This window comes from Lissotriton helveticus, chromosome 6 (genome assembly GCF_964261635.1).
Source record: "Lissotriton helveticus chromosome 6, aLisHel1.1, whole genome shotgun sequence".
In the NCBI taxonomy this organism is placed as follows: domain Eukaryota; kingdom Metazoa; phylum Chordata; class Amphibia; order Caudata; family Salamandridae; genus Lissotriton; species Lissotriton helveticus.
In genome coordinates this window covers 811,292,519-811,364,607 of record NC_136067.1, presented here as the reverse complement: position 1 = coordinate 811,364,607, position 72,089 = coordinate 811,292,519, and positions in this window count along the sequence as shown.

The window sequence follows — 72,089 nt, the reverse complement described above, 5'->3', positions numbered from 1 at the left end:
CCATACTCCTAATAAGGCCCTTAGTAAAAACCATCGATTTATAATAAACTAAAACAGATTTCTTTAAACAAAAAACGTAAAATCCAAACTTCCATATAAATCCTTTGGGTTAAAAAACCTGTAAAGCAAACATTAAAAACCCACACACATAAAGGATCACAGTACCAAATATACAGATAAACATTTAGGGCCTTATTATGAGTTTGGTGGTCCTCCTGCAGCACCGCCACCGCAGTGCTGGCAGGATGACCGCCAAGCCTGTGATGCGTCCGCCCACCATATTATGAATTTAATCCAGGGCAGCTGGGCAGTTCTGCGGTGGTCTCACGGCAGCGGCTGTGTTAGTCTCATAAGAGAGCCTTAACAGCAGACCGCCGCGGTGACAGCGCTTACAACATGTTACAGGGGTACAACATGTGCTCCCCACATGCACCCTCAGCCCAGAAGTGGCAAGTGGCCATGTCAGAAACAATGTTTAAAGGACCCTGAGCCAAAGTCTACTCTCCCCCTTGTACTTCTTACTGTATGTTTTTGAAGAATTGATGACAAGAGGTCTTCCAGAAAGCTAAGGCTGTCTGTAGACGTATCCAAAAGCAGGCCAGCATGGGCCCCTGGAACCATACATTTAAATGTACTTAATGACCTTAGTTGTGAAATAGTGCATGTCTATGGCTTGGTGAAACTCCATGTATATATATATGAGGCTACTGCTTTGTATTTGCAGTGATAGACGGTACTTTTTGCACATCATTGGGTTTGATCATTTTGATTACTTTAACAGTCAGAGATAAGCCTTTACTAACGCCAGAGGTACTTTGATAGAATCTGCTACAATGTAGTGAAGCTGTGATTTGACATGGATTGAAGCTTTTTAGCATTCTATTATTTCCTGCCCTTTTCATTTAAATTCTGAAATACTGGACCAGACAAATCATTATATCAAATAACATTACAAATGACATTGCAGTCCTGTCATTAACACTAATTCATGAATCATACATTACTCCTTTATATAACAACTTGCATTAGAGCATAAAGAAAAGGTTAATTTGATTATTAGGAATGGACAATCCCGCAAATGTTTAAATAAAATCTAAATGTACATTTATATCGCACATTAATTTCTCCAGTGGAGAGATGAGAAGAGCACTGCATAGCGGTTTTTACCAAATAGGTAGATGTATTGAGCCATCAGTAAAATTAAAATTATTAGCAGGCCAACAATGTTCATCCTAACGTAGTTCCCCTCAAGGGAAATTTACATTTAAGTGTAGCAAGTGATACCCTTGTATTCTGAATATAGGTTGCATATGACAAGTATGGAGTGGCATATACTTTTCAAAGATTATGAAAGCTGGTTCAAATAAAGATACATCTATCTCATTTTAAACAAATTGTGACACTGTGGTTACTTTTTCATCTGAGAGGCAAGGGCTCTGGAGTGGTCTGAAGAGGGACCTCGTGAAACCTCTAAAGCCACCATGTCTTACACCAGGGCACTTCAAACAGCTAGAATGCTAACATGCAATTTGGAATAAATGATGAAGTGTTACTATATTCTGAAGAAGGACAACTATACTGAAACATGTCTCTAGAGATACACAGCAATGACTGCACCAATCATGGTGAAAACTCAAAACTTTTAATTGAAGTAAGTGCTATCATGCACCCCATTTGCCATTATGCATCTGAGTGAACTGGGTGCTGGGATGTCAGGCAGCTGTTCCCTACCCCAATTGTCTTGAGCCTGCAGGCAGCACGTATGCAATGTCGCTTGATGACTTATTGTATCTATCATCTAATTGTGCAGCTTGTGCGAGGCGTCACTTACTACATCACTTGCTTTCCTTTCTGTGGTGCATGGATTAAGTAAAGATTGATTAGGCTTAATTAGTGTCTGTTCACAGCTGACACTGGTAGGTACTATTTATTTTTTATTTTTTGCATTTTTATTTAATGCAAACCCAACCCAAAGGTATTGGCATTTAGATGGGCACCAGTTACAATATACAAGTTCACACTCATTCATTTTTTGGCACAGGAAGTTTATTTTCCTAGAGCCTTCTATGACCAGATATCAGGTGTGAGAAGCTGGCATGGTACATGATATACACTTATGTAAGTGGACACCTTGCACCAGTCCAGACAACCCTTATGGTTATTTAAGAAGTCTTAGACAACCTTAGAACGCCCTCTAAGTGGTAGCTGTGGAGAGCAGCCTTCAGGCTTAGTCCAGAAGGAGTGTAAAGCAGCTTGTTTCACCAGAACGCAATCTTATAGTATAGATTAAGTGAAAAATAACCGCACAAGGTATTTATAAAAAATATGTATTTATTATATAATACTCTCTAACACATACAAATATCTCCTACCCTGAGATATGCAGAATGCACACAATGCTTTGCAAAGAAACACAATAAACAGCACATATTACACAATGGACCCCGGGGGGACCAAACCATATAATAAGAAAGTTGTATAAGAACCACGACTCGGATCAAGAGAGTGTCGAGAGGAAGTAGAAGTGCTGGGGACCCAAGGAACCACTCAAGGTGAGTGACTAGGAACCCCACAGAGAGAGTGTCCAGTGTGGAAACACAACTGCAGGCTCCTTGCAAGTCTATGTGTAAGTCGCGTTTGGATTTTTAAAGATTAAGGACCCTTCCTAGTGGACCCTGAACAAACCCAGTGGAAGACAGAAGATTTGAAAGCCACCCTACCCATGGATACCCTAGTACCCACGTTACCTACACCACAATCCCAGACGGTTGGAAAAAAAGTGGTGTCTGATCTGAATCTTATCCCACGATGAATCTAGGGACCTACACCCAGGTAAACCCTTATGCACCCTATGGAAAGGGTTGGGATGATTATGGGGATCATCCCAGGAGAAGGTCTAGACAGAGGGGAGGTTACTCCCATGTCCTTTGTCCAGTTTCATGCCAGAGTGGGAGAAAACAGTTCCTAGGACTGGTTTGAACTGGACTATGCCTGGGGACACCAAATGTGCCCCACATGCAGACTGAGTGGAGCTGGCAAGCGCACCCACCCTGCCACAATACACTAAATCCTGTCTGGGAGGTGGTCACACCTCCCTGTGACCAGATGCCTATTGTTCTGCCTTCCCCTGCTCGAACTTGGCTCAGCAGCAGCAGGGCAGAATAAGGTCTCTCGTTGGCAGCAACCTTTTTGTGCTGTCCGGGTCTGGAAGACTTGTACTGGGGACATGGAGAGCCTAATGGAGGGTTCTTCCAGTTCTTGGAATCATACCTCCCACACCATTTATGTGTGGTAGGTAGGATTCCAACATGTTTGATACCAAACATGATAGGATTCGTTGCAGCTAGTTTCAAGAATGGTCATCACGTAATTATGTTGTGCCCCTCTATATTATATATGGCGGCTTCACTGACAACCCAACAGAATGGACTCTGTAGGCTGCAGAGGTGTTCTGCTCATGCAGAGGCATTCTCTCACTTAGAACCAAGCACCGTGTCTTCAGGATTACAAAGGACCGCTATAAGGGTGACTTATAGGTTTTAAGTGCAGTGACCCTAGATATAGGAAACCTATACCTTTAGTAAGTGGTGCTAGCACCAGCTTACACAGGCTGCAATGGCAGCCCTGTAGTTCCATTTTGAATGGTCTCCCATGGGTGGCATAATGCATGCTTCAGCCCATGGGGACCTCTGGGGTACCTATGCCCTGGGTACCTTAGTACCATATACTAGTGACTTATAAGGGTACCTCAGTATCCAATCTGGGATGTACCTAAGAACTGAACTCAGCAATTTAGGGAGAAAGCAAATATACGGGGGTCCTGATTAGCCGGATCCTAGTCAGACTAGTCAATAACAGCTTAGCATCAGTCAAAACGTGGGGGTAACCATAGAAGCAGATCCTACTTTCCTATACACACCATTAATTTATTTTGGTTTCACAAGAGGCCTTGTTTTCACAGTAATTGTATGAGTCCAGTTAGCACTGTTCTTACTGAGTGAGCCACAATCCTTGTGGATGGCTGTTACTTTCATTTGCACAACTATGTCTATTTTCTGTGAAGTACAAAGTCTTTTCTGTGGCTGCGTGCACACGCTGGGAGACCTTTGCAAACTGCTCACTGAGCACTGATGGGTGTTTGGGTCCTCGCACCACTACAGGATACCATATTCTGCTCCATGGTTTCCTCGCACCTCCTTGTAGGCAGAGCTGGAGCAGCCTTTCCCCCACCTCCACAACCATGCATTAACGCTAATGATAAACCTCCATTGACTTGAGGCTATGCCAATGTTAAGAAGTGATAATTTACACCTCAGCCGTTAAGTGGACGTCTACATAGTAATGTTGTATTGTACTCCAGCTACATCAAGGTGACAAATGATTAAAACTCCCATAATTCATCCAATGGTTCTGAGAGTACAATGCAAAAACTACAGCTTCTAAAATGTATGGTATTGTTAAATCAAAATCACAGATTCGAATTGTGGTATCTCCCTATGACACATAGGGCCTCAATACGATGTCAATCGGAAAGCAATCCGACTGCCTCCTTGACAAAATCGGTTCCGATCAACTCGGGTTCGGAGAGGCCGACCGACCGATTACGATGTTTCCGAACACCGTTCGGTAGAACTACCATTGACTTCAATGGGAGCCTGTGTTCCGACCGACAACACAGGTTCCCATTGAAAAAAGGGGTGGTTGTGGAAAACCTTGCACCCTGTTGCAGGCAGCCCATGGTGGCGGCCACCCTGTGCATGGTTGTAAAGAGGGGACCTATGGGTACCCCCACGGTCCCCAACCAGAGACCTCTGGGTGAGGGGGAGACTGCTACGGGGCCCCAAAGTCAGTTTACGACAGCCTTTCCGTATTTGGCAGACCGATTCAGAAAGGCTGTCTGAATCCAACATCATAATACATTGGTCGGAAACGCGGTGCGTAGATCTGTACGATTTGGCTCCGACCGACTCGGATTCTTCGATTGCCAGTCAAAACCGATTCGGAATGGCCGAAAGGTTACCTTCCATCGTAATCGGTTGGTTAGAAATGTTTCCAAGTCGGCCGGAAACATGGGTTCCGACACAGGTTAGGAAAATCCAAATGCCGCTCGGAGCCTTTCCGACCAACATCGTAATGAGGCCCATAGTCTTGTTAAATGAACTGCCATTAAACAAATCACTGTGATGAAGTATGCAAGACCCAGAATGCATCTGCTTGTTAGATTGGATCCCCCCAGGATATTGCAGGATAGATTTGCAAATTTGCGGCACAAAAATTGAAATTTTGCAGCATTATTGTGTCACTTTATTTTACTTGTAAACATTTCTTTTCAGCCTTTACCCAATGGAAAACATTTTAGCAGAGAATTCTACTTTGATATTGGCATTTTTAAAGTGTTTGAGAGTGTTTGTTTGCTATATTCTCCCATTGTGATAACATTCTGAATCATAGGTTAAGCCAAGCCAATAGCATAGTGTTGCTAGTCATCCTGTTTTCTGTGGTATTGTGCTGGCTTGCGGCTAGTGGTTCCAAGCACCTGAGCCATCTGCTTCATTTTGAAATGTAACAAACTGGTTGAGGAAAATCGTAATTGCTTAGCGAAACATTCACTGACAAAGCGAAAGGTATGGCTCTCAAGTTAAACATATATGAAGAGGTACACAACAAACAAGTACAAATGCACAGATAGATCATAACACAGGCCAGCGCATTCCATTTTAATGAAGCCCAACTAACATAAAAGCACACAGTCCTCTGGGGGAAGTGGGGGAGCAGTAATCGTTGTGATCAGATGACCACTAGATTTCTTGCATTAGAGGTGGATGTGCAGTTCATGGCAACAGGGTGATTACAATGGTTGCATATGATGATGTACAATAGGCGATCTGTGTTGCTGTGACTCAGGTCAAGAGTGACACCTTCAGCCAGTATGAGATTTTTTTCACCAGCAACATTTTGCATACTGGGATTTTTAAGCCTGTGCTTATTACTGTAAAGACAGATGCACAAATCCTCCAAATGCGAATTTCTAATGACAAAAATTATATGTGTCTGAAGTAGTCACAAATGACGTGTCAAATAAAAATATGTCCAAAAAGCATATGGCATGTGCCACTTTGCAGGTACACACATTGCTGAATAGATGAAAATTAAAAAGGTGTATTTTCTCCATATGATAATTTGAAAGACATGTTTTTCTGAAAATATAAATTCAGGTCTGAACAAAACAATAACTCCCACTGCCTGCTGCTCCCTTCATAGTGCTCCCCCCAACCTTTATTCTTCGTCCCCCTGTCATAGGTTCCTTGCCGTTGCTGGTTGAACTTAGGCCCCTTTTCGTTTTTTGCTCTCCATCTCAATTTTTGCTCCTCTTCGTACACATTGAGGTTTCTTCACTGATTTCTTGTATTGTGTATACCAACACACGGAACGCGCTTGATAATACACTGATTTCCTGCCAACGGGTGTTTTTAAGTCACAGAATTTGAGGGATATTTAAATTTAAACAAACTTCTTGTCAGTAGTCCGTCTTCTGTTTCACTTATGGTCTTGCCCTCAGTTTTATGGCTCTAACTTCATAGTTTGCTTTTGGCACTTAGGCCCCTGACAGCTCTCTCTCACTCCCACTCCCCCATTCTCACCCTTCCTCTCTACCTGCTCTCTCTCTCTCTCTCCTTCTCTCTCACTTTTGCTCTCCCCTCATTTTGTCTCTATCTCACTCCTCCTCACCTGCTGAAAACCGTGACCTCAAGAAATGGCACTTACTCTCTGTTTCCTATCCTTTCCTTCATGAGTGTGCCACAGTGACACGCTGCATGGACCAGGCCTGGGAGTTTAACCTTCGAGAAGCCCAGCCAGGGGATGGGAGAGGTGGGTACTATGTACCAAATGCCTGCTGAATGAAAACCATCTGGTAGCCTTTTAAATTTGGGTCACAACTGCTATTTGTTATGTCTTTCAGTTCTTTTTGCTTTGGTATCTTGAATGGTCACTGTGGTGCTGCATAGTTCTGACTGATGTTCTCTAGAATGTCACTCCATCTGTTTGAAAGATAAGCCAAGTGAAAAGACTTCCTTATCTGTAAGGAAAAGAAACAAATAATCTGTGTTGTCATGTCTATTTCCTGGGGGTTGGGCCTTCTTCAGACTATTAGGTAAACTTTAGGACAGGTGTTGTCATTGTTCTTGCAACTACAGAAGCCAGGAACTATATGGAGCACAATGAATGCCAAGCATTTCCTTTTAGCCTTTGACTTTCAGTGAGCAACAAAGTCCTACAGTGATGGGTGTTGTAGGATATAATGTATAATTTAAGCAGCACACCTGGTACTCACAGTAAATAGGTTCAAGTAGTTTTATTTTTTTTACTAAAAGATACAGGACTCTTATCATTGAGGTACTATAGTAATACACTTAGTAATTTTAACAAGCTTATGGCATTATGGTTTTGTAGCATACATTACATGTCACCCTCTAACTCACTGGTGCTCTTTCCATTGCAATTCTTTGTGGCCATAGCCAAGCACAACTGACTGTTCTTTGAGTATTTGTCAGATGCACAAGTATCTTACTGTTGATGTTCTCTCTCTTGTTGCGGGGATTGCCAAAGTCTGACGTCAATACGTTTCTAGTCGATCTATGGTCTAATGGGAGGAAATGGGGGTTCTTAGAGTAACCTTCGAGTTTTGGAGCAGCATTGGAAGGGCCTTGCATTGCCAGGTAGTCTTTCCCAGTGATGCAAATACTTGTCTTCTGCTCTTGCTACCAAGAAATAGTTGGTTGTGCTCCACAAGACCGGGCGCAGTTCACAGTGGAAGGACACAACGTAGATATAAGCCACCAAACCAAAGTGCTGTGTGGGCCACACACACACCGGCCTCAGACCTGTAATCGTTCTTTACTAGGGGGAGCTACACAAAGTGGTTTAGTCGTCTACTCTTATGGGTTCTGGTTTCACACACACAAAGTTTGGTTTTAACAGAAACAAGCAGCACTTTCCAACACCGACCACTAAATGGCAGGAAACGGACACAGCATGTGAATCTAGAAGAGCTTCTAGATTCTACCTGCAAAACTGATGTTACTGGTAAGAAATGTGTTTCTTCTCAGACGTGCCTCTCAAGAGGTTCAGCATCTTTGGGTCCGGTTCAGCAGGGAAGCAGAGACTGCAGTTTGATTTAGCAATGCTAGAACCTAATAGTAGCACAAATGTGGTTAGAACTAAGACTTTATCAATTCAAAGGCATATCCTCACTCAAAATCATAGATCCCACGTTTAGGGACATAGGGCCAGATGTAGGAGCCTAAATACCCGTCGGTAACGGCCGATTTTGGCCGTTACTGACCGGTATTTAAGAATTGGCATGTAGGGGCCCTATTTTACCGATTCGGTAAAATTACCGAATCGGTAAATTTACCGAATCTGTAAAATACCGATTCGGTATTTTTACCGAATCGGTAACTTCCCGATGTAGGTGGGACTCTTCTGAGTCCCAAAGGCCTTACAGGTTCGGTATTTTACCACCCAATCCAATTGGGTGGTAAAATACCGAATCCAGGTGTGCATGCATATTTGTGCATGCACACCTATGCCATGTGACAGACAGACATGCCCTTAGGGCATGTCTGTGTGCCACATGGCACACATGCCTGTATTTGGGGTGCTAGAGGGTGTCAAAGTGGCACCCCCTGCACCCTTGCAGGAATTGTGGAAATACCGATTCGGTAATTACCGAATCGGTATTTACCATTGATTCCTATGGGCTTCACAGCCCATAGGAATCAATAGGAAATACCGATTCGGTATTTACCAAATCGGTAAGTACCGAATTTTAAAGAATCCGTAATTCAATTACCGATTCTTCCTAAATCTCCCTCCTTCATATTTCCCGATTCATAAATACAGAATCGGTAAAATTTGGTATTTATGAATCGGTAAATACGATTTTCCTACATCTGGCCCATAGTCCTTGCCCTTGAACAGGAGACAGACAAGGATTCTAACGCTGGTCCTTGCCTTATTTTAATCCAGGTGTACAGACCTTTGTTAAATGAAAGGTGAACAATCGTGAAGCATATAGATTCTGCTTACATCCAGTCTTGCGCATGGGCAATTGGCCTGGGTCCAATTGTTCACTCAGATTTCACCCTGACCTCAACCACTAGGGGAACTAGTTCTGAAAAAAGTCAATTGTTTTCAGATGCCTACAGCTCCATAGAGAGCAGACAGCTCTCTCAATTTGTGTTTTGATATCTAGTACAGCTCTAGGCAATCAGATGCTGTGGCTGGGATGTGCAGGATGTGGTTGATGGTTATGTCCATCATCTTATCTGAATTAGGGGCCCGATTCACAGAACTAACTTAAGACAAAGTACTAAACTTACTACAATTTTGGTATTCACAGAAGCCACTTACTCATTTTGGTATTCACAGAAGGCACTTACTCATTTTGATATTTACAGAAGGCAGAGGGACCCTTTACCACCCAAAGGACTAAAAAGCAAAGGACTGTCCTTTAGAGACTACTTAACCACCAATGTTTTCTACTCAATCACTCCAAACTACATACATCCAACTTTGAGGGTTACTGTTCTGACCAAAAAAACAGTACAGTGGCAGCAGCATCACCATATCAATCCACATAGAATTACAAAAACTGTGCACGATGACAGATGAGAAAACAATTAAAAAACTTTGCGAGCATTAAAGAAGACCCTATTCTTTGTCATAGGAAACCATATCCATAAAAAGAAATGTTAAAGATGAACCCTGATATACTGCAGTCCATCAGCATCTAGAGTAACATCAAACTGTGTGGATTTATGGTATGCAGGCGTCTACGCATTTCGATGGTTTTCTGGTTTAGACCATCTTTATCAAGACAAAAAGCATATACACTCTCAGCTGTTAATATATCTAAAATAAAAATACAAATATTATACAAAGATATTTGAAACAGACATACCATATTATATAGCTGTCTAGAGATTGCACCTAAATGTGCACAATATCAATTAATTTAACAATTACAATTAAATTGAAATAACACTACTGTTTAATCAATCCTCATAGATACCCTCTGTTAGACCTGGCATCTTTAGCATGGTTTCCCCTGTCTATTTGCCTCTGCCTCCTGTACTTTTGATGCTGTGCTGCATTTTGTTTTTGCTGGTTTAGATGCTTTGGGCACTTTGCCACTGCTGATCAGTGTCAAAGTGCAAGTGCTCTCTAGGTAAATTAATATTGTAATTGGTTAGCCATGATTGGCATATTTGTATCATCAAGAAGTCCCTAGTAAAGTGCATTGAGTGTGCCAGGACTGGTGATACAAAGGCTACTAGTGGGCCTGCAGCACTGATTGTGCTACCCACATGAGTAGCCCTAAAATGGTGTCTCAGGCCTGCCACCGCAGTGCCTGTGTGCAGTCTGTTTACTGCCATGTCCTCCTGGTCAGTGTCCCCACTGACCAGGCCTAACCCTTCCCTTTCTGTGCACATTGGTCACCTCTATGGAAGGCCCAAGGTACCGCCTTGGGCAGGGTGCAGTGCATGTCAAAGGTAGAGCATGTACTAGTGCAGGTGACATGCTCTGGTAGTGAATGACAGCCATTTTCGTTTTTCACTATTGTAAGGCTACCTTGCCCATAGGCTATCATGGGGAATGCTGGCTACAGTGGCTATCAGCGTATCTTCCCATAGGAGCAAGGTAGGACATACAATTGTGGTATCCCTGAGCTCAGAATTTAATAACACATCTTTCAGGAGAGGTGGTTTTTAAATCCTGTGTTTGAGAACAGCACTTTTTAGAGTCTGTTCTCTTGTCTGACCTTTCTGTGTGCCTTGGCCTGTTTGTGAATTGACTGTCTGGTTTGTGAGTGACAGGGGGCTGGGTGGCTCCCAGAGACTGAGTGGGCCATCCCTGGGCTGAATAGCTCCATTTGCGTCTACAGTGGTAGAAGGGGGTAGCACCCGGGCCTGAATAGGGTTATGCCTGCCTTCCACAATGCTGGCTCCACCTCCTGCTGGGCGGCTGATGACCCTGCCCCTCTCTCTGAAGGGAAAGGAGAGGCCAGGAAAACAAATCGCTCAAGGAACACCCAACACTGGTTCAGAGCGGGCTCAGAGCCCTCCTGCACAAAGGGAACAAAGACTTTTAGGAGTATAAGTACAGGACCCCAGACTACAGAAAATTAGATCACCTTGGAATCAAGAAAGAACCTCTGCCAAGGAGAAAGCTGGAAGACTGAAGAAGGAAGACTGTCCTGCTGTTGCTTTGCTGGACTGACCTGCAGTTGCTTTGCTGCCAAGGAGAGGGGAAGGATTTCGCTTTGTGCTGTGTCCCCTTGCTTGAAGGAATCTCCAAGGGCCTGAAGAAGAGCTGGCTCCCTGCTAAGAAGTCCCAAGAACAAAAGGACTTCACCCCAAGCTTCCCTGAACTCTGCTGAGAGAGTTCTGTCCTTCCTAGAGTGCTTGGGCCAGTTGTGGTGCCTCTGGAAGTTGTACCTGTGTTAAGAAGCTGGAAACCAAGATTTAAAAGACTTTCTGCAAGTTTTAACGCATCGCTCGCTTGCGGAGCGCATCCCCATCAGTGCGAGGAAATTTCCGCCGCCGCGAAGGTCGAGATCGTGGCAGCGCCTGTGCCGCTGCCAGAGTCGTCACATCCTTTGTTTGCGGGACGCACCAGTCCGGTGCGGGAAAGTTACCATCGCTGCCAGAATCATCGCAGAGCCTGTCGTCACTGGGTGAGATCATCGCACTACTTGCTTGCGGACCGCATCATGTCACTGCGAGAGTCGTCGCAGAGCCATCGCATCGAGGGGCCGCGAGAGGAGAAGATCGATGCTGAGCCGTGCATCATCCCCGCACCGGAGCTTGTCGCCGCCCCGAAGATCGTCGCATCGTATCTTTTGCGAGCCGCTTCCACCTCAACCTATGCACCCGGAATCCACGCAAGGTTTCGCATCCCTCCCCATACAGACCGGAGTCACCGCAAAACGCCCGCTGCGTCCAGCGGGGTTGTCGCATCATCTCCCTAGGGTCTCAGGAGTGATGCATTGCTTGCTTTTCAACGCTGCAGATTTCACTTGGAACTTTTGTCGCATCTAAAGGTACTGTTGGCTACAACGTGACAAAACTGTGGATTATTTTAACGCAACCTTAAGAACTCTGTTGAAACCATATTCTTGAACTGTGTATGTTGGATTGTTTTCGTTTTGGTCTAGTGTAGTTTAGATTAAATACCTTTATTTTTCTAAACTGTTGTGGAGTCAGTTTGTGGTGTTTTCACTGTGTTACTGTGAGTGTTGGTACAAATACTTAGCACATTGCCTTTGATAAGCCTGACTGCTTGTGCCAAGCTACCAAGGGGGTGAGCAGGGGTTATCTATAGAGTGTATCCTCCTTACCCTGACTAGAAGCAAGGGTCCCTATTTGGACAGTGCCCCCAGTTCTAACATTGTTGGTCAGCGGTGGGATCTTGAACTTGTATTTGTACTAGACCCACAGTGACTGGTGTACATCACTAGTGAGTGCAGACCACTACGCCACCGCATACTACGGTTGAGTTTTTGTTGGTTCTATTTTTGAATAGCTCTTAAAAGCATCATGTCTGTGAAAGGAAAGGCACCCAGTGTGGAAGCAGAATTGATGTTTGTCATTGGGGATTTATATTCCTACAAAGTTACAGAGCTTCAGCAATTCTGTCATAAGTTTGAGTGCCCCATAAAGAGCAACTGCAGGAAGGATGAGTTGCAGAGAATCTTGAAGGCCTGGTGGGAGGCCCAAGAGGGAAATGACGCAAATGGAAGGGAGGTGTTTCAACCCCATGAATTGGGCAATCCAGGCTCAAAGCCTGGCAGCAACCATTCCAGCAGGGGTTTGACCCCAGAAGAGTTAGTAGATAATCAAAGAGTAAGAGACTATGACTTGGAAGTCATGAGGTTAAAGATGAAGCAATTGGAAATGGAAAAAGATTGAGAAAGAGGGGTCGAAGAGAGAGAACGTGCAGAGGAGGAGAGCAAAAATGCCCATGCCCTGGAGGAAAAGAAATTGCTTTTGGCTCATGAGTTGAGCATGAGGGAACTGGATATAAAGGCCAAGCAGGTGGATTCCAGTTCAAATGGTGGCATCGCACAGCCAGTGCCAGGGGGTAAAGTATATATTTCCAAGGATTTAGTACAGAACTACAATAGGAGTGAGGATATTTATGCCTGGTTTACTTCTTATGAAATTGCATTGAGAATGAATGGTGTGCCTGAACAGCATTGGGGGGGGGGGGGGGCTGTGGAAACATTTTGAGGCTTCTGGGAGGAGTGCTCCAGAGCCCTTAGAGTTAGCAGGAACCATGACCTACCCCAATATGAAGGAGGCCCTATGTCTCAGGTACGGACTTAGTCCAGAGCAGTACAGACTGCAGTTTAGGAACTCTAAGAAGAGAGAGTCTGAGACTTGGATGGAGTGTGTGAATTTGTACTCACGTGCACTGGAAGGTTGGATGAATGGCCAGCAAAGTAACTGATTATAAGGGGTTGTTACATTTAATTAGTTGGGAACACTTGAGTAATCTTTGCGTTCCAGAGCTGCGCCAGCATCTTTTAGACAGCAAGCTGACAGACCCCATTGAGCTTGCTAAGGAGGCGGACCGCTGGACCAGTACCAGGGTCCATAGAGGAATTGTGGGTATCACATTCAAAGGTGGGCAGGGTCCCCGGCAGACGAGTGGGGTTGACAAGGGTAACCAAAAGGGGTTCTATCAAGGGCCCCAAAATAGTTCCCAGGGAAATGAAATGAAATGAAATGAAAGAAGGTACTTATATAGCGCATGACTGTCACCCTACGGGTATCCTGGCGCTTAGATTGCAGAAACCATTGTAGCAGTGGAAGCTGTCTAGTTTTCGCTCCTACGGAATAGCCAAGATTTCAGATTCTTCCTAAAGCAGGTCAGTGATTCACTTTGTCTGAGATTCTGCGGCAGCTCATTCCAGGAGTCCCAACCCCCCAAACACAAAAAACCATGGCCCCCTAGGGTCAAAAGCGATAACAGAGGTTCCCCCTACCTGCTATCACTGCAATGAGGTGGGACATGTTATCAATAGGTGCCCTAAGAAATCTCCAGCACCCACTGGTGTTCCAGCCCCAGGTTTAGCAAGTGTAGCTTTGGGAGGGGATTTGGGGGCATATTACCAACGATGAGCGATATTTATCGCTAACGATGCTTAGCAACGAATTTTTTAACGCTAAGCATCGCCGGAAATTATCGCAGAGATAACTTGCTATTAGCAAGGTTTATCTCAGAAGTGATAAAAATCCTCGCGCTAACTGCCAAATGAGAGATTGTCGCTGGAAAACCAACGATAATCTCTCGAAGTTTGGCGTTAGCTTGATGATAGGGGCTCACAAACTTAGCCATGATATCCACCTTCCATAGGATATCATGGCTAAGTCAGGAAAATACCAGGTGTAAAAATAGCAGTGCTAACCGCGGTTAGCACTGCTTTTTTTATCACTAACAGGGTTAGCGAAATCCTTGATAATAGGAGAAATGTCGCTTAACAACATTTCTCCAATTATTTTTCTCTGGAACGCCCCCTTTGCATCTCATTAGAGATGCAAGGGGAAGCATAGAGAAAAAGGGTGCTAACATGCGAATTTGCGTGTTAGCACCCTGTTGATAATAGGGAGATAATTTTATCTCCGCTTTCTTGGCTTTTAAAGCCAAAAAAGCGGAGATAAACCCCTTGATAATATGCCCCTTGATTTCCAGTGGGGAGGAGACATTAGCAGTCATGACCCTTGTCTCTCTAGGAGACCAAGAGATGGTCCAGGATACCTCTCTGCCCCTTAACACTAAGGAATACGGGCAGAAGGTGACCATCAATGGGAGAGAGGTAGAGGCTCTGAAAATACCACTCTGGTCGAATTTCAACCTGAGCAGAAAGTGTGGGTGATGGCACCAGTGGAGCCTTGTGCGCTCCAATACAAGTGGACTGGGCCATATGAGATGGTGGAGCGCAAGAGCGAAGTAACCTACCTGGTTAACTTGAAGACTCTCAGGCAGCTCCTGAGAGTCTTGCATGTGAACCGCCTCAGACCCCACTTTGAGAGGTCTGAAGTGACAATGCTCCTGGCTACAGATGCTGGAATGGAAGAGGCAAATGACCCTCTTCCTGACCTCCTGGCAGCCAAGGAGCGGGACGGGTCAGTAGATGGTGTGGTCCTCTCGCCCACCCTGGCCCCAGAGCAGGAGAGGAACTGTCGCCAAGTGTTGGGTCAGTTTGCCTCCCTGTTCTCCCTGACCCCAGGTGTCACCAATTGGTGTGTCCATGATGTGGACACTGGAGATAGTTTACCTATGAAACAGAAATTTTGCAGGGTAGCTGACAAGGTCAGGGCCAGCATCAAGGAAGAGGTTTCCAAGATGTTGGCGCTAGGGGTAATTGAGCCCTCCAGCAGCCCCTGGGCTAGCCCAGTGGTCTTAGTGCCAAAAGCTGCTGCGCCCGGTGCCACTCCAGAACTCCGGTTTTGTTTGGACTACCGTGGGCTCAATGCTGTCACCAAGACTGACTCACACCCCATCTCCAGAGCTGATGAGCTCGTGGATCCGTTGGGAGCTGCCCAGTACCTCAGTACGTTTGATTTAACTTCTGGGTACCGGCAAATTGACTTAACTGAGGGTGCCAAGGGGAGGTCTGTGTTCTCAATGCCAGAGGGGCACTTCCAGTTCTGAGTCATGCCCTTTGGGTTAAAGAATGCCTCTGCCACATTCCAGAGACTGGTCAACCAGGTACTGACCGGGCTGGAGGAATTTAGCGCCACATACCTGGATGACATTACTATGTTTAGCTCCACGTGGGAGGAACTCTTGCAACACCTCTGTGAAGTGTTGAAGGCTCTGCAAGGCTGGTGATTTTTCTACCATGATGGCGACCCCACGATGGGTTTGAATGAGAGACCATTGATTAATTAAGTTGCTTTTTTGGGATATCTAGTACCCCGAGCCAAATGCGAGTCAGAGCTCTGCTTTTGCAGACACGTGCCTGCTGCATTGAAGCAGTGGTAGTTTTCTATTGTGAGAAATCCTTCGCTTGGTGCCGCTGGATTTATTTCCAGGAGTTCTTTATCGCCCTGTCCTGAGGAGGCCAGACTTGTTGGAAGGGTGAAACGCGACCGCGTCAACACTTTCCATATGGAGGAGTCATTGTTTTGAAATATTTTGGGAAGGTAATGTCATTGATACACATGAAAATTGAGGTTCAGTTGAATCATTTGTTGAACCAGCTATGTCTGACTACCTCCTAGTGTACCCCCTGGACTATATAGGAAGACACTCGGTTGTTGATATAATTTTTTCTGATTGGGTGAAAAAGAAATTATTTTGTGATTTTTTTGATTTTTGTATAAAGTATACATGTTGTTTCGTTTGTATTTATTATATATAGGCGTGTACATATGTATGTATATTTGTGCATAGTGAAAAAAACTTTTGATAAAAGAAATTAGCAGAGAATAATTCTGCTTGATTACAATAAATAACATGTGTAATCACGTCCTCACTTGGTAGTGATGGTTTTGGTCATTTGTAGTTATAGATTAGTGGACAAGTGACACAAACGATAGGAGAATTTAGAAGTCTCCTATTGGATAAAAAATTAGATATATATTTTTTCTTCCTTTTTCCTCTTTTTTCAGTCTCCCGAAGGCTCTGCAGAGGGCAGGCCTCACTATCAAGGCCAGCAAGTGTCAGATAGGGCAGGGATCTGTGGTGTATTTGGGACACCAGGTGGGGAGCGGCCAGGTGGCGCCCCTACAGGTGAAGATTAATACCATTCTGGCTTGGGAGCCCCCCAAGACCCAGACAGAGGTGAGAGCCTTTTTAGGTTTCACCGGGTATTACCAGCGATTTATCAAGGGATATGGCACCATCATTGCCCCCTTGACAGAGCTGACGTCAAGGAAGCAGCCTAAGAGAGTGAATTGGACCGAAGCCTGTCAAACTGCTTTTGATGCCCTGAAAACTGCCATGTGTACAGCACCGGTGCTCAAGGCACCTGATTTCTCCAGTGAGTTTGTAGTGCAGACAGACGCTTCAGATCATGGTGTGGGAGCAGTGCTCTCACAGACCAACGACGAGGGCTGTGACCAACCTGCAGCTTTCATTAGTAGGAGGCTACTACCCAGGGAGCAGAGGTGGAGTGCAATTGAAAGGGAAGCTTTTGCTGTGCTCTGGGCTCTGAAGAAGCTGAGGCCTACTTGTTTGGAACTCACTTCCGGGTTCAGACAGACCACAGGCCCCTCAGATGGGTAATGCAGATGAGGGATGAGAACCTAAAACTGTTGAGGTGGTCCATATCCCTACAGCGAATTGACTTTATGGTGGAACACCGCCCTGGTACAGAACACGCCAACACTGATGGTCTGTCCAGATTCTTCCGCCTTAGTGAAGAAAACTCCCAAGAGGGTGGGCAGTTCTCCTCACTTTCAGCTGGAGGGGACAAGTGTTAGACCTGGCATCTTTGGCGTGGTTTCCCCTGTCTTTTTGCCTCTGTCTGTATTTGTGACGCTGTGCTGGATTTCGTTTTTGCTGGTTTAGATGCTTTGGGCACTTTGCCACTGCTGATCAGTGTTAAAGTGCAAGTGCTCCCTGTGTAAAATATTATTGTAATTGGTTATCCATGATTGGCATATTTGTATCACCAAGAAGTCCCTAGTAAAGTGCACTGAGTGTGGTGCCAGGGCTGGTGATACAAAGCCTACTAGTGGGCCTGCAGCACTGATTGTGCCACCCACATGAGTAGCCCTAAAATGGTGTCTCAGGCCTGCAACCGCAGTGCCTGTGTGCAGTCTGTGAACTGCCATGTCTTCCTGGTCAGTGTCCCCACTGACCAGGCCTAACCCTTCCCTTTCTGTCCACATTGGACACCCCTATGGAATGCCCAAGGTACACTCTTGGGCAGGGTGGAGTGAATGTGCATGTACTAGTGCAGGTGACATGCTCTGGTAGTGAATGACAGCCATTTTCGTTTTTCACTATTGTAAGGCTACCTTCCCCATAGGTTATCATGGGGATTGCTGGCTACAGTGGCTACCAGCATATCTTCCCATAGGAGCAAGGTAGGACATAAAAGGCTGGTATCCCTGAGCTCCGAATTTAATAACACATCTTTTAGGAACGGTGGTTTTTAAATCCTGTGCTTGAGAACTGCACTTTTTAGAAAGTGGCTGTTCTCTTGTCTGACCTTTCTGTGTGCCTTGGCCTGTTTGTGAATTGACTGTCTGGTTTGTGAGTGACCGGGAGCTGAGTGGGCCATCCCTGGGCCGAATAGCTCCATCTGCATCTACCGTGGTGGAAGGGGGTAGCACCCGGCCCTGAATAGGGCTATGCCTGCCTTCCACAATGCTGGCTCCACCTCCTGCTGGGTGGCTGTGACCCTGCCCCTCTCTCTGAAAGGAAAGGAGAGGCCAGGAAAAGAAAGTGCTCAAGGAATACCCAGAACTGGTTCAGACCGGGCTCAGAGTCCTCCTGCTCAAAGAGAACAAAGACTTTTAGGGGTATAAGTACAGGACCCCAGACTACAGAAAATTAGACCATCCTGGAATCAAGAAGGAGCCTCTGCCAAGGAGAAAGCTGGAAGACTGAAGAAGAAAGACTGTCCTGCTGTTGCTTTGCTGGACTGACCTGCAGTTGCTTTGCTGCCAAGGATAGGGGAAGGACTTTGCTTTGTGCTGTGTCCCCTTGCTTGAAGGAATCTCCAAAGGCCTAAAGAAGAGCTGGCTCCCTGTTAAGAAGTCCCAGGAACAAAAGGACTTCACCCCCAGCTTCCCTGAACTCTGCTGAGAGAGTTCTGTCCTTCCTAGAGTGCTTGGGCCAGTTGGGGTGCCTCTGGAAGTTGTACCTGTGTTGGGAAGCTGGAAACCAAGATTTTAAAGACTTTCTGCAAGTTTTAACGCATCGCTCGCTTGCAGAGCGCATCCCCGTCAGTGCGAGGAAATTTCCGCTGCTGCGAAGGTCGAGATCGTCGCAGTGCCTGTTGCATCCTTCGCTTGCGGGACGCACCAGTCCGGTGCAGGAAGCTTACCATCGCTGCGAAAATCGTCGCAGAGCCTGTTGTCACGGGGTGAGATCATCGCACCGCTTGTTTGCGGACCGCATCAGAGATCGTAGCCGCCCCAAAGATCGTCGCATCGTACCTTTTGCGAGCCGCTTCCACCGAAACCTGTGCACCGGAATCCACGTAAGGAATCGCATCCATCCCCATACAGACTGGAGTCACCGCAACATGCCTGCTGCGTCCAGCGGGGTTGCCGCATCGCCTCCCCAGGGTCTCAGGAGTGATGCATCGCTTGCTTTTCAACGCTGCAGCTTTCACTTGGAACTTTTGTTGCATCTAAAGGTACTGTGGGCTAAAACGTGACGCAACTGTGGATTATTTTAACACAACCTTAAGAACTCTGTTGAAACCATATTCTTGAACTGTGTGTGTTGAATTTTTGTCATTTTGGTCTTGTGTAGTTTACATTAAATACCTTTATTTTTCTAAACTGTTGTGGAGTCAGTTTGTGGTGTTTTCACTGTGTTACTGTGAGTGTTGGTACAAATACTTAGCACATTGCCTTTGATAAGCCTGACTGCTCGTGCCAAGCTACCAAAGGGGTGAGCAGGGGTTATCTAAAGAGTGTATCCTCCTTACCCTGACTAGAAGCAAGGGTCCCTATTTGGTACCTACCTCTGCCAACTAGAGACCACCAGTTCTAACACCCTCTTTCTTACAACAAACTTGCACCCCAATCACATCACGTTCCCTCCTGTTACTGGGGCCTAGGCACACCCTTATTTGAAAAGTGGACATTATCTCACCTTCAAATCAATTGAACCCAAAATGTAGGAGTTCTATCCGGGGGGATGATTGATACTGCTACCAGTATCCACGTATGAGTTTAAAATTTCCCATCTAAATAAAACACCACAAATGGGACTCAATGGGTACTCCTATGCTGTGTTGTCATAATACATAATTCCTTAGTTTCTCCGACTGTGGGCACCCACACTAATAGAGGGGTATGATCCTAGCTCACCCATGAGGTTCCCAGTTCACAGTAGTCTGGGCCAGGTAGCTTCTAACAGAGCTAAGAAAAATTGGGTCTTGGTTTCTAAATCAGTTGGACAAGAGATAAGGACCATAAATAGTTTACTTCAATCTTTCTAAATTACTTGTTATATTAAACATTCTGTCTATGTTCTACTACTTATTACAAAATTGGTAGCTTCTCCCAACATACCTCCTGACGGTATTGGTGCTCTCATCCAATAGCGGCGTGAAATTACTTGTTTTTGGTTGTTTATTAAAAAAGATTGCCAACTCCAATCTCTTTTAAAAGCCCTCCGTATGATAGGGTCTTTAACTGAAGACCAATAAAATAATATTAATACATTTGTAGGAGCAAGAATATAACCTTCCTCGATACAATTTGTCATACTTTCCCTAATAGGTCAGAATCTAATGTTCCTTGACTCGTGTCAACTAACCATGATATCCCCACCTCATAAAGATTCACTTGACCCCTACTGCTGTTTCCCTACTTATGAACAAATTAACGGGATCAGTCTAAGCCCCTCGCTATACGGAAGAAAGGCAGAAAAAAAACTTCTTGCTCCCCATAGATATGCGACTTCGTTAAGAATTACCGGCATATATTCAGGTCCTGGTGATATATTTCCGGAACACGAAGACCTATAATGCCTTCAGTAACAAAATTGTTTTTTATCTACATCTTTAAACTATACCCCTTCCCTTCTAATTTCGAAGCGGTTCCGTATAAATACCCTACCATCGAGAACTGATAACTGACTGGCAAAGGTTTCTCAAACCACGTACATGGCAATTGCTGGCGCCTCCTAGCGTCCTTCACGTTTCATTTCTGATCAGTATTAGTTTGCGTGCAAACTTCAACGTTTTTATCGCTCCGCCACTCCAGGTCAAGGGCAAGTCTCCTACTTTTTAAGAATTACTTTTACGTCGTTCCTGCGTGTAGGTGCTCACACGCCAGAACTAATATTTTGGCTATCTTTTAAATTTACATCTTTGACTATGCGGCAACAATCCTTCCTTTCCTCTAAATTTTAAAATAGAGTACATTTAATTCTTATAGGCGCTTTTCTATGATTAAAAAAGAAGATATTATTGAAAATAATGATAATCATGGGCACTCAATCAGACACAAAAATGTCTCCCTCAATTAAAGGTTCAAACTCTAAATCGTATGTTTGAACCACTACTATATTCATACTCTAAATCGTATATTTGAACCACTACAATGTGCATACTGCCCACGGATGCATTTCTTCACTATCGCGAGAATTGATCTTACGCCAAAATAAACCCACCATTTTTGAGTGGTTCCATGGGTCGAACCCTATATCAATAAGGAATACAGAATTGTTTTAATGCCATTTGTTTCAACATTCTCAAAGTTGACTAAGTTATACTGACTCTATGAAGACTGCATTGTTCAATTCAACATGGCCACATACCCACTGGTACCCATAAAAGTTGTTAGGGTTTGGAGGCGTGTTCGTCTGTTCAATGGACATAGCATCCAGTTTACGGTACTCCCTCAGTTTACGGCCCGTGATACCCGCCTCTTCCAGTCTTTGTAAGAGGATCGGCTGCGACATAGTATGGAAAGCCCGAGAAAGGTCAAGTAGGATGACCAAAGCCATTTGCCCTGAGTCAAGGTTGCCTCTGATGTATTCGGTGACCTCAAGGAGGGCACGTTCTGTGCTGAAACTAATGCGGAAACCAGACTGAGAGAGGTGTAGAACCTTGTTTTGTTCCATATAGCTTGTGATCTGACAATTCACCACGGATTCTAGCATCTTGCCAAGATGAGGGAGGAGGGAAATGGCCCTATAGTTGTTCAGGGTGAAGAGTCTGTAGTGTAGTTCCTATATTCCCAATAGGCTCTGCGCATTGGAATAATATATCCTATAGATTAGACGTAGGACTGAGGTCGACTAGGTCTCATAATGGCATAGTTCTGCATGTCTCACTGTTCAAAGGACATCTGGTTTAGCTCTTTTGCTCTTTAAGTGACAGAACTACCAAACCCTCCTAGTTGCAACATCTAATAGTACCAACTGTCATAAAATCCATAATAATAAAGTTCTGCATGTGTCACTATTCAAAAGACGTATGATATTACTCTTAATTTTTTTATGTGACGGAACTACCGGACACTCATAGTTACACATTCTAATGGTAACAACTGTCAATTAATTATAGTCATCCAATCTTCCCTAGAGTTGAAAGTATTCTGTGTTGCCCCCAAATTGCAGATAAACCACTGCTCTCTAGTTTGCTTTTCTTGTCTAGATCGCCTCCTCTAGGGTTTCCCTTGATCTTTTTCAGGACAAACTACTTAAAAATCACTGCAGTTTTGGTTAGATTTGGTGAAATGTTCAGTGAGTGGGGCGTTCTCTTTCATCGTTCTTAATGCAGATTCAGTAGCGGCTCCTGGAGGGAGTGCTGCGAGGCGGTGGGGGAGGGGCAAGGTGGGAGGTAGTAAACTCTAGCATACGGCCGATCGGTGTTAGGTAAAGAAATGAATTAATAAAAAGAATTAAATTGCGTGTGCTGCAACGCCAAAGGCCAAGACAAAACACCCATGGAAAAATTCCAAAGGCCGTCAGACAATGCCAGACATTTTGCTTTTGCCAATCCTTGTTTTTAAATAAACTGATGAGGTTGACAGTTACTCATTCCTGTGCTAACCGATGCTTTACAGCATGGGTAAAAGGCATTGCCAAAGCCAATAGGTCCCAACAAGAGACCTATTGGCTTTGGCAACGCAGGGTGTTCAAATCATACCCTTGTTGCAACATGCAACCTCAGTGCAACTTCATTAATCTGAGAAAAAGGGTTACACACTTCCTGATGCTGATAATTAGGTGAGTGGCTGCATTCTGCACTAAATCCAAATGTTCAGTTTGTAATTTAGGTAATCCTCCATCAAAGTGTGCATTGTTTGTGTATTTTGTGTTTGTTATTACTCCAACAACTCCTTAATGATAAGACTGAACAAGGAAATGGTGAAGTTGGTCTAACTGTCTGAGACCATGAACGGCCCAAGATGTGCCTCAGATATGAGTGTGGGGAACCTCTACCCTCCCCACATTTTTACTTCATGAATGAATGAATGAAAGAAGAGAAATTTATAGAACACAAATGTTGCTTCAGAAGAACTGTCCTGGCGCTAGTGGGAAGACGGGTAGGAGCGGAGGGTTACAGCTCACCGAACAGCACAGTTTTCAGCTGAGCCTTAAACAAGCTCTCAGCGGGAGTAGACCAGAGGGAGAGGGAGGGTGTTCCAGAGACCTGCAAGAACTGCAGAGGATCTGCCCTCTGCTTTGGCTCTGCGATACCTACGGGTGCACAGTAGGTTGATATTAGAGGAACAAAGAGCCCTTAGTGAAGAGTAGGGATGAAGTATGTCTTAAATTTATCTGGAGCCTCCTTGATGGAGGGCTCTGTGAGTGATAGGGAGAGTTTTTAATTGTATTCTGGACTTGATTGGTAGTCGGTATAAGTCTTTGAGCCCTTTTCTGATGGACTGATGTTTTGGGATATTCAGGATATGTCTTCCTGTGGCTGTTTGTACATGGTGCAGTTAGGTCAATAGAGTCTGGGGAGCACCTAGGTAGAGTATGTTGGCATAGTCCAGTCTGGAAGTGATGAGTGCATGTAAATCCCCTTGTGGGTGTCCATTGGAAAGTATTTCTGCAAATTTCTCAAGGATTTTAGCAAACTGAAACCGGTGGCAGCCATAGCCTCTGCCTGGGGTTTGAAGCAGAGCGTGGTTTCTATCGTGACCCCCAGGTTCCTAAGGACCGGGGAAGGGGTGGGGGCCTTTCCTAAGTCAGACAGCCATAGACACAAGGCATCAATGGGGAGGAGGATCCAAATATCAGAATGTCCGTTTTGTTGGAATTTAGTTGTAAACAACTATTATGTATTCATTGAGCTATGGATCTGAGACAGCCCTGAAAGTTCCCAATAATGGAAGCATGGCATAAGTTGCATATCATTCACGTATGAAATACTATTAGTGTTATTGAGGTCAGATGGATGTTGAAGAAAGTTGGGCTTAATGATGAGCCCTGGGGGACACCACAGCTTACGGCTCTAGACTGGGAGGTGAAGGGTGAGAGGAAGACTGCCTGTTCCCTATCTGCTAGGAAGGAGCATAATCATTTAAGAGCACGGCACGTGATACCCGCCTCTTCCAGTCTTTGTAAGAGGATCGGCTGAGACACAGTATGGAAAGCCCGAGAAAGGTCAAGTAGGATGACCAAAGCCATTTGCCCTGAGTCAAGGTTGCCTCTGATGTATTCGGTGACCTCAAGGAGGGTACGTTCTGTGCTGAAACAATGCGGAAACCAGACTGAGAGAGGTGTAGAACCTTGTTTTGTTCCATATAGCTTGTGATCTGACAATTCACCACGGATTCTAGCATCTTGCCAAGATGAGGGAGGAGGGAAATGGCCCTATAGTTGTTCAGGGTGCAGAGTCTGTAGTGTAGTTCCTATATTCCCAATAGGCTCTGCGCATTGGAATAATATATCCTATAGATTAGATGTAGGACTGAGATCGACTAGGTCTCTATCGAATATATTAGACTTAATTGTGAGTGCCAGCTAGCTCAGAGGTCACTAGAAACTTTCTCGAATAAACAAGTAGGGATTAGTTTCTGACAACCGCATAAACATGACATCTTTGTTTCCCAAGAATAAGAAATGTATCTCTAGAGTCGCAGAAACAATAGATAGTTATTTTACTCAGTCAATCGTGCATGCTTCGTTTCACCAGAGGTGTAGAGAAATAGAAAGACGGCCGTTTTCAATAAAAGTATTTATTGAACAGTCTTCTTTCTCATACAGAAGAAATGAACTGCTACAATCGTTATACTGGTTGCAAAGTATAGTGTGTACAGTGTGAAGAATATTATAAAATAATACTGTAAAAGCATGATATGGTTTCTAAGCCATAAAATACATATAACACATACATAAATAATAAATACTAAAAGTACTCAACTGGTGCTTCTGAAAAATACGCCTACCCCGGTGTACCTAACCTAGGTCTAGTACAAGGGAAGGAGTAAGTAAGGTGTAGCTTAAGTTTTAGTATTCTTTCTGCCAGGAATCTATCCAAGACTTCTCTTAGGATCTAATCAGCTCCGTACCTTGGTTTTAGAATGAAGGAGGTCTGGTATCTCTCTCTCTCAGGAGTCGATTTCCCAACAACCCGCAAGGGTAGCTTGGAAACACTGGAGCTGGGTTTCTCGGCAGGAGAAAAAGACAGCGTCTCTCTCAATGCGTCTGCTGGAGGGTCGGCTTCCTTCGGCACTTGCTGCAGCGAGATGCGTCGGGCAAGTAGATAGTCGAACTGCTCCAAACCACCGTGTTTTTGCTTGGCAAGTGTGGGCATATTTATACCTTGAAGGTGCCGAGTTTGACGTAAGGTTGGACATAAAACGTCATCAAAGAGTCTCAGTTCTTTGAAAACTCCATGAGTTCTTGGATAAATCAATATTCAAGCAGGTAGAAGTTCCTGGCTGCTGAATGCGGGTTTTTCCAAGAAATCGTTGTAGATTTTCGGAACTAGTGGAAGTAGCCATGCCATATTAGGACTATACGAGCTATTTCTTAATATGGTTATGATTTCTATGCCTATGTAAGGATACGGTACTTTATACCTATATGAGGGCTTGAATCGGGAAAATTACATTAGGGTCCTAAAACGCTATACAAATAGTCGACATTAGCTTTTTTTATCAGCAGGATCACAAGTGCTCTTTTCCAGTTAAGAGGCACATTCTGCATTCTAGACACAGATTAAAGAGGTCATTGATTTGTGGATCATCAGCATATGAGGAGGTAATACCAAATAAAATGAGAAATTGAGGAATATAATTAATATACTGAAGCCTGTTGCAGGAAATCTCAGGATGGTTTCCAAGGGGTCAGTAGCACCCCAACTTACAGATTTTGTCCATTGTAAATCTGATGGCTCCCATTTTAGGTCAATGGACCTTGGTCACTGTATTGGAATGGAGCTGGAACGAAAATACAAAACATGCATATATCATCAACTGTCAGATTCTTAATGTTCAGTCAGTGATGACAGGTTGGTGAGGTTTCGAAAACCTTTATTTGACTTAAAGGATTAGTATAATTTTCTCATCTTTATTCAGATTAGTCCAGTTTATACCAAATAAAAGATTGATTAATGAAAATGAAAGTGTTCCGTAAAGGAAAATTGTCAATAAACTAGCTAAGCGCCTGAGCTATGATCCATGAAGAGTTCCTTTTTGGAAAAGAGCAGAATAGAACTTCCCATGAAGTGTTGTTCTGGAAACTCAGTTGAGTTCCCTCCTGTTGCAGTTACAACCGTTAAAACATTAGTAAAGAAGAAAATGGTCATTGTAGTAGCATTCGTCAGGGAAAGGGTTTAGGTAGATAGAAAATAAAGTCACCTGTATTAATAGCTGTTGGTAACAATAAGAAAGAATAGCTCAAGTCTCAAGTCTCAAATTGAGTCCCACCCAATTAGGGTCAAGAGAAAGTGTGAGTCTTTGTCTCTGCGCAAGCGTGTCTCTGAGTGTGTGTGGACTGTCTAGCTAGGAACACTTATTAATATAAAATCACAAAATAGTGTATCGAAAGTAGAAATGATTAGTAGATCTCCAGTGATAACCGCTCATCTGGTGGTGTTGTCCACTCCGATGCTTCTCCTCTTGATTCCCACACATAAACATTCACACCAGCATTCAGCAAAGTTATGTATCATACATTAGCAACACAGAAGAAAGTTCTCATTAGAGCCTTCTTACCTAAGCTAAAAGATGGGCTCTATGTCCATTGTGCCTGCTAAAAAGGCACATTTAAGAATAATAGCTTGGTACTAAAATGTTCTTAGCATTATTTCATATACATTTAGGTAAGCACATTTTTTATGTGTTATGAATTGCTGAAATATTTTGCAACATTAATAAAGGCATTTTTAAAAGAGTTCTTTCACGTTATAAAGCAAGCACATTTCTTGTATGTGTCATTTTCTATGTGACAACATTTCAGTAGCAGTTTAAATGCATTCTATGGTGCAATTCAAATATAGTTTGAAAGTCAAAATTAGATTTTTATAATTATTTCCCACACTGTAAGTGGGGCTTAGCAGGAAAAACCTCTGCCATGATTCCATTCAATAAACTTGAGGCTGCTGAAGTTCATTCATGTGATCACTTCTTCGTTATCTTGCCTTAGAGTGAGAAAGTCATCTTATGAACTATTGACACATCAATAAATCTGCATGATATTTACACTGGAGTCAAGTCTAGAATAGAAATGTAATAAAAACATTAATTAAGAAAGGTAAAAAAGGTGAACCTTCAAGGACATCTCTTGAAATTAAGCCAAGGATGGGTAAGAGATATGTAACACCATTCACCATCGCTTGAAGTTTAATTTGAAGTCCATCATGTCAAATGCGATGAGCAGGTTAAGGAGAATGAGCAAAGAAGGGTTTTGTTCATCTGCCACTACCAAGATGTTGTCCAAAATTGACTTTATTATAATTGCAGTCAACTGCTATGGTCTACAACTCTACTGGTAAAGATTGAGTGGTACATGGAGTAATAATAATTGCAATGTGGCAGGTCTGCCCTGGTTGGAAAATGGTGGGGGAATGTCACATTTATAACATGTTGAAACAATTTGACCAAGCATAGCTTCAACCTCAGATTTCAGGTGTCATGAAGACAAAGATTCAGGCCATCACATCAATTGTGTCCTAAAACTTGTGTTAGTAGGGGCCTGCTTGAAAGCAACTTGAATGTCTGTAACCATATATGTTATTAAGAATTGGTTGCAAGAATCACCTAAGGCACTTGAGGGGTGATTTGAGCAGAAGACATGTTCAGTTAATAAGGGCTAGTTTGGCGGAAAGGGTATCGTCACTGAAACGGCATCAGATTCCCTGCCGCCCAGTTGATGTTCCACCCCCCTATTACAGTGCATGCAGTTCTATAGATGAAAGCCCGCTGCAGGACCACCATCACTGCCAGGTAATCTCAACTGCGGCGCAATACGGCACTGCATCTGTCGGAGGGCAAACCGCCAGTTTTTCTGCCGGCCAAACAACGATGTGCCTTCCTATCGACGTGGCTGTGGCAGTCAAACCTCCACACTTGAGCTGGGGGAATGGATTGCATATAAGGCACAAACTCACGTTAACTCGCCTTCACATTTCATGTTCTGCCATTGAGCCGATCCTGCGGGTCCTGCCTTTGCTGCTGCTGGTTGAACTCGATGCCAATCAACACGCCGTCCACGGATCCAAAGGTAGTCACTCTAATGCCTGTGACCGGTCGGTCTACTTGGCTGTTTGCTTTCGCTCAAGATTCATGTTTTTTACATCACTCACACAAACATTAGCATACCAATGTGCAATTCATATGTCTCTAATGTTGACAAATAACGACATTTTAACTAACACACCTTTGCAACCACATTATGTCCATAACTTTGGTGCTATCAGGCAACAAATAATGGACACTTTCACAAAAAGGGATAGTAAATCTAAAAGCAAAAACTCAAAATATAGTTGTGGTTTAATGAATTACTTAAATTTTCACAAGAAAATAATTTGCAGCAAAAATCATTGGGACAAGTGTAATGTAAGATCGTGTAGAAATTTCTCTACACAAAGGGTAACCGCCAGCCTTACATTACCTGGAAAAACAAAGGCAGTCCCAATTTTTGGAGCAAGTGTCCACTACTATGTTGAATTGCCACACCTAAATTCAAATGAGAATTGCATACCATGTTAACCAGTGTATGGACTTTTCATTGTAGACATTAAAAAAGTAAGCAGTAGTTCATGCACTCATGCAAAAGAAAAACGGGTATTTAGTGGGAAGTGCAGGCACCTCAATGATGTCACTTGGGAGGGGTGGGCTTGAATTTGGAGGGGTGGATTTGGTTTTGGGTGGGGTGGATTTGCTTTTGGGAGGTAGAGGGAGAGGAAGTGTCAGGTGTGGGTGTGGGTGTTGTTGGTGCAGGTGTCTGTATGTCTGATGTATCTTGTGCACGTTTGGGGGGTGTTTTCTAGGTGTGTGCTGTGTGGGTCAGTGTGGGCGTTTGCGGTTTTTGGGGGGTGATGTGGAGATGCTGTGTATCATGGGTGTTGTGAATGTGTTTGTGGTTGCAGGTGTGGTATGTGGGGATATGCTGGGAGTTGTGGATGTGTCTGTGGTTGTGGGTGTGGTGTTTGGGGTACGATGGGTGTTGTGGGTGTGCCTGTGGTTGCTGGTGTGTTGTCTGGGAGAATGCTAGGTGTTGTGGATTTGTCTGTGGTCGCAGATGTGGAGTCTGGGCATATGCTGTGTGTTGTGATGTGTCCATGGTTGCAGGTGTGGTGTCTGGGGGTATACAGGGTGTTGTGAATGTGTCTGTAGTTACAGGTGTGGTGTCTGGATGTATGATGGGTGATGTGGACGTGTCTGTGATTGTGGGTGAAGTTTCTGGGGGTAGGCTGGGGATGATGGTAGTGAGGGGATGACTGTCAGATGAGTGGTTGCTGCTTCTGTGTTTTTAGGTGTTCCTGTTTGCATGTGCTGCTTGGGGCTGTTGAAGTGGGTGCATGCATATGTGTGAGTGTGCTTTCTAAAGGCATGGGAATAGGGAATTAGGGTGGGGTAGAGGCAGGAGGTGGGGTGGAAGTTTGGTATGGGTGGAAGCCTGCCATGAGTGAGGAGTTCAAAGCCTGTAAAGATCTTTGCAGGCCAAACAGAGCACTGTGGATGAATTCTAGGTAGGCCACCATATGCTGCAGGTGGCTGCCTTGCCCCTGGATGTCATTCAGTTGTGCTGACTGCTCTACAGAGATGTGTCTGAGGAGAAGGTCAATAGCTGACTCACTCAGGACAGTGGGGAAGACAGGCGCAGGGACTGAGGTACCTGGAGAGAAGAAGAATGACTCCCCTCTTAGGGGAGTGGGCCCGGCCAACTGGGTGGGAGAAACAGTGGAGATGGAAGTGAGGGTGGTGGAAAAAGATGGTGTTGGTACTGTTCCTGTGTGTTCTGCCACCACTAGGGAGTGTCCACTGGAGGATGACTCTACAGATGGTGATGTCGAGTCTGCGTACTCCATGGCACTCGCTTCACCCTCTGGGCCACTGGCTCTCACCATGTCTGTAGTGTCACCACCGGAAACACTGTGACCAGCTGCTTCCCCGTTGATGTTGGGCTTGTCTCCTCCACTTGCCTGGGATGATGCTGAAATTACATTTAAAATAGGTTTATTGCATCTGGGTGAACATACTGGACCAAGAGCTTCTACCACAGAACAGTTTGAAAGTGCACGGATGACTCCAGCTACAAGGTCCACTATAGTGGTTTCAACATTCACATGAACAGATGCATGCATGCAAGCTACATGACCTGTAAACAGTTGCTCACAGTGATATCATAACCACAGACAGCTCTAATTGAATAAGGAAACTTGTCTCAACTCCATCCTCATGTATAAAGTAGGATGCTTGATCACCTTGAATACCTTGGCCCCTTGTGATATACCATAGTGACCTGATGTCATCAAATAGGATATTAAAAAAAATCCCAGGCCCTTTCACACTTTAGGAAAGCACTGAAAACATAGCTCTTTTAACACCTGAGAAGCCATATCTGTACCTAGCCCGCCTCACTGATCTTCCCTATACAGGGTCAAGACACCTTTGGGTACAAGAGCGCTATACAAAACTTCATAACAGAGGATATAACAAAATAATTTCAGCAGAATCCTCAGAAGGCCCTGCAATCTGCAAATGGTCATATACCTAAAACCACATCACAATGGAATGATGGTCAAGTAATACTGCCATGTTGCAGCAATATATGTAGGAGTTGAAATCAGGCGACATGCAAATGCTCATTTCACACTGTTGACACTTCCTAATTGAAACGTCCTCATATGTCCACTGTCAAAATAGTCTAATTAAACCTGTACTTAAGTAGCTTTGCTATGTATCACATGTAGCACAGAAAAGTAGGCTGGAGACAATCAGGCCCAAGATTTTGGTACATTAGTCTACAAATATTCACAGCATAAGAATTCGCCTAGGGACATCCCCAATCCAGCTTGGGACTGATGAGAACACCCTTCTTACATTGCAAACCTAACCTAGACCATTGAAGGTTGTTGAGGCTCAGGGAATCTCCATGACATAAAGAGGTGGTGGTTTTTCTGTCCTAATGGGAAGGAACATCACAGTACCTTTTTGTATCACAAACACAAATTGTCTTGTAGTTCGTACTAATCCGTAGGATCTGCATGTTTGTTGGACAACATAAACCTGGGGCTTGGTGCCTAGACTGATTCCGGGAACCCCCACAGGATGTGTTGGCCTAAAGACCAGCTAGCTCACAGTGCCACCGTAAGCCCCCTTTCAAGGAGCAAATGGTTTCCGGCAACCACAGAACATGACAACCCTGACCCCTCAGTGATCATGGAAACAGTACAGAATCTTTCACTCAGTCACTCATGCTCACTTATTCTCAGAGAAGTATAGAGAGAATAGTCAGTGTGATGTTTTAAATAAGTTTCTTGAACCAATGTTATTCTTGTATAAAATACACGTGCTGCAATGATTAACAGACAGAAGCAGATAAAAGTGATTACGAGCCCCAAAAGAGTAAATTGTAAGATATAGTTCTACCATAGTGCTAAAACAGTGAATATATGCAGGCATATACCAAGGTAGTAATCTGGCATACTCCTACTAGGCTAACCAGACTCTAAGTGTACCTAGAGTGTGTGTAGGTGTGGAGCCGAGAATCCCCCCAAGGGACGATCGAGGCCCATTACCTGATGGGAGAGAATGAAGGACCTATTTTCGGTCATGAACTGGACACCCCTCAGGAGATGAAAGACCACTCTGTGGTAAAGTTCAGCATGCAGGGATCCTTGGTGTCAGCTGAATTGCCTCCTGTACCAATCTATCGGGATGCTCATCTTCAAGCAGCCTTGCAATGTGCTTATAGATTAGTGATGTCATGGATATGTATATGTATATAGCCATGTCGCCCCTTGGATGAAGATAGAGATGACACTTGTGCATAGTGCAAAAAGAGACCTTGTACATGATGTTCAAGGTATTGTGATAAGGTTGCGTGAAGCTAGATGTGTAAACAAGTTTAGTTTCAAGAAAACTAATCTAACATGGTCACCCAAGCAAATATGTGCAAACGTTCACGACTGAAATGTTATTGTGAGGAAAACGTAAGAAATAATGTGCTTAACTATGTGGGCCTAACCTGGAAATATACTCACATATGATCCCTACATTTCTGATTGTCACTCTCTGATGCATGTCACCAGTCAGTGAATGAACCTTGCCAAATCGACATGTGCAGTTCACATACCTGAATACTCCCACATATATGCCATGCAAATTTCAATAGTGACAAATTATTGTAAGTCTACCTGTCATTGCCTTCATTATTTCATCACTTGGACCTGGACAATGACATTGTGAAATGGCTTAGGGTATGATTCACCCATCCAACAATGTGTACACAGTTCTGGCTGTGGTAACACATGAACTGTATACCTATCACAGATAGCCATTTCCAAATACTGATTGGCCTACACACACATTTGTGATGGAATCAAACATCAATGATGATACTGCAACAGGAAAAGGTACACATGCCAACATGTAGGCATTAATACTGTTGGCACAAGTGATGTTTGAACTCTCATGTTACTGTAGATTCCCAACTTACCAATGGCAAGTATTTCCCAGTCACTGCATCCAAAGGGCACTCTATGCTATGTCACATATAAGAGGGACACCATCACATGAGACACAGTTGTGAGGGAGCATCACTCCTGACACAATGAAGACAAGTGGGCTGTTTGGGACAACTGTCACCCAGAACATCAAACAACTTTATGTGATTTATGACTTTAGTCAGCCACGTGTCTGCTCAAGTCAGAAAATTAGTAGTTGACTGGTAACGTACATCTTGCACTTCCTACCAGACCTACACATTAAACATCTACTTCTACTGCGTTGGACCTCAGTGTTGATGGGGAATGGCTGCCTGTTACCACAAAAGATAGCAATGCAACATATAAGTACAATTCACATTGCCCTTATATGGGCATAGAAATAATGCCCATGTTTAGACGTAACCCATCCATTCTAAATACAGGTATGGCTACTTCCACTAGTTCCAAAAAGCCACAACGATTTCTTGGAAAACTCGGCTTCAGCAGTCAGGGACATCGCCTTGCTTGAATATTGATTTGTCCTAGAAATATTGGCGTTTTCAAAGAACTACCATTCCCTTGGGGTTCTTTGGCGACGTTATTATGTCCGACTTTACGTCAAACTAGGCACCTTCAAGGTATAAATATGCCTACACTTGCCCTAGCAAACACACGGTGGTTTGGAGCAGTTCAACGATCTACTTGCCCGACACAGCTCGCTACAGCAAGTGCCGAAGGAAGCCGACCCTCCAGCTGACGCAATGACCGAGAAGCTGTCCTTTCTCTCGCTGAGAATCCAGCTCCAGTGCTTCCAAGCTCCCCTCGCGGGGTATTGGGAAATCGAGTCCTGAGACAGAGATATCAGACCTCCTTCATTCTAAAACTAAGGTACGGAGCTGATTAGACCCTAAGAGAAATCTTGGATAGATTCTTGGCAAAAAGAAACTACAAACCTATGCTACACTTCACTTACTTCTTCCCTCGTAGTAGACTTAGGTTAGGTACATTGGGGTAGGCGTATTTCAGAAGCACCAGATGAGTACTTTTAGTCATTGTTATTTATGTATGTATGTTATGGCTTAGAAACCATACCATGCTTTTACAGTATTATTTTGTAATACTCTTCTTACTGTATGCATTATACTTTGAAACCAGTATTATGGTTGTAGCAGTTCATTTCTTTTGTATGAGAAAGAAGACTGTTCACTAAATCCTTTTATTGAAAACGCCCGTCTCTCTATTTCTCTGCACCTCTGATGAAACGAAGCAGCACGATTGACTGAGTAAAATATCTATCTATTGTTTCCACGACTCTGAAGATATGTTTTATTCTTGGGGAAACAAAGTTGTCATGTTTATGCGGTTTCAGAAACGAATCCCTAATTGTGTATTTGAGAAAGTTTCTAGTGACCTCTGAGCTAGCTGGCACTCACAATTAAGTCTGATATATTCGATAGAGACCTAGTCGACATAAGTCCTACGTCAAATCTATAGGATATATTATTCCAATGAGAAGAGCCTTTTGGGAATATAGGAACTACACTACACAACCACGCCGACAGTGGAAAGTTACTGGCCTGGGCCGAACATGAACAAAGAGGGCACAGAGGGATGAGTTACCCCCTGCCAGATGGGTACATGCTATCTGCAACTCAAGGTTACCGTTCTGAACCTCAGCGTCTCCTAACGTGGGAGCAGAACTACACACTCGGATAGGTATGCGAGGGCAGACTGGCCAATTCATTAGCTAGTCGAGAAACAGCCTTGAACAGAAGAGAAAATAATAACGAAATACAGTGTTCTGATGAGACAAGCAATACGATTAATGAGGCCTAGCTCAGGCACAGGATAAGCAGCCTAATAGGGATAACGAAATACAAAATGGAGTCACACTCGCTAACTGAAGCCTGCACATTACGGGGATAACTCAGTGGGTTGCAGAACATGAAGACAAATGGCATCTATTTAACCACACACTGCTAACCTAATATGGAATGAAAGGAATGCATTGCAGGAATGGGATTTTCAAACCTAACAGTAGCTAACAACATCCTCATCTGCTCAGGACAAAATTCATACACGGCTCATGCTGTAAAAGCTATACAATTGTCTTCATATATTGAGCATTATCAGAGTTGTATCAATATTCCAGGTACCATGAAATCCATGAATGCATAGATGCCTACATATACACTAAGTAGAATCTCGGGCTTTACACACACTACACATGTTACAATCACAATGTATAGTGCTCAACAATTCCTAATAAGAGTGTCCAATGTAGGGACCAACAAACGATACACCACTTAATAGACCTAACTCTGGAACTCAGGGGTACATTGTAAACTGTGGAAATGGCAAAGAGAGAGTTACACAGAGTGATATATATCTGTCAGATAGTTAACTGTTCCTCTGGTAAGCCATAGAGCTGACCATACAGAGAAAGGACCTATTCAGCCAGCAGCTCCAGGTCCTCTGTAGAGAAGGTACCTCCGATCAGCCAACCACGCCCTCGCCGCCGTCCCCCGCATCCGAAGAGCGACTACAGGATGAAGGTCCTTCTCCTACCTGGCCGCCAAGACCTGGAACTCCCTCCCGACCGACCTGCGCCTGACCCAAGACCACCTCTCCTTCAGGAAGAAACTGAAGACCTGGCTGTTCGAGCAGTAGCGGCACCCCCCCCCCCCCCAGCGCCTTGAGACCCTACGGGTATGTAGCGCGCTCTACAAGTGTCACTGATTGATTGATTGATTGAAGGTACGGGTCCTCTTACCTGCTTGGCCAGGCATGATTACTCCAAGAGGTGGCAAACAGCAGCTAAAGTGGAGGGGGTGTTGAAACCAACAGTGCCGGAAGGCAAGTGAGGTATTTTTCAAACCGCAGCGTACATGTACGCGATGTATGTTGTAATCAGCGTAGACAGACACAGCGATTGGCCCTGTACCATCACAATTACCAGCGTTGGCCTATAGCTGTGTCCGTCGTGTATTAAAATGCCCATAGTGCGAGCGACTTCCACCGGTGGGGCAGGTTCACAATGTCCAATATGTGAGGTCAGGCATCTGCCATTTTAGCATACTCCATTTTAGCAGTTGGAAGTATAGTATAGGTGACTGTTAAATGTGTCACCATCACTCCAAATAGGAGGTCAATATGTTTATATGCTGAAAGCCCGAAACCCATCCTAGGATGCTTGTTTCCAGTCCAGAGAGGACCTGGCCTGGCAGTTCGGGCTGGCCTGTTCCCATTGGGCACAGGGTCAAGACTGATTTGCATCTGGCTGGGTCCAAACTGGAATGGCATGGTGAGCAAAAAAACTATGGATTTAGGCCCAGATCTCTGTACTGGGGTGAATGTATGACACTGTTCTGCATTCTGTCCATCAATTGTTCTTTTTGCATTTGTCACCCCGAGTGGGACGGGTATGCCCAGACGTGGGTCCTGTGCTCTCCATGCCACTGGAGTCAAGCTATCCTGGCTGATGAGGGCTGAAAGCCTGAACCCGGTCCTAGGATGCTTGTTTCCAGTCCAGGGAGGACCTGGCCTGGCAGTTCAGGCTGGACTGTTCACATTGGGCGCAGGGTCAAGACTGATTTGCACATGGCTGGGTCCAAACTGGAATGGCATGGTGAGCAACAAAAAACCGATGGATTTAGGCCCAGATCTCTGTACTGGGGTGAATGTCTGATATTGTTCTGCATTCTGTCCATCAATTGTTCTTTTTGCATTTGTCACCCTGAGTGGGGCGGGTGTGCCCAGACGTGGGACCTGTGCTCTCCATGCCACTGGAGTCAAGCTATCCTGGCTAATGAGGTCTGAATGTCCGAAACCGGTCCTAGGATGCTTGTTTCCAGTCCAGTGGAGACCTGGCCAGGCAGTTTGAGCTGGACTTTTCCCATGGGGTGCAGGGTCAAGACAGATTTACATATCGCTGGGTCTAAACTGGAATGGTATGGTGAGCAAAAAAACAACAGATTTAGGTCCAGATGTCTGTACTGGGGTGAATGTATGACATTGTTCAGCATTCTGTCCATCAATTGTTCTTTTTGCATTTTTCACCCTAAGTAGGATGGGTATGCTCAGATCTGGGTCCAGTGCTCTCCATGGCACTGGAGACAAGCTATCCTGGCTTATGAGGGCTGAAAGCCCGAAACCGGTCCTAGGATGCTTGTTTCCAGTGCTGGGAGCACCTGGCCTGGCAGTTGGGGCTGGACTGTTCCCACTGGGCGCAGGGTCAAAACTGATTTGCATATGGCTGGGTCCAAACTGGAATGGCATGGTGAGCAAAAAAAGCTCTGAATTTAGGCCCAGATCCCTGTACTGGGTGAATATATGACATTGTTCTGCATTCTGTCCATCAATTGTTCTTTTTGCATTTGTCACCCCGCATGGGATGCGTATGCCCAGACGTGGGTCCAGTGCTCTCCGTGCCACTGGAGTCAAGCAATCCAGGCTGGTGAGAGCTGAATGCCCGAAACCGGTCCTAGAATGCTTGTTTCCAGTCCAGGGAGGACCTGGCCTGGCAGTTTGGGCTGGACTATTCCCATTGGGCGCAGGGTCAAGACGGATTTGCATATGGCTGGGTCCAAACTGGAATGGTATGGTGAGCAAAAAAACGATGGATTTAGGCCCAGATCTCTGTACTCGGGTGAATGTATGACATTGTTATGCATTCTGTCCATCAATTGTTCTTTTTACATATGGACTACTCCATTGCCATGTAATTTCCATTACACAAATCATCCATGCGTTACTATGCATAAATGCTATTGTTGCGCTGTGCACTGTAAACCACCGTTGACTGTATTTTTACCCCAAAAAATCCATAACAACAATATTATGGTGCTAATTATACATTTTTGGATGTATAATTTGCACATTTATGTTACAGGCACATGTGAAGGCCATAGTGGGTATTACTGGTGGATGCTGGACAGTAGATAATTATTATGTGGCTAATGTGTAATACTTTCTGAACTAGTTATGTTTTGTCACATGACTTTTGGCTTACTCTTCACATATGCTACTGTGGACATTCTGACCAATGTTTAAAAATGTTTTTCACTCCACACATAGGTACCCTGGGAGAGGGAGGAGATGACAGCCCCTGGTGTACCGCCCATTTCCAGACCTTCAGACTATGGAAGAAAAGGATATCATCAAGAAGTTTTGTTTGAATAGTCAAACCATACTGGGTTTATGTAATCAGATGGAGCCTGATCTGCTGCCACAAAACACTAATCCCACATGTATCCCACTAATTGTGAAATGTATGGCAGTACTAAATGTTCTGCCCACAGGTTCCTTCCAATGCACTGTGGCAATATCTTGTGGTATGTCACAACCAATGTTCAGTGGTGTACTACAAGACATGCTTTCAGCACTGATGAGACACATTGACAGCTACATCCAGTTCCCCAGATGTGAGGATTTAGCCAATGTGAAGCATGCCTTCTATGGATTTGGTCACGCCCTACATGTTGTTGGAGCAATTGATGGCCCCATATTGTCTGAGTGCCACTGCAACCCAGGGACAAAGTTTACCGCAACAGGGAGCACTTCCATTCTATCAACATGCAAGCTGTCTGCTTAACGGATTTGTATATTCCCAGGATCAGCCCATGATTCTTTTGTACTGCGAATCAGCACAATACCCTAACTGATGTCACAACTACTACCGGAGAGGGCCTGCTTCTTCGTAAGTATGATCTGCCCTAACTTTGTGTGGGTGATGTCAGGTAGTAGAATCAGAAAGTGTGTATTTTATTGTTGCACTTATGTCTGTCTTCCATCTAGGAGACTCAATGTATCCCAACCGTCCATGGTTGTTGGCTCAGCTAAAGGATTCAACAATGCCAGGGGAAGTTCACTTTAAGGAGGTCCATGGAAGGACACAGCAGCAAGTGGAGCCGGCTTTTGAGCACCTGAAGACCAGATTTAGATGTCTGGACAAAACTGAGGGAGAACCTCATCTTCTCACCCGTAGAGGTGTGTCAAACCAGCATGGCCTGCTGCATACTCCACATCAACGCCCTGTGACGGAACACCTCTTATATTACAGACAATGTAGATCATGAAGTGCCACCAGCTGAGATTCCTAAAATGCCAAATGATGATGATAGTGAGGAAGAGGAAGAAGCTAGCTGGCCTCAAGATCTCATCGCCAACTTCTTCTCATGAGTGTAAGTACTTTATAAAATGTCATGATTTTGACTGTTAAAGCAACTCAACTGGTGTTGATGAGAGGAGTATGTTAGGGTAAAATATTAGGAAGGTCAAGCTCTGGGGAATCCAGGTAAAAGGTGTTTGTTGAGGAAGGTTTTGACACATTCCCATTATGTTTGGTTGCTCTGTCTTGCTTTTATTTTTGTCATGGACTCCGTTCTCCAGAAGTTGACAATGTGAATTGTCATGTATGCATGATTTGATAGTTAGTTTCTTTGTTTTGGTCTGTTTTACATACCTTAACCATGGGCATCTTCATTTGGACATTTCAGAGTTGTGACTTTTATGGGTATATGATGCTGTATGGAAGTACGGAGGGGACATGGATTGTTCCAGAAAATAACTGTCACAAACTTTGGGTGTACAAATCCTGTACCAAGACCACTCGTCCAGTGATAGGATGGACGTTATGAGTATTCCATTGGACTTGTTCCTTGTCATGTGATAGTCCTAAAGCACAATGTGTACCTTCATGTGCTCCAACAATATGTTGTTGTGGGGCCAATTCATGCTGTTATCACTTCACGTTGGCTAGATCCTCATTGTGTGTAAGTGTATGTACCTGTTGATGTGTTTCCTCATTGAAGACCAATGTGCCTGTGACACACACCTGATATTCGAAAACGTAGTACTGCCATGTGTTTTTCTATGGGTGTTATGGATGTGGGAATCCTTTTGTGAGCTAGGTGATGATGACATTGACCAATTTTATTTTATCTATTCAAATTGTGTGATGTATCCCCTCCTTCCATTTTGTTAAGGTCGGCAACTGAAAATGTAATTCATGGCACAGAATATCTGAGTCATGTAGGGTTTGCTAAGTTTCTGACATAATGCAAGCCTATTGTTGGAACAATGGAACAAAGATGGTATAGGAGAATGCACTTGCATGTATGTGTTGGTGAGACATGGTTGTGATCCTGAGCTAAACATTGTGTGCATGCATCATATCCATGCTTACACAAGTTGATATTTTTCGCATTGTAAAGTTCAGATTGGAGTAGATATATACATTGCTATTTGTGAGGTATACTACAGCAGGCAATTTGTTTCAGACTAGTGGAGTTATTTAAGTGAACAAGGAGAAAATAAACATTGTGTAAAACCAAAAAGGAAAAAAGAAAATTGAAGTCAGTCATGGTGAAGGAAACCATAGTTGTACATATCAAATAATTTGAAGTCTTATGTCCAAAATACTACAGCCATCAGAAAGGTAAATGTGTCCAGAAATAGTCCACTGAGCGAATGTGTTGCATACACTGGAGAAAATTAGGTTTGAGGTTTCTTGCAAGCGATGGTGGAGGTCTAGCCATCCGCATTTCCTGGTGATTTATGTGGATGTCTTCGCTTGCTAATGCAGGGGGGATCCACAGCTGCAGGGACAGGGGTGTCTGCAGGTGTGTCTCCCTCGGGCAGGGCCTCCCATCCTGTGGCTACCACAGATCCTGATGGGCCTCATGTTGTTGGACCAGAAGAAGAGGTAGATGGTGTTGGAAAAGTCCTGCACAGGTGCATGAATGTCCTGCAGCACCCCAATTTGGGAGCCCATGTTAGTGTAATAGACCAGCATCTCAGGGTGTATGTCCCTCTGCAGCTGTTTCACCACCCAGATTTCGGTGAGAACCTGGGCCATCACACCTTTGGACTCCTAATAGGATCCCAGGATTTGGTTGATGATGGCCTGGGTATGAGTGGCCTCACTCTGCATGCCCACAGTTACTCTCCCATTAACCCTCCCAAAATGAGCCTGTGACTTGGCTCAGGGTGCCCTCTCCCACTGGATCCTGGCTCCTCTCTAGTGGCGGTGGTGATTGTCACATCAGGATCCTGAACACAATGGTTGAAACTGTGTTAACGAATGATACCATAAAGACCATGAAAAGCACCCACTCAGGAGCACCTTCGGACCTCTGCCCGCACAGCATCTTACACAGAGTCGCCATCGCACCTGAGCAATGCTGAATCATCAGCTGTTCCCTCGAGACTGCCACCTTCCCTGAAGACTGGAAACACGCAGGGATCAACCCCCTCCTGAAGAAACGCTCCGCTGACCCGACTGACCTCAAAAACTTCAGGCCCATCTCCCTGCTCCCCTTCCCAATCAAAGTCATTGAAAAAGCCATCAGCACACAGCTTGCTGACTTTATCAAAACCAACCATGTCCTCAAGATCTCCCAATCTGGATTCTGAAGCAATCATAGCACTGAGACCGTCCTCCTTGCCGCCATCGACAGCATACACTCCCTCCTTGACTAGGGCAAAACCGCAGCCCTTGTTCTGTTGGACCTCTCGGTGGCCTTCGACACTGTCTTCCACTGCACCCTAGTCACAAGACTCCACGACTCTCATTATCCGAGACAAGGCCCTCAACTGGATCCGCTCCTTCCTCACCGGCAGAACACAACGGGTTGGATTCCCACTGCACATCTTGAAACCAACAGAGATCAGCTGTGGAGTGCCCCAGAGCTCCTCCCTCTGCCCCACCCTCTTCAAAGTCTACATGGCTCCCCTCAAAGCCATCATCAGGAACCACGGGTCAGACATCTTCTCCTACATCGATGACACCCAGCTGATCCTCTCCCTCACCAAAGCATCCACTGTCGCCAGGAACAACTTCCACAAAGTTGCTGCCTGGATGAAGGGCATCTGCCTAAAGCTCAGACAAGACAGAAGTCCTCATCCTGGGAGCCTCGCCCTCCACTTGGAATGACTCCTGGTGGCTTTCTGCTCTAGGAGTCCCCCATACCCACATGAACCAAGCGCAAAATCTCGGCATCATACTGTACTCATCACTCACAATGGACTGCTAGATGCCTCTGCCTACTTCAGTACACTCTGCCTGCTTCAAAGACCTTTAGATGGATCACCACCGAATCCAGGAGGACAGTTACCCATGCACTCGTCAGCAGCAGACTTGACTACGGCAACAAACTCTATGCCTGCGTCACCCAGAAACTCCAGATTGTCCAGAACGCTGCTGCATGATTATTCCTCAACATCCCCCATCTCAGCCACATCACTCAACACCTCCGTGACCTCCAAGGGTTCCCAGTCGACAGAAGAATAACCTTAACATTTCTCACCCATGCATACAAGACCCTTCACAACTCCAACCTGCATTCCTGAATCACCACCTCTCATTTCACATACCCAGCAGACAATTCCGCTCCACCCAGCTACCTCTGGCTACTGTCCCACGAATCTACAGGACCAGAACCGGAGGGATGTCTTTCTCCTACCTCGCCTCCAAGCCATGGAACACCCTGCCCATCCACCTCAGGAAATCACCTTTGCTGATACAATTCTGGAAGGACCTCAAGCCCTGGCTCTTCGGATAAACTCCGCACTTTGTCTGATCTGCTGCCCCACACACAGCACCTTGTGACCCTTACTATTGAGTAGCCATGCTCTACAACCCCTGATTGATTGATTGAGGTACACAGTTTGTAGGGCATGAGGTTGGCTGAGGTGTTGCAGCTGGGGGGAAGGTGTTGTTGTGGGCCGAGTGAGACTCATTCTTGCCGCCTGCCCATGTTGACCAGATAGACCAGCACCGTCATTCTGATCAAGATAACCAGGAGTGTTGTCATCACTGAAGGCTTGGTCGTGGGATGGAGTGGGTGTCTCTTCAGTGGGCAAGCTCTGGGCCGGTGCTCAGCCAGATAGATCTGTTGTGAAATAGAGAACATTGTTATTGTTGAAAGTGTGGTATCTACATCCAAATCTTTTGTGAAACAATAAGTAGAAACCTAGGAAAAACAAAATAGGAAGAGATTACTATTGTGATATATTTCAGTGGTATTGAACTTGTTAACAAAACATTTGTAGAGGTTAAATACATGTACTTGAAGCAGCTCATTGGATGTCCTGAGATGTTGCATTTTGGATTAAGGAATAGACATGACATCTCCCAAACATTCAAGTCAGCACAGTGGAGAGGTAACATGAATCGAATCGTAAATATCTTACTCAGCAACATATTGCCATAAAAGTATAATGTCATAAAATACATAAACAATAAACATGTCAATAAAACATCACAGATACAGGTTAAAGCTCAATTTTCAATAAAATGTTTTTAAAAACAATGGTATCAAATCCAACACAGGAGACATAAAAAATAAAGTAAAAAATGTAGCTGTTCATAATGATTTCTAATTTGTTAAGCACTGTTTTTTATCAAATTCAGTACTGCACTGCATATATCAATGGTGGGAATCATTTGTAAAAACTCAAAAGTAAGCAAGAAATGTTTAAAACAAGCTTGTCATAATAAAAGTATAAAACTGCAGATCTGGGGCTTGTATATAGAGGACAAATCATAATAAAGTGACTTCTTTTTCTCCCTGGCCCAAGTCTCTAAGCGTGCCAAAATTACCCGCTCCAGGGTTTTAGCAGGGGCATCTATTGGGGAGATTGGCTGGTAACAGGTTAGTGATTAGTCATCTTTTTTAAAAATGGTGGATTAGCCAGAAACCGGTCCCAGGATGCTTGTTTCCGGTCCAGGGAAGATATGGCTTGGCAGTTCGGGCTGGACTGTTCCCATGAGACACAGGGTCAGACTGATTTGCATATGGCCATGTCTGAACTGGGGTGGTGGAGTGAGCTAAAGAATGATGATGGATGTAACCCAGATCAGTCGACTGGGGGTGAGTGTTTGATTTGCTCAAGCGCTCCGTCCATCATCCCCTTTGGTATTGCTTTGTTCGCCCTAAGTTGGCAGGGTATGCCCAGACGTGGGTCCCTTGCTTACTTTGCCACTGGATTCAAGCTAGCCTGGCTGATGACGGCTGATTAGCCAGAAACTGGTCCCAGGATGCTTTTTTCTGGTCCAGGGAAGACATGGCTTGGCACTTCGGGCTGGACTGTTCTCATGAGGCACAGGGTCAGACTGGTTTGCATATGGCCATGTCTGAACTGTGGTGGTCGAGAGAGCTTAAATATGATGATGGATTAAACACAGATCAGTTGACTGGGGTGAGTATTTGATTTTCTCTAGCGCTCCATTCATCATCCCCTTTGGTATCGCTTTGTTCGCCCTAAGTTGGCAGGGTATGCCCAGACGTGTGTCCCTTGCTCACTTTGCCACTGGATTCAAGCTAGCCTGACTGATGACGGCTGATTAGCCAGAAACTGGTCCCAGGATGCTTGTTTCTGGTCCAGGGAAGACATGGCTTGGCAGTTCGGGCTGGACTGTTCCCATGAGGCACATGGTCAGACTGATTTGCATATGGCCATGTAAGACTGGGGTGAGTGTTTGATTTGCTCAAACGCTTCGTCCATCATCCCCTTTGGTATCGCTTTGTTCTCTCTAAGTTGGCAGGGTATGCCCAGACATGGGTCCGTTGCTCTCTTTGCCACTGGATTCAAGCTAGCCTGGCTGATGACGGCTGATTAGCCAGAAACCGGTCCCCGGATGCTTGTTTCCGGTCCAGGGAAAACAAGGTTTGGCAGTTCGGGCTGGACTGTTGCCATGAGGAACATTAGAATACAATCCTTCTCACCCATTCGGTATTACCACCGTGGAAGGTTTAATAGACTTTTTTGACTTGGTTACCTGTTAAAGCCAAAACATTCAGGGGCAGATTTACAATAACTGGCGCATCCCTGCATATTAGCAGGGATGCGCCAGTAATTGTGCGCCGCAGCTCCGCCACCCTGGATGCGCCTCATTTACAATACGGCGCACCATGGGGCATAAACGGCACAGATGTGTCACGCATCTGTGCCATAAAAGCAGCGCATTGCTGGAGTTGCGTCGCAAGCGCAACGCAGCTCCAGCAATGCTCTGGGGGGGCCCTATCTCCACAATGCTGCGTGAATCCTTACGCCTGCTTCAAGCAGGCGCAGGGTTTTGACGCAGCATGGGCCCAAAAGGGACTGAGCGAAATCCTGTAGATTTACATATTTAAAGAATTCAGGATGACAAACATCCTTATACAACTACTCATCAACAGGTGGACCACTGACAGAATAAGGTCTTCTATCTATTAATTAGCAGTCAGAATCCCTGATAATTCATACTCACCCTTCCGCGGTAGGAGGAGTTCATGTTCTTAACTCATAACTGGAATACCTTAGTAGAATTAGATACACAGAGAATTTATCAGAGACTTCAAGTATCCTCAGTTTTTGGTGCAGATAATGCTCCTTATTTTGTGACTATTTTCAAAATCTAAAAGGAGCATACATTTATATTGAGTCCAATTTCACTCTGCGTATGAGGTCATGGCATCTTTATTGGATGAGTCAAAGGAGGTACATCTGTAGAAAATATTTTTTTAAAGGGTAGATGATCACTCTCAGGGGTTTTCCTAATTTTAAATTGAGAGATTAATCAGTATCGCTCAACATTATTAAAGGTATGGTCTAAATAAGGCCTTTTATTTGCGGAAGGTCTAACTGCCTTTCCAGGCATATTCCGCTCCACCAAACCATTATTCTTTTTAACACCCTTTCATAAGTGGATATCTTGGGTGTTGTTCTCTCTTTGATATTTTTTCTTTTTCAGAACATCCATTTGGATTCAGTAGTTGGCTATGATCTGCAACTACTCTATCCCATAATCTACTCCATATCTCTGTCATTTAATTTCTATGCATATGAATGACACATTTATGTTGATTTGTTCCTGTTTCATGAGCCATTTACCACCATTGTGTCATGAATTACTGGAGTCAACTCCAACTCCCTTCATGTTTACTCCAAGGGTACAGATAATCTCTATCTCTTTAACCTTTTTACTCTTTACAAATATCTGTTAACGTTTACGACTTTGGTACGATTTTTCATCCTGCTCTATTTTGAATTTCCCACATCTACTGTGTCTAATCCTTGCATCTCACTCATCATTGGTCTTCCTTCCTATTTAGGGATCAGTGACATAATATCAATGTACACAACATCGAAACACAAAAATATCAGATATTAAATCTCCATAAGAAAAATATTGATTTTCCCTACTTAACTAGTAAAACTACAAAAATGGAGAACACAATATAGTTGTAAAAATATATTGATTTTTACCTTTATTGAAAACAAAAATATTGAAAACAAAAATATTATCTTTAAATAAACATATATAATTCAAAAATAACGATTCACACAATATCGACTACAATATTATCACCAAAATAATGAATTCATGAATATACAAAACCACTTTTCACATAAAACAATTACTTCAAATAAACTCAAAACATTCTATGGACATATGAAATAAAAATATATTGCATCAACAAAATGATTACTGATAATCCCATTAAAGGGCCAATTCACAGAACTAACTTAAGACAAAATCCTAAACTTACTACCATTTTAGTATTCACAGAAGGCAATTGCTCATGCTGGTATTCACAGAAGGCACTTACTCATTTTGGTATTCACAGAAGGCACTTATTCATTGATGAGTAAGTGCCTTCTGTGAATACCAAAATGAGTAAGTTCCTTCTGTGAATACCAAAATGGTAGTAAGTTTAGGATTTTGTCTTGTTAGTTCTGTGAATCGGGCCCAAAGTATTTGACTAAAATATCAACAAAATAACAACAAAAATTAGCACTAACTACAAACTTTAAATACCAACCTAAATATGAATAAAGTATATATATATATATATATATATATATATATATATATATATATATATATATCAGACCACAAAAGTAAAGAATCCGGCACTCCGCTTAGTAGAAGGAATTGGATTTATTTAGCACACTGTGATCGCCTACGCATTTTGAACCAGATGGTTCCTTCTCACGGCAGCGAGAAGGAACCATCTGGTTCGAAACGCGTAGGCGATCACAGTGTGCTAAATAAATCCAATTCCTTCTACTAAGCGGAGTGCCGGATTCTTTACTTTTGTGGTCTGATTAAATACGAGACCCTGTCCTGGTCTCGATTCCGGCACCAACTTGCGAAGCGCTCCCTCTGCGACGGGACAGCTTGTGTTTGATATATATATATATATCTTTCACCAAGCAATAATAATTGTCTGCACACGTCCAATTGCTTCTTATAAGGGTTTTATTCAAGAGACTCAAGGAGCCCCATTCACCTACGCGTTTCGACCGCAGGTCTTGATCACAGTGTTTGTCACTAGTCCATTTTCTCTTTTCATTTTTTTATACTGTTTATTCCAATCAGCTCATAATGAAGCATCTTGGGAGATGTAGTTTATCCAAACAATATGACACAAATTAAACGTGCACAAACTGTGTTTCAAAAAGGGAAAAAAACAGAAAATACAACTGACAACACCAGTAAAGAATCAGAGGAGACCAATTTAAGCTCCATGCCTTTGAAATAATTATTTGTGAAACTTGAAAGACTGTTAAAGAAAGAAATATCCAAAAGTTGGGAAATTCTAACGTTGAGGAAATATTTGGAATGCAAAATGGTCCCAAGAGGCTTAAGAATATATACCCTCCCGAACCACCCAGATACACGCCCAGAGATGCTCATCGAATGGGGCAATAATAACATGCAATGTTCTGCCAATATGTTGAGAATAATAGTGAAATATGCAGAAATTGATATAGAAGAATTACATGAAAAAATATCTGAATTGGAATCTCTAATCCTGTCTCATGGCAAAGATGAAGTAACTAAGAAGCTAAGAAAAGATATGGAAATCATCTTAGATAAGCATGAGAATGAAGTAGAAGAGCGAAAAGAACGCAAATACAGGAGAGACGAACAAGATTACTCATGTGGCAGAATTTTAACTTTTGCAAAAAATTTTGAACAAATAAAACTTCAACTAAAATCACAACCTCAGATGGAAATTGCAAATACCACTTTGAGTGAATCAGATACAGATTGGAGCGAAAACGAAGATCAAGAGATAACTGGAACAAGGACCCCTTTTTTAGAAGGGGTGAAAATGGTCTATCTAGAGCAACAACAAGCAAGGGGACGAGGAAGAGGACGAGGGAGAGGGAGAGGAAGAGGCCAGAAACAACCAGTTACAAAACAAAAAGGAAGGGGCCAACCAAGTCAAAAGAAACAAAACGAAGGAAAACCAGAAGAGGCTCTGGTAAAAACAAAGGGATACACCCTACGAAACAGAACCACAAATTAACAGCAGTCAATGAAGAACCAGACCCGTACTTGATAATAAACCTCTCTAAACATGTGTTAACAAGAGCTGAGGAAAATTTACTGAATAAAGGACTAACATTTTGCCCGGAAAAACACTATGATCCGGTAGAAATAAAAATTGATTTGTACAAGTACACACGAAAACTCAAACTGGCTAAATTCTTCAAAAAACAAAACCAAACAACCAGCAATCCAATCTCCAACGACAATGTTGATAACGAAACACGCATCACAATTAATGAAATTCCTGCGATGCGAACAGCCTTCGAATTAGCAAATGAAATTGATGAATCGACATTAACAGACAGTCAAATATTAACTGACATGGGGCAGGCTACAGATCAACGCCTAAGAACTAATTTCAAGAAACAAACAAGATTTTGTCCTACGTTACATCCTGGAAACAAAATTGATATTTTCTTTGATTTAGTTAATACAGACCTTGAAAAAATGAAAAAAATTAAACATTCAGGGAAAAAAGAAAACATGTCAATACTGGAAAGAAATGCCTTACGATCTTTAATGGAAGATGAATCACTTGAAATTAAACCGGCCGATAAGGGCGGAAATATAGTCCTGATGGATAAAACTGACTATATACAAGAAGCTATGCGTAAACTAACTGAAATTAAGAACTATGAGAAATTGAAAAAAAACCCGATCAATGAATTAATAGCTGAATTAAATCTTGAGGGACTCCTGACGAATCAGGAAGTGCAATTCTTGACAAATGAAGATCCTGTGATGCCCACCATGTACTTTTTACCAAAAGTACACAAAACATTAAGGAGACCACCGGGCAGACCCATAATAGCAAGCTGTGGTTCATTGTATGAGAATCTTTCCATCTATGTTGATTCTTTTCTGGCACCAATTGTCCCCACATTAACATCGTATCTCAAAGATACAGGAGACTTCTTACGGAATCTGATGAACATCGCCTGGGTTAATGAATACAAACTAGCTACCATTGATGTAGTCTCCTTGTATACATCAATAACTCATGAAATGGGACTTACTGCCATGGACTACTTCCTCAAACAGAAACCATTGGAAGAGTTTCAACATTGGCAAATGATTAAAGAAATGACTGAACTATGTCTCAACAACAATGTCTTTCTTTTTAATAAAACGTATTACATCCAAAAATGTGGAACCCCCATGGGCGTGGCATTTTCTCCTAGCTACGCTAATCTAGCAATGGGCTACTGGGAAAAAACAACAGCCTGGAATGAAGAAAATGATAATTTCACGTCAAAAATAGTAGTCTGGCTACGTTTTATAGACGATTTGTTCCTGATCTGGAACGGCACAGAAATCGAATTCAATGAATATCTAACCAAACTGAACACCAATGATCTGGGATTAAAATTTACATCAGTAATCAATGAAAAAGAAGTAGTGTTCCTAGACACAAAGGTATACATAGAAAATGGACAATTGGAAACGACCGTTCATAGAAAGAGTACTGCCACTAACAGTGTTTTACATGGTGAAAGCTTTCATCCTACAATCTTAAAAAAGAGTATACCTTATGGTGAATTCGTACGTATGAAAAGAAATTGTTCGAATCCAGATGAAATGAATCAAAAATACAAGGAGACAACAAAAAGATTCCTCAAACGAGGATACAACTATGCAGATGTCAAAAAAGGAGAACTAAAAGCTAGACAACTCAGTAGAACACAAACTCGGATTAATAAAAAACTATTGAAATCATCATCTAAACCTGAACCAATCAGAATGATTATGACGTACAGTAAAGAGAGTCAGAACGTAAGAAGGATCCTTAATAAATATTGGAACATCATCAAAAAAGATCCTGACATCGGTGACCAAATGAGTGAACATCCCTTGGTCACCTTTAGAAAACCGCCTTCATTGCAAGACAAACTAGTGAACAGTCATTTTAAGATGAAGAAAAAGAATGACTGGTTGACCTCTCAACAAAAAGGCTTCACTAAATGTTTATTGTGCAAAGCATGTACAGTAGGTTCATCTCTGAAATCCTTAAAGGATCCAAAAGGAAAAAGATTCAATATAGAACAAACAATAACTTGTAAGACCACATATGTAGTTTATATTCTTACATGTGCATGTGGTAAAACTATATTGGGATGACGACCTGTCCTTTGCACAAACGAATCTTGGAGCACATTCGAGCGATCCAAAATGGGGACATGTCCTACGCCATAGCTAAGCATATGTCAATGCACACTGGAAAAACCTGGAAAGACATACGCTATAGTGGGATAGCAACGATACTCCCCAATGAAAGAGGAGGTAATCGCAAACTGCAATTAAGGAGATTGGAGTCACGTCTAATCATACGGTTTCAAACTAAGGCACCGAGAGGATTGAACATGGATGATGAGATGTATGTTCATCTCTAATAACTTTGAATAGACTATTGGGGACTAAAATCAGATGTGAGAGATCTGGATTTTAATTTTGGGACTTTATGTAAAAACCCTTTCTGTAACAATCTTTCTTCACGGTTTTTCATTCTCTAATTTTTTATGAAGGGCACTGAGCCCATTACAAACAACCAACGGAATGTGGGATTATCTAAAAGAAGCGAACTATGGCACTTAGCCTGCAAATGGACATGTACATTAGTAGCATTATATATTCAACTTTTGATAAATAATGCACCATGTGTCGGTTTAACCAATATTGAGGTTAGAAGGAAATTTTTCCATAGATAACCGACCTTTTCACAAACTCTTCCAATAGTTTTCCTACTTTCCTTCTACACGTTTGAGAGAAAGAATAATTATTAGAATGATAATATGAATTCTATTGCAATGTAAAACACGTTTAATTTGTGTCATATTGTTTGGATAAACTACATCTCCCAAGATGCTTCATTATGAGCTGATTGGAAGAAACAGTATAAAAAATGAAAAGAGAAAATGGACTAGTGGCAAACACTGTGATCAAGACCTGCGGTCGAAACGCGTAGGTGAATGGGGCTCCTTGAGTCTCTTGAATAAAACCCTTATAAGAAGCAATTGGACGTGTGCAGACAATTATTATTGCTTGGTGAAAGATTATTCGTGGGGATACGTTCATCCCTGCTGTCTGGCACCGACCGTCAGTAAGCGTGCGCCTTCTAAAGAACGTATTGGTGGTAAAAAAAAATATATATATATACATATATATATATATATATATATATATATATATATATATATATATATATATATATATATATATATATATATATATATATATATATATATATATATATATTACCTACTGGCGGTCGCCAGTAGGTAGTTATAGTTAGGATTGATTTCCATAGGGAAATCGCAACATTCTATTGGGAATAACTTTAGCGCCAGTTGAGGAATCTGCCTGAATTTTTCCTCACCTTTGCCTCGCGGCTCTCCGCTCCTTCCCTGAAAGTTTGGGGTGGATCCGTCAATCGGGGGCCGAGATAAGAGGGGGGTCCCAAAACGTGTTTCCCAGATGTTAATTTCCATAGGGCGGTCGAACTCATTTTTAGCTCGAACGGCTGAATGGATTTCCACCAAACTTGGCAAAATTGTAGGGACTGCTAGCCCGATGTGCCTTTGCTATGTCTCAAGATATGTGCTCAAGTGGATTTAGAGTAATTTAGGTTAAAAAAAATATATCTATCTATAAGCACGCCCCGGTACGCGTATCTGGGAGCGCTCCTGGCGCCCACCGCGAGTTCGCGCGCGGAAAGCTGATTGGCTCTCGGGTGTCTGTAAACATTCCAAACAGTCCGGAGCGGCCGCCATCTTGTGTCTCTGTAGGATCGAGACACAAGAGGTGGCAAAAAACAAAGGGGCAAATGACCAAAAGAGGGCAGGGTAGACCCCCCCTGACCCTCTAGGTTTGATGTGGGGGCCATAAAAGACTCGGCGGGGCAAAAACATTTTTTTATTTTTTTTACGAATTTTCGCAGGGGGAGCGCCCGGTACGCGTACCGGGAAGCGTACCAGGGAGCGTACTTTGGTGAAAAATAGTGAAAATAATAGTGTAAAATAATCATTTTGAGTGATTACAGGTAGGGTAGCTCTGAAAAGAGCTTTTGGTTCTGTGGCTGTTTTAGGTACCTACAAGTACGTCCCACACACACCCACATGCACACAACCCCACACCCCCACACCCACACACTCCCCACACACACCTCACACACGCACACCTCCACCCACACCCAAAGACCCCACACCCCCACACCGACACCTTACACATCCACACCCACACCCACACATCCCACACACACACACACTCACACACACACCTCACCCCCCAAACACACACACAGATACCTCACAGACACACCTCACACATCCCACACACACACCTCACAGACACACCCACACATCCCACACATACACACACATCCTACACACATATCACCCACACACACCCCACACACACCTCACACACCCACACCCCCACCTACACCCAAACACCCCACACACCCACACCCACACAAACACCTTACACACCCACATCCCCACCCACACCCACATACCCCACACACCTACACACACCTATACACCTCATCCCCCCTCAGACACACACACACACCTCACAGACACACCCCACACATCCCCCACACACACCTCCCCCGCCCACACATGGGGAAAACTCAGTGAAACACTAAAATAATAATTTAAAGTGCTTAGAGGTAGGGTAGCTCTGAATAGAGTTGTTGTGTTGTTTGGGTGTTTTAAGTACCAACATGTAGGTACCAATGCTGAGTCTTAAATGTAATGTACACCGTTTCCTCTGTAGATAATTTGCATGTTGTTACAGAAGTTATTGTGGTATATGGAATCCATATCATAGTCAGGAAAGCAGAAACAACATGGAGGCAGGAGATGAAAAAGAGATGCCAAATACACATTGGAGAAAATATATTGGGAGAAAGGAAGTATCTATGAGCAAAATTACTATGTAACATAAAAAAGTTGCACAGTATACTGTAAATCTGACTTTACATTATAATCAATTTGGTACTAGTTTATGAATTACATATAAAAATGAATAATGTCTCAAACAATTTTAGAGTTATTAAATATAAATTTATTTTTCAGATTCTTTTTCAAAATTTGATAGAACTTCTAATAACAGATTGTCGGAAATGTCCTCATTTTGAATTAGCGAATTTACCGCTTCTACACATTGAACTAATTCATAGTCCTGTGATTTATCCATGAATTCTAAGTCATCATTGGGTTCAATAACTTGTTCATTGTTGCTCTCCAGAATAATTTCGAAGGAAATATTTTCCTCTCCTTCCATTTTCTTGCTGTAATTTGCATAAAAAATAAATATATCAGTAGAGATAGGGCACTGTTGGGTTTAAGTTCAGTCAGGTAGTTTTTATTTTTTAACAGTGAAGTTATCTTTGGGCAGTGTATGGTATCAGGCTGGAAGTAGAAATATAAAAAAGTGTAAATCATGAAGCCTAAGTAAATTTATAATTATACAAGACAAGCCTAACTCCATCCATAAATATAACAGAGAAGTGTATCTCAATCTATAACTATTACAGAGGGATAGTATATAACTATCAGAAAATGTTTTCCAAATTAACTTAAAGTGCACCACATACTTCAGTTTTCAAAATAACATCTTACCTTTCAAAAAGAAGTTTAAGTTCTCAGTGGAAATGCTTTTGAAATGTACTTCAGGAAGTTGTAGTCAAAATGGCTGTGTTTCCCTCTCTTTCTTTATATATATTCATGTACATAACCAATCAAATGTCATGAAATAATAGTAGAAAATGAAAGTAACATTTTAATTGGTTGTAAATTCTAACATTTCAGATGTGTTTTTGTCAAGTAATTCACCTCAGGATATTTAGAGAGGGCTACAGGCTAAATGGTTCAATGGAATTCCACCAAATTTGGGAAAATGGTAGGGACTGGTATGTAGTATGGCCTATTCTATATTTGGTGAAAGTGTCTCCAGTGGTTTTTATGTAAATTAACTTTTACAATTTTTTGGGAGCGCTTCCCGGTGACCGCCCCGGTACGCGTACCGGTAAGCGCAACGGGAGTCCTCCATTTTGTGTTTCAGTAGATTTGAGTCAGAAAATGGCGGACAAACAACTTTGGGAATGGGTATAAGGGGGCACGGTAGGCACTCCCTGACCCAATAGGTTTTCTGAGGGAATCTTAGGAGGCCCATATGGGACAAAAAAAAATGTTTTTTTAAATTTTCGCGGGGGGAGCGCCCAGTACGCGCACCGGGAAGCGTACCAGGGAGCGTACTTTGGTGAAAAATAGTGAAAAAAGTTAGAAAAAGATAATCATTTGGAGTGATCAGAGATAGGGTAGCCCTGAAAAGGGCTTTTGGGTTCTGTGGCTGATTTAGGTACCTACAAGTAGGTACCAATGCACAGTCTTAAATTCAGGAGGAATATTCTATTCCCCTCATCTGAGAAGTGCACACCATCTCCTCTGTAGATATCTTGCATGTTGTAACGCAAGTTGTTGTTGTATATTGAACCCATTCCATAGTCTCTCATGTAAGCAGAAACAGATTTATTCACATGTTTCCGTGCTTTTTCAAATTGTGGACAAAATTGGTTGGACCAGTTCCATTTCTGCCTTTGGCATATATCGGAATATACCAAGGCAGTTTGTGGAAAAAGTGTCATCAATTGCCCAAAGGTGTCCTTTAAAACCATTTCCAGACCTACCCCAGTCAAAGTGCCTAGGTCATTTCCACCACAGTGCAAAATTATGAGGTCAGGGTGCGGCAGATGGTAAACGGTTTTCACCAATGGTATCAATTGATGACATCTCAATCCTCTTTGGCCAATCCATTTTATGTGCACATTTAGTAAATCAAGGTTGTGAAAATTTCTGTTAGCTGCATACCTTTGAGCCCAGTGAATGTAGCTATGTCCAATAATCCAGACAGAGTACATGGGGAGAGGAGGTTCTGGTGCAGTCAGATGAAATGTAGAAATGAAATGGCAGTTGGAACAGTAGGAGTTTGCAAAAAATAAAACTGTGGAGTTTCAGTGCTCTTGAATCACAAGCAATGATAGGTGGATTCAGATAGTTGAAAACTGAAAGTTAGGGTGCATGGTTCTGTTGTGTGAAAGAAGTCATTTGAATGGTTAAAAAACAGTCATTTAAAGAAAGATTGCAGCAGATAAGCTGGTGTATTCACAGGTCAAACATCCTTGCTGAGGTGATTTGCAACATTGTAGAATAAACTTTTAATCCTGGGAGCTCAGTGAGGAGGGAGTTGCTATGGTAACAGGTAGAAAGGGCTGAGGGGGGGAAGGGTGTTGGTTTGAAAATAAAGAGGGAAGAGTTTTGATTGGTTACCATGAGCAATATGTGTGTATTAAGTAGAGATTTTCTGTGCCATTAATGGTTTCAGTGCCTGGAGAACATAACTTTTGCTCTGCTAAAGAAATATTGGTGTGTGTATCTGACACTGTTCTGAATCTCTCAAAGCATTTGTAAAGGTGAGTTATGATTCATTTAGATAGAGAGTTTAGATTCAGAAGCACATTGATTTTCTTTGCTTTTGGTTTGTGTGATGCTTTTAAAAAATGCATGGTTTCTATATTTGCAAAATAGAGGATTTGTATTTTGTGAAATAGTGATGTTTCAGTAGTGAAGTTGAATGGTTGTACATAGGACTTGCACTCTGTATCTAAAATGTTATTTTAAAAATCAATTTTAGGGTAAATCAATGGGTTTCAGTAGTGAAAATGAATGCTTGTACATAGGACCTGTGTTCTGTTTCTAAAATGGTAACTGAAAAACGATTTTAGTGCAAATCAATGGGTTTCAGTAGTGAAAATGAATGCTTGTATATAGGATCTGTGGTCTGTTTCTAAAATGTTAAATAAAAAACGGTTTTAGGGCATATTAATGGCTTTCAGTAGTGAAAATGAATGCTTGTACATAGGACCTGTGTTATGTTCCTAAAATGGTAATTGAAAAACGATTTTAGTGCAAAATAATGGTTTTTACTTGTGAAAATGAATGCCTGTAAATAGAATCTGTGCTCTGTTCATAAAATATTAAATACAAAACGGTTTTAGGGCAAATTAATGGCTTTCAGTAGTGAAAATGAATGCTTGTACATAGGACCTGTGTTATGTTTCTAAAATGGTAATTGAAAAACGATTTTAGGGCAAATCCATGGCTTTAACATTTTTAAGAAGGAATAAATAGTGTGTGCTTAATTACATAAAAATATTTGAATCTTTTACAAACATGTTATCTGTTTTACCTAAGATTAGGAAACAGATTGAGTTTCTTTGCTGTTGGTTTGTTTAATTTTTTGGGTAATGCTTGGTAGGAATGTTTGCAAGAGATAGGAAATGTATTTTGTAAAATAGTGACTTTTCAGTACTGAAATGGAATGATTGTACATAGGACTTGCACTGTGTTTCTAAAATGTTATTGAAAAATCGATTTTGGGGCAAATTAATAGCTTTTACATTTTTGAGAAAAAATAAAAAATGTGTGCATGATTAAGTAAAATAATTTGAAGGTTTCATAATCATGTCACCTGTGTTACCTCACATTAGGAAGCACACTGAGAGCTTTATTTATGAAAACAGCGATGCATCACTTTTCACTGTGCACTCCTTGTGACACCAATGATGCATTATATTTAATGTATGACGCATCATGTTTCTAGGACTTACAGATAAGTCAGTATTTGTGATGTATCTGTAAGCGCAAAAGTGACGAATTGTAGGAGTGTGTCACAAAAATGACGCAACTCCTGCAATGCATACTTTCACATGGGGAAAGCCCCATGTGAAAGTGTTTGCCTCAGTCTTATGGCTGCTTAGGCAGGTGCAAGATTTTGACGTAACAGTGTCCTAAAAGTGACGCAGTGAAATCTCAAAGATTTCACTGCGTCACTATTACGAGGCTTTTTGCGGAGGAATGCCCCCTCTGTGTACATTACACCTGACAGAGGTATAATGTGGCGCATGTTTTATGCCGCCGATGCGTCACAAAAAGTGACGCATCAGCAGTGCAAAACTGACGCAGGGCCTCATAAATGAGGCTCATCTTTTTCTGCACACTACTCCAGTTTAGTCCTGTCCACTGCACTATTGGACACAAGCCTCACCTTTTGTGGTCCCCTGGACAGGCTTCATTACATCTGCACTCCTGCTTAGGTCTCATAATCTTTTTTTAGAATAACATTTGAAAAACAGAGAAAAGGTTATATGTATAAGCTTTTCATTACACTACTGAAACATTTTTGGGGCAAATTAATGTCTTTTACATTTTTGAGAAATAATAAATAGTTGTGAATGATTACATTAAAAAAATGTGTTTTTTCACAATCATGTCACCTGTGTTACCTCAGATTAGGAAGTAGATTGTGCAGATGTGGTGAGGAATGTCCAGAGGGACAGAGGAGGTGAGGCCTGTGTTCAAGACTGTAGTGGGAGAGAGGCTTTTCTTGGAGAGCTTAGGTGGTGAGACCTGTGTCTAAGAGTGCCGTGGACTAGGCTTCATGAAGCCTATCCCCCACTGCACTCTTAGAAACAGGTGTCAAGTTCTTTGCACCCGTGGACAGATCTCTCTTTTACTACACTCTTCAATAGAGGCCATACCTCTTGTGCACCCCTAGACAATCCTTACCTCATCTGCAACCCTGAATAGACTTCAACTAATTGGCATGTTTAGACAAGCCTCATGTTATTTACACCCTTGGACATGCGGTAGGATTGTTTGCAAGAGAGAGGAAATGTATTTTGTAAAATAGTGAGTTTTCAGTATTGTAATGGAATGCTTGTACTCTAGCAATGCATCCTTTCACATGGGGAAAGCCCCATGTGAAAGTGTTTTCCTCAGTCTTATCGCTGCTGTGAGGCAGGTGCCAGATTTTGACGTAACAGTGTCCTAAAAGTGACGCGGTGAAATCTCATTGATTTCACTGCGTCACTATTACGAGGCTTTCTGCGGAGAAATAACCCTTCTGTGTACATTACACCTGACAGAGGTATAATGTGGCGCAGAGGTTGAAAATGTGACGCATCTACCTACATGCGTCACTTTTTAAATATGGCGCAACAAGGCATATGTTTTATGACGCTGATGTGTCAGAAAAAGTGACGCATCAGCAGTGGAAAACTGATGCAGGGCTTTATAAATGAGGTTCATCTTTTTTTGCACACTACTCCAGTTTAGTCCTGTCCACTGCACTCTTGGACACAAACCTCATCTTTTGTGCTTCACTGGACAGGCTTCATTACATCTGCACTCCTGCTTAGGCCTCATAATCTTTTTTTAGAATAACATTTGAAAAACAGAGAAAAGGTTATATGTAGAAGCTTTTCATTACACTACTGAAACATTTTTGGGGCAAATTAATGTCTTTTACATAGTGTCTGCATGATTAAATACATATATGTCATCCTTTCATAAAAATGTCACCTGTGTTACCTTACATTAGGAAGTAGATTGTGTAGATGAGGTGAGGCATGTCCAGAGGGACAGACAAGGTGAGGCCTGTGTTCAAGACTGTAGTGGGAGAGAGGCCTTTCCTGGAGAACATAAGTGGTGAAGCCTGTGTGTAAGAGTGCAGTGGACTAGACTTCATGAAGCTTATCTCTTACTGCACTCGTAGACACAGGTCTCACTTTCTTTGTACCTGTGGACATACCTCTCTTCCACTACACTCTTCAATGCATGTCTCACCTCTTCTGCACCCCTTGAGAATCCTCAGTTGATCTGTAACCCTGAATAGATTGTTTGCTTTTTGTCATTGCTTTGTTGTTTGATAATAGTGGTCTATAATGTGCTATTTTTTTGTTTAACACAGATTGAAAACAAGATTTCAAGAGTAAGGAAAGATGCCCTCAAGGCAAAGATCAAGAAAATTTGAAATACGGTTTAAAACAAAAACAGCATCGGAATTACAGCAGTCCTCCACAACAAAGACTTCAAAAAACAGGAAAGAAGTTCCTGGTAAGATAACTAAGTCTTTTTTACAGAACGTATGTAGAACAAAAATAAATGTTGGACAGCATGTAGAAAAAGAGAAGGAGAGAGTAATTTTGAAAAGGAAGGAGAGGCCCTCAAAAAGTGTTAACACTGGAGCAGGAGAGAATAATATGTATCGGAATAGAACGCAGAATCAGTTTAGAGACATTCGTAAACGAATGTTTCGCAATAGGGTGGTTTTAAATTTGTTAAATAACATTAGGAAAGGCAAACAGAGAGCTGCTTTTTATAAGAAAAAGAAAAATGTAGAGAAGATTGTTGATCAGGCTTTTGAAGTTAAGAAAAAAATATTTATTTTAATAATCAATAGAATTAGGACACTTAACAAGACAATTGATGTTTTTAAATCAAACAGTAGATGGAAAAGAGTAATTAATCGGACTAATTTTTGTAAAGTTTTTTCAGGAGAATGGATGCACAGTTCAAGTTGTGAGCCATTTTTTAATGAGGAGAGTTACTTTTAGGAGAATGATTTAGTGCATGCAGTTGACACCAGTGGTCGAGCGTATGAAGTGAAAGACGGTTGTCCGATTGAAAAAGAGAAACTTGTGCCTAGAGAACCAGAAGAGGTGTTAACTGATGAAGTTTTAGGGAGACGTACTAAGGGTCCAGTGTACACTTGGAAGTGTAGTCGTATTTGTAGTGTGCGACAGGAATCAATTGATTTGTTTTGTAATTTCTTACGTACATATAGTAAGAAAAGTCTAAAGCAGAAAGTGAAGTTGTTGCAAGACTTAGATCCTTGCAGAGTGAGAGAAAACACAGGTTTGCAAGGGCAGTCACTGGCTTGTCTTTCTAGAAAAGTCTGTCAGAGTGTTTTTCATCATTTTAGGATGTTAGCAGTGCATCATACCAAAATGAGGAAATTAGTGAGAATGTTGTATTATGCAAAAAGTCCAGCACTTAAGCTTAAACAATTAAACAGTGCTCTTTTGCATGGAATGTGAAGAAGATTTGTGAAGAAATTGAGATTTGTTATTTTGGTGAAAAAGAGGACAGTGTAGAAATTGACACAGCAATTCAAGGTAATGTGGAAGAGAATGTACAGATTTCAAGTACAGAAAAGTTTGAGCAGGAAATTACCAGGTTTAAGGTGAAATCAAGTGAAAGGCCGAATTTTACTTGTGTGTGTTGTCGACGAAGTCATTATAAACATCAAACTAGATTAGTAGATCTATACGTAAAAAGTGAAAAGATGAAGAATTATGAGTGGAAGGATTTTGCAACTTATTTGTGGGTGGAGAATTGTTTTGATTTGAGTTGTGATCAGTGTATTTGTAACTATTGTTATGATAAATTAAATCAAAACAGAATGCCTGCCAGAGCTGTTCATAATAATCTGGAGTTGGTAAACATTCCCCGTGAATTGATGGATTTAAATACATATGAGTCTATTTTGATTCAATGTGTCCATCCTTTTCAGGCAATTGTTCGCATGGAGCTTAAAATAGGGAAATTGCCTCCTACAGATTTGCAGAGAGGATTAAAGGGAAGAGTTGTTTATTTGCCTCTAGATTTGAAAAAAAATATTTATACAATTGGTATAGAAAAAGTAGAAGAGGAACCTTTAGTTATTCTAGTTAATGGGGTTCCGACAAAGAGTAAGAAAATCTGGCAAGATTTAGTGGATGTTAGGAAAGTCAAAAAGGCAACGTTGTATTTAGTCAAAAACAATGAGTATTACAAAGATGTATGTGTTGCAGCAGAGGAAACAGCTGCAGATGAAGACAGTGATTGTTCAGGCGGCCAAATTGAAAAAGTTGATGTGTCTAGAAGTGAATAAATATATGAACATTATACTGTTCATCCTTTGCATTCCAAAGAAGTAATGGGGAATGCAATTGAATTGTTTCAAATGAAAGCAGCAAAAGGAAGTCCCATTAGTGTATGGGAGGAAAGTTTGGAAGCTCGTTGTTTTCCACAGCTATTTCCAACAGGTCGAGGTGGACGATATGACAATCGACCACTTCAAATTCCTGCATCTGAATATCGAACTGTAAGATTATATGCTGAAGATCCAAGGTTTCGTCAATACATTCCCTATTTGTTTCATTTACTGTATGAAAGTGACTTGTCTGGGCTTTCTTATGCAGTAAACCATATACTGAAAAGTGGAGCACATCTGCAAAATGTTTCGGCGAGGGACTTTATGGAGAAAGTGAATCTGCAAGATAATATTTTGGAATCTCATTTAATCAATCTCATGGCATGTCAGCGTGGTACAAACGAGTATTGGTACCGTCGTCATGGGGAATTGAAATGTATGCTAAGAAACTTAGGAACTCCTACATGGTTCCTCACTCCTAGCTGTGCCGAGTATGCATGGGACGACTTACTTGAATTTCTACGCGAGGCAAATGCAAATATACAAAATATAGAATTCAAAACAGCTGGAGAACTGTGTTCTTTGGATCCAGTGAATGTATGCAGATATTTCAATCATAGATTTGAAGCTATGATGTATTTTATTACCAACAACAAAAAATCCTCCCCTTGGAGAGGTTTTGGATTTCTTTTGGAGAAAGGAGTATCAAGCGAGAGGTGCTCCTCACATACATATGTTGTTGTGGATTAAAGATGCACCCAAATTTGGAACAGATTCGGATGAGACAGTGATGAGCTACATTGAAGTGTATTCAACATGTGCTGTTCCGAAAACTACCGAAGAAAACAGTTTAAGGCAACAAGTTTTACGCTTTCAATCCCATCGTTGTGGAAAGTACTGTCGTTGAAAATTCAGAAACAAGGACAAGTTCTACACAAAATGTCGTTTCAGCTTTCCACGACCAGTGATTTCTAAAGGAAGAGTAAATAATTTGATGTCTTCTCTGCGACATACTGTGACGAGGAAGTCACCAAAAAATAAATACAATTTAAAAAGAAACGAAGAGTCCAAGTACATCAACGACTACAACCCAGTGATTTTGTCCATGTGGAATGCTAACATGGATATTCAATTCGTTGCTGACAACTCTATTGCTGTGGCTCGATATGTGACGTCTTACATCACAAAAAAAGAAAAGACAGAACTGAAGGAAATGTGGGAGGACATTTCACATGAAAAGAGTCTAAGCAAGAAATTTACAGTTACAGTCTAAAGATGTTGTCGCATCGAGAAATTGGAGCATATGAATGTTCTGATCGATTGTCATCAGCAAGTCTCTATGCCAAATCTAGAACCATCATTTGGGTGAGTCTAGGTCTTGCTGCAACACGAAATTGAGTTTTGAAATCTGTACAAGAGATAGAGTATTTGGCGGAGAAAGAACCAGAAAGTACAGATATTTTGAAGACAAACATGTTGGATACATACTATCCAAATAGAAGTCCTCACCTTGAGAACGCTTGTCTCTATGAAGTTCTTCTAAGCTATATTTATAAGAGGAACATCAGAGAAGATATCAATAATGGAATATATGCTGTCATTGGATGTGAAGGATGTCTAGTGAAACAGAAAAAAGGCCATTTGATTAATCATCGAAAATTGAGTTGTGAAAATCCAGACAAAAGGGAATTTTACTATTTAGCTCTTTTGCAACTCTTTAAGCCATGGCGTACAGAAGAGGAACTACTTGGAGATTTTCTCTGTTACGAAGATTCTTTTAATGCAACCAAAGATACCATAGAATGTCCTGTTTTTCCAAATTATCTGCAAATGTTGAACGAAGAAATAGAGCAAGAAGCCACAATTGCTGCAGAGATTGCTAGAGACAGTTCTCAAGACAGTCAGAGTTCTGCTTCATTGAGTCAGGATCCACTTGGAGGACCAATTATTCAAAATGAAGCTGCCACTGCCATGGATGAGGTGGAAAGAGCTATGGAACAAGCTCAAGATGATGTAGTTAACTTAGAAGATTTGGTGAAACAACTAAACCTTGAGCAGAAACAGATATATGACGAAGTCACAGAACAGGTTGAACATGGATTCAGTCATGAGAAGAAAGAGTGCTCATGTACATCATTTAAGGCTGTCCAACTGTACGTGAGTGGAGAAGCGGGAACTGGAAAAAGTTTTCTGATTAAAGCAATTGCAACTTATCTGCAGAAAAGGACTGAATCACCGCTGTCTTGTGTTGTTACCGCTCCAACTGGGCTGGCAGCACATAATATTAAAGGGATTACTTTACATCGTTTACTGATGCTGCCAGTGGAGCATGATAACTAATTGCAATATCACAAGCTATCTGGAGATGCGTGTTCCGAAGTTTCGAGAGTCCTGAAGAAAATGAAACTTCCTATCATTGATGAAGTAAGCATGGTGTCAAATATAATGCTTGCTTTTGTACATTTGAGAATGCAAGAAATTATTAGAACAGACTATGATGTCCTATTTGGAGGAAAACATATTATTGTTTTTGGAGATCTACTGCAGTTGACTCCAGTGAAAGGTCAACCAGTGTTTAAAATGGTCACGCATGAAGATACGAGGAAGTGCCTAGGAAGCATTGGAAACGTTAATATATGGTTAAATTTCAAATATGCAGAACTACTTCAAAATATGGGGCAGGCAAAGGATGAAGATTATAAAAATATTCTACAAGATGTAAGAATTGGAAAAATAAGTCAGCATGGGAAAGAAGCTTTACATGGACGATTAATTTCTAATTTGTACCCAAATGAAAACATTCTTCCAGAGAATATTTTTAAGAAAATTAATGAGAAGAAATCTGGCATATGTTTGATGCCTACTCTGAAAGAATGTTCCATGTTCAATAACAAAATGTTGAAGTTAGAAAATGAAGAGATAGTGAAACTGGAAGCAATAGATAAAATAGAGCATATGGGAGCAACAATTATTTTGTCAGAAAATTTGAAATCAAAATTGGATTCATTAGAGAAGACTATATCTAAAACTGCTGGTTTTGAAAAGACTCTGAATGTGTGTTTAAATTGTCGTATCATTTTGAGAAGGAATTTAAATGTTGAAAGAGGTCTGGTAAATGGAGCAATGGGTCATGTTGTTGGTTTTGTGAATTACAAAAATAGAGATGGAATTGAAATTTAAAAAATTAAATTTGATGGCATTGACGAAATAGAACAAATCTGTCGTTGTTAGCCTAGATTTTTGCTTGTGAAAGACTTATATGTTGCCGAAAACAGTTTCCTGTTTGTTTGGCATATGCAGTGACAATTCATAAATCTCAAGGTTTAAGTGTAGATAGTGCTTTGGTGAACATTGGAAATTCTGTGTTTAAAGAGGGTATGGCATATGTGGCATTATCACGAGTCAGAACTTTATCAGGATTGTACTTGATTGAGTGTGATGAAACAAAGATTTCTGCTGATCTAGATTGTGTAAAGAATACAATAGGTTAAGAAGAGAGTATGCTACACATTTGCCTCAATATCCTCTGTTTGAAAAACGTGTGGTAGGCAGAAAAAGAAGAAATGAGATTAATTGCAGTGAGCTACTAGCAAAAAGGCAAAAAGTAGATAAAAGTGTAATTGTAAAGAGAAAGAAAAAGGATTCTGTTGAAGATGTTGTTGGATTTCAGTTTGAAAACAGTTCTGGTGTCAACTGCTATGCTAATGTAGTAGTTAATGTTTTTTTTCTTCAAAATTTACAAAAAAAGATTGTTGAAAATCGGGATCAAACATTGTGCTGTTTATTGAATTCTGTGTTAGAGAAATGTAGCAGTGATAGAGCAAAAATAGAAAGTGTTTCAGAAATTAGAAATCTTCTAGACATATGTTCTGGTCAAAATCAATTTTCACAGATAATTCAGCAGGATTGTCAGGAATTTTTAATGTATATGTTTGATGTATTGCAAGATGAAGGAGTAGATATAAAAAATCTTTTTAACCTTTCTTATCAATGGCAACATGACTGTGATAACTGTACTTCATCAAGTACTACTAGAATAGACACTGAAAGATTTATATATTTGACTTTACCAGACTGCAAATCAGTGTCTTTCAATAATCTAGTTAAAGCAGCTGATCACAATATGGTGTGTACCTAATGTAAGTCTGCAATGCTGTCCACATTATTTCTACAAAGTTACGGTCAGTATGTCATTTTAATGTTCCAACTATGTAGACCTGATGGAACGAAATTGACAACTTCTATTAAAACTTTTGTGGCTTCTCAGTTATCCATTTCAGGAAGAACATTTGGATCTGTAGCTATTATTTATCATGACGGTCCTTCTACAACATCAGGGCATTACACATGCTATTTAAAAAGTTGCAAAGGTTGGACCCTTTGTAACGATACTCATTTGACTTTTAAACAACGTTTGCCTTTTGACTTAAAAAATTCATATCTAGTGTTTTTAGAACCGAAATTTAAGTAAAGGTAATTGGCGTATGAAGACGGGAGCAGTTAATAAAGGTTAGTTTGCTATTTAAAATTATATTCAGAGTAAAAGTGATCAAGATAATATAAATAATTGATTTGTCATATAGGTACTGTAAGTGGATCTTATAGGAAGTGATATTAGTATTATTGGAAATGATGAACATGAGTAAGTCACAGATGGAATTAGGTAAATTTAAATATTATGAAAATGTTGTTTGAGCCTTTTTTTCAGAACGTCGGAAAAACGGTAATTTTAGAGTTTGTTTTAATTCATTTGAAAATATAATGATACATCTGGCACTATTTGGCCTTAAGGAATGGTGAAGGAATGAGCAAAGAGTTATGACTGAAAAGAAGGAGTATATGAAAATAATGAAAATATTTCAGATGTTCTTCAAGGTTGTCTTCTAGAAAGTCGATGAAATGGAATTTTTATAGAACAGCAGAGTATTTTCTAACGAAAAGGAACTTCATGATATACTATTTGGCCTAAAGGAAAAGTAAGTAAATCAAAGATTAGTGTACGTTTGTTATTTATAACTTTAGATGTTTTTTTTAAAACACAATCTTTTAGATTGTGTTTTTTTTTTCCCCGCCGTAATATGATGAGTAGTTTGAACGCACTTTTTTAAGTGAAATTCAATATATTCTGAGAACAGCAAAAATAAACTATGTAACATGTTGTACAAGTTAATCTATAGTGTGTATTCTGTAATTTAAATTATATTCCCATTGTCTCACACTCACTTTTCTTTTTCCACCCTCTTTCAGCTCTTTTTACTCACTTATAATGTCTTTCTTTCACTCTCTTTCAACCCTGTTGTTTTTCTCCACGTCTTTCACAACCCCTCATTCTCATTTCAACTGTCTGCATCCCCTCTCTCCCTTGCATAACTATTCAGCTTTCAGTCTGTCTGCTTTACTTTCCTTTTCCGTGTTTTCCTCCTTTGCTCTTTTAGTAATTCCTCTTTATTCACTCACCAGTATTGTCGCACTCTATGACTATAAATTATCCACTCTCCCTCGTTTATCTTTGTTTCCTCCTTTCTTTTGAACTCTTCTCTCTGGGACTGACCAGAGGAGTACAATTGTGCACCTGACCTGATTGCCAAGGACCACGAGAGAGCGTTGCTGTGTCGCCGCTGGAGGCGGAGCCCCTGTGGGTGTACCGCGCCGGTCTTTCAGCAGACCGAGAGGGTTAGTGAACTACCCTTCCCAGCTGCCCTGCAACCAGGAAGAGGAGGCGGGACCCGAGAGCGCGCTGACGGCGCTTAAATTCGACGAGCCCCACCGGCAGAGCGGGGGACTGACCAGAGGAGTAAAATTGTGCACCTGACCTGATTGCCAAGGACCACGAGAGAGCGTTGCTGTGTCGCCGCTGGAGGCGGAGCCCCTGTGGGTGTACCGCGCCGGTCTTTCAGCAGACCGAGAGGGTTAGTGAACTACCCTTCCCAGCTGCCCTGCAACCAGGAAGAGGAGGCGGGACCCGAGAGCGCGCTGACGGCGCTTAAATTCGGCGAGCTCCACCGGCAGAGCGGGGGACTGACCAGAGGAGTAAAATTGTGCACCTGACCTGATTGCCAAGGACCACGAGAGAGCGTTGCTGTGTCGCCGCTGGAGGCGGAGCCCCTGTGGGTGTACCGCGCCGGTCTTTCAGCAGACCGAGAGGGTTAGTGAACTACCCTTCCCAGCTGCCCTGCAACCAGGAAGAGGAGGCGGGACCCGAGAGCGCGCTGACGGCGCTTAAATTCGACGAGCCCCACCGGCAGAGCGGGGGACTGACCAGAGGAGTAAAATTGTGCACCTGACCTGATTGCCAAGGACCACGAGAGAGCGTTGCTGTGTCGCCGCTGGAGGCGGAGCCCCTGTGGGTGTACCGCGCCGGTCTTTCAGCAGACCGAGAGGGTTAGTGAACTACCCTTCCCAGCTGCCCTGCAACCAGGAAGAGGAGGCGGGACCCGAGAGTGCGCTGACGGCGCTTAAATTTGACGAGCCCCACCCGCGTCGCGGGAGCGCCGGGCGAAGCCCGGGCAAAGGGCGGGCCCTCTACGGCCCTCCAAGGCCAGACAAGGCTGGGCTGGGCCACGTTATCAACATCTGCTGGACTGTACAAAAACGCCACTAACAAGGTACAGTCGGGTCTTTGTGGGAGGCTTTGGAACGGTGGTTCACACCTTATCCCCCACAGCCTCAATATCAAGAACTATAACTAGACATACAGCATAAAGAGGCCATTAAGTTAAACATGAGGAGAGGCCCCAAATTGTCTAAAATAAGTAAAATGCCCATCCTAAGATCTAATACCAGACAGAAAGGTGATAACTCGCAGTCGCAGCCACTACCAACTCTTACAGCGATTGACAAAATGCTGCAACAAACAATTGGGGTAGTGGCCACAGCCATCGAGAACACGGAAAGGCGACTCTCACTCCCACCCACTGTAGCTGTTCACAATACAGAGGAGGGTCAGTTGATATCCTTAATAGATATCCCAGACGCTAGTCTTTCCCCAACCCCCTCGTATGTTGATCTTCCCTGTGCCCAACCAACCCCAGATATTTCTAAAAATAAGCGCAGAGTAACAGATTCTATAAATATAGAGCAGTCACCCACAGTAATAACACAATTGAGCAATGTAGGGAAGCCTGCTCAAAAGTCTAGGAAAAAGAGTGCTAGCAAACCTTATAACAAAAATAAGGGTAAAGAAAATTCTAAGGCCAATCATAACCTGACAACTCCGATGGCCAGCTCCACACTTGGCATCCCCTGTTGGGTGGCAAATATGGTGGCAGACCTCAAGGCAGAATTAGAAGAGTCCACTCGGACTCAGCTCAAACCCCTAATGGCCAAACTGGACAGGCTAACATCAGTTATAAACAACAAGGTGGCAGGACCAACCAAACAGGCGCCCCAAATATCATCTATAGCCTCAGATAATGCAAATAAATTGGGAGTGGGGGCTAAAGAGAACATAAGCAAGGGTATATCACTCATTTCTTCAAATATTGGCAAATCAATAAATAATACAATCCCACAAAATGATATGCCGGCTGAAACAAATCCATGCCCTACGTCTAATACAAAGAGTATAGCGCCACAGGAAGATAAAAATCAGGGGAAAAGTACTACATCAGTAGCCAAAGTAAGCCAGAGGCAAGATAACGCTGGTAATATCACCCAACCCAAAACTAAAAACTCTTTGGGTACTCCCAGAGAAACAACGGGAGGGCGGTTCCAAGCCATCAATCTACCACCAGAAGCACTACCGTATGTAGTGGTCCTAACAGGTGTTCCCCCCCTAAAGGAGGGAAAAAGAGAACAGGAAGGGGACTTAAGGAATAAATGCATTCAATGGCTGAAGTCAATAAACCTTTGCCCCTACATATGTCTGGAGAAATTCTATCTGTTAGAAGGGGCCAGTGGATTGGAAAGGGCGCAAAAACAATAGCAGGGGATGTAATCGCAATTAATTTTAGAGATACCTCGGCAGTTACCCATATATGCAATTCCCCCTTGATGTCATTACAAACTAACATATTTCCCCTACCTCTATCATATTTCTATCCCTTGTTTGGTAATCATGGAATCCCATACATGTATACAAACAGGGCACGAGTAAATATGGCCCCACCCCCTATGCAGCATCATGGGGTAGAAAACTGGCAGGCAAACTGGCAAGCACCTCGGCACGCACCATCGTTTTACGATCCAATAGCTCAAATGCATGCACATTGGAATAGGTTCTCTACCCTGGAAGATGTCGATTGACTCCAACAAAAAGGGGAACTTAACTCAAGCATAGGGAATGTTAGTCCCATGGGAAGCAGGCAAAAATCAGCCTATCTGCCCCCCACCGTTACAACAGATCTAGGTAGTGTACCTATCGTATATAGGGATGAACACCCACTAGGGAAGAGTAATGACTATATAAATCCTGGTCAGTTGACCGTGTACGGGGAAGATTCTACACCAAATGAAATGGGCTCCACAGAGATATTGGGAGAGATTCCAGTCAGCAACTCCATGATAGCCAGCAACCAAAAAGAGGGGGTTGGTCAAGGCATAAAAATCCTATCATGGAACATAGCGGGGATTGCATCCAAATATAACGTGAAGGAGTGGAGAGAGTTTATAACCAATTTCCACATCATCTGTCTACAGGAAACTTGAACTGTTGACCACAGTCAATTTCCACTAGATGGGTTTAAAAGTTTCGGAGTCCCTGCAACAAATGCATCATCTGGGAGAGCTATGGGTGGACTGCTCATATATGTGGATCTTCACATCCAGGGGCACTGGTCAGATCTAAAATGTACCTCTAAAAACATACAAGCTATCGGCTTTTCACATAAAGGTCTAAAAATAACCCTGATAAACTGGTATAACTCGGTGGGCTTACAGAATAATAAAAATATAGCTCGGAAAGAATTGGATGAATACCTCAAAAACCTATCTTCATATAATCCTGCTAAAGGTTTACCATACACGATTCTAGTAGGGGACTTCAATTGTCACCTTTGTGAAAAACTAAGACCCATAAACAAGGATTGGTCAAGGTGCACGGAGGAAAAGGGGCCTCATTTTGCCCACACTGTCGAAGGAAAGGAGATGGAAAACCTCATCAAGAGGTATGATTTAGTGCCCACAATGGACCTGATTAAGATAGATAACAAGAAGGAACCCAATCCAACATTTAAAGGAAGAGGCTGTCACTCCTATATAGACTTTATTTTGGTGTCCCCAACTCTCAAAAAATGGATTACAAATTGTGACATCATTTTGAGCCCCTTCAGCGATCATAATCCACTGAAGTTGAACATTATAATCATGAATCTCAGCTTAAGAGTGGGTGGACCGGAAGCCCTGGAACAGGTAACCGCACAGGGGAGAAGGCTCAAATGGGCAAAGATAGATGGGGATAAATTCTATCGTGATCTAGTGAGGAAGGGACAAGCACATTTAAAGATTTGTCTAGATGAAAATGTGACAGGCCCAACTGTAGTAAGTGCATTTGAAGAAATTGCTAAACTCATAAACAATCTATTGAAAATATCACCACGAACAGGACCTAAACAGCCGCTAATGCCACGCTGGTTTGACCATGACTGCACCAAGGCACTAAAAGAGCTAAAAAAAAGCCTTACGGATCAACCAAAAGACAAAGCCAAGATCGCAGGGAAGAGAGCTATTTATAAAAAAGCCCTGAAAACTCGCAAAAACTCTCTACAATATCGAGTATGGGAGGATTTAAGGGAAGCGGCAGAGCGTAGAGATATGTCGACTTTCTGGAAAATTATTAATGATCCTTGTTTTAAAGACCTGAGAGGGCCGGACATAATAAATACCATACTACCAGAACAATGGCGGAACCATTTCTGTGGTCTTTACAACCACATGGGGGCCACACTACAAGAAAAAGGGTCAAAACCCCCAACAACTTCATGTTTATCGTTTACACTAAAAGAAATAAAATCAGCCATTCAAGGGCTTTCTAAGAATAAAGCCCCTGGCCCCGATGGCATTCCGCCAGATCTCTACCTGAGCAATATAGACTTGTGGGCTCCCGTCCTCACCAGGGTATTGAACGAGGCAGTTGTGGCAGGACTGCCCCGCTCATGGTCCTCTGCAACTATTGTCCCCATCTATAAAAAAGGCAGTCGGGATGACCCCCAATGTTATCGGCCCATTTCATTGATAGATGTTACGGCAAAAATCATGGGACGCGCCATTTTAAATCGTCTGCAAGTTTGGGCAGAGGATCATCACATTTTAACTGATGTACAGTATGGTTTCAGGGAAGGGAGATCCACCACAGACCAATGTTTAAACCTATATTTACTTACCGCTAAATACACCATTGCAGCCAACGGAACCATATATATGGGTTTTATGGATCTCTCAGCTGCTTTCGATCGTGTAAATAGACAGAAATTATGGGCCCTGATGATTTTGATGGGGGTGGATTATGAAATAGTAGACATTTTAAAGGCTCTGCATTGGGAGACCACGGCTACAGTCCGTTACAGTAACGAAGGGATGAAGACCGAACCGTTCCCTTGCACAAGTGGAGTGCGGCAGGGCTGCATTTTAGCGCCGTTTTTATTTTCTTTATACATAAACAATCTGGACAAAAGCCTCATGGAACTTGAAGTGGATTGCCCCAAGATCGGCCAGCGCTCAGTACCAGTCCTCCTTTATGCAGACGACGCTGTGTTGCTGGCCCGAACGCCACTGGGACTCCAAAAACTTATTAATGGATTCGTAAATTTTATGAATTCTTTGGACCTTTCAGCCAATCTGGATAAATCTTTCATCATGACCACAGGCCGGAATCCAAAAAATAACTTCTCATATAGTATAGGTAGTCATAAGATGGGAGTAGTTAAGACATTTTCTTACCTTGGCGTCCTCTTCGATGAGAAACTAGAATTTAAAAATCTGGCCGAAAAGCACGCATCCAAATTGATGGCCTCTACGGGTGCTAAAATGGCATACGGAAGGAGGCTTGGTAGATGGTCACCGGAACAGATACTAAACTTATACAAAGCTGTATCCTGCGCAAAAGTGCTATATGGAGCAGAAGTGTGGGGTTGTAAAATTAATCACATTCAACAAATACAAACTGAGAAAAATAAATTTTTCAAA